Source organism: Rhinolophus sinicus, chromosome 15, assembly GCF_057876585.1.
Source record: "Rhinolophus sinicus isolate RSI-liver-muscle chromosome 15, RSI-T2T, whole genome shotgun sequence".
In the NCBI taxonomy this organism is placed as follows: Eukaryota; Metazoa; Chordata; class Mammalia; order Chiroptera; family Rhinolophidae; genus Rhinolophus; species Rhinolophus sinicus.
Window position 1 is genome coordinate 108,910,423 of NC_142515.1, and position 62,827 is coordinate 108,973,249.

The 62,827-nt window shown below is 35.2% G+C and overlaps 1 protein-coding gene and 1 pseudogene across 1 annotated transcript; one reads left to right on the forward strand and one right to left on the reverse strand.

The window, feature by feature from the left end:
* Positions 1 to 20,871: 20,871 nt before the first annotated feature.
* On the reverse strand, positions 20,872 to 45,568 carry RBM46 (RNA binding motif protein 46). The gene is made up of 4 exons (XM_019733099.3): positions 45,406 to 45,568; positions 44,070 to 44,537; positions 42,776 to 43,558; positions 20,872 to 21,745 (listed from the first exon to the last, which is right to left on the reverse strand). Exons 1-4 carry the CDS (start codon positions 45,554 to 45,556, stop codon positions 21,546 to 21,548), a joined length of 1,602 nt encoding a protein of 533 aa, XP_019588658.2. The 5' UTR covers positions 45,557 to 45,568; the 3' UTR covers positions 20,872 to 21,545.
* LOC109448103 (60 kDa heat shock protein, mitochondrial pseudogene) lies at positions 33,839 to 35,236 on the forward strand (annotated as a pseudogene).
* Positions 45,569 to 62,827: the final 17,259 nt, after the last annotated feature.

A 62,827-nucleotide genomic window follows, 5' to 3' on the forward strand; every position in this document is an offset into this window, starting at 1 on the left:
TATTAGAAGTAATAGATGATGTAATACAGAATTGTACACCTGAAATCTATGTAATTTTACTAACAATTGTCACCCCAATAAATTTAATAAAATAAAATTAAAAAACAAACAAAAAAACAAAAAACAAACAAACAAACAAAAGAAGTAATGGGATGGATGAGTTGAACAAACTTGAATGTTTGAGGCTATATAGATAAGTGACTGAAATAATGAGGCTAATTTTCTAGTATGGCCCATTCAGTAGATCTGAATACAACTTTTGAAATATTTGCTTACAATAATCATTCATGATTGTATTGTCATATTTTGTTTGTATACACTGCAATTCAGAGACCTACTTCTACACACAACTTTGGTAAAGAAAAAGCCAATGCAGCTATATTTTTACATGTTAAACTTTTTAAGAGTGAGAAGTTCACCAAAGCAGATTTTACTTAAAAAAAAAAAAAAATTAAACTAATTGACTTTTAAAATTGTGTATGCACAAACATGGGCTAGCAAGAAAGAGAACCACTTTCACTGAGGTGGAGCATCTGCTTGTGTTGACATAATTATTAATTACCATTAGATAATTAAAGCTTCACTCATGACTATGAAAAATGGCTGCTGGTTTGCAATTTCAGACCAGCTGTCAGGATTTTTTCTGCTTTCTTGAAGAAAAAAAAATCAACTTATGAAGATGTATAAAAGAAACTCATGTTAACCAAATGAACGAATCAATGCAATTGTGTATTTACGTACCTACTGGAGCCCAGTCTCACTAAATATGCAAACTTGAACCTCCTTAAATATATGTTTATTTTGCTTAGACTGACTTTAATTTTACTTATAGAAATCAATTGAGTTTAATGACTTCATTGTTCATCCGTATTGAACTCACGGGCTTCTGTCCCACCCACAGCTCTAAGAACAAGTCTCAGAACGACCTGTTCAAAACATAACCAGCATAAACATGAAAGAAGTGTTCTGCAAAACATTCCTAACACACTCCTTACAGGTTACCAACCTTCAGAACATGCATAGCAGGTCTCGCTTTTCTTCTAAAGTTTTCTCAAGACACATTCTGAACACTCAGAGCCTATTCCTACAACTTGGAGAATCTAGTGCCAATCGTTTTCCTTTATAATGGCCCCTTTTCACAGCGCTGAATATTTAATGATAAAGTTTTGCATACCCATTATTTATTATAAGCAGTTATTTTTTCAAAATTTATTTGTATTATGCTTCATTCCACAAAAGATGGAAAAACTTACCAAAAATTGGTTATTACAATCAGATAAGATAAAAATAAAAATAGAAAATCAAGGCCAGGGGGAAAAGGCAAAGCAAGCAGACACTAATAACTGACCTTGCAAAACGTGTAGTATCACACATTGGTTAGGACTTTACAAAGCACTAGGAAGGACCAGAGCCCTTGACTCTGTTCTCAAGTCTACCACTAATGACACCAATTCTTCTGCTTGGGATTTGAATCACTTTCCAATTAAAAACATAAATCCTTCTTGAGCACTTTCTATGTTTTAGGGGCTGTGCTCAAAAGTGGAAGATGCAAAACTATGATTCCTGCTTATTAGTCTAGTAGAGAAGACTGACGTGTTCACAGCTGGCTCCATGCCCACCAAGTAGAAAGAGGTCAGTAGGAAAACAGACACGCAAATGAATTCAGCAAATGAATTCAGAAGAGAAGCCAATTCCAAATTGGAATCGGGAAGGGCTTTCGGAGAATCAGGAGAAAGTGCTATCTGAGCGGAGCTTTACAAGACAGAATTTTGACAGGAAAGTGAGGGAGGAAAATGGCACTCCAGGGTGAAGAGACAGCAGGACTCCTTCTTGCCCACAGTGCTGGGTGGGACCACAACCGCTCCACTACCAACCACTAACACCTGCTGATAATCCTCTTGCTGCCCAGGTTCCTCCTCAACTCCAAGGCTCTAACCATACCCGGTTCCCACCTCACCATGAAGCCTGCCAACAACTATAGCTCATCTTCTGATCGACGCAATCTCTGGGTCATCGTGCTTGTTACCACTTCTGTTAGCTAAAAGCAGAGGTCGATGCTCAGCTTTAACAATGGCAAAGCCTCCTAGGGCAGGGACCTGTCTGCTATAGGGACCCCCCATCCGCCGCTCCTTAACACACGCTTTCTATCAAAAAATCAATAAACTATTTATTTTTTATTTGTAAAAATATAATTTATTATATATTAAACACATTATAAATATGTATTTATTTCTTTTTATTTACTTAAATATATTTGTGTAATATTAGGTTGGTGCAAAAGTAATGGCGGTTTTTGCAATCATTTTAAACCTTTTAAACCGCACTTTTGTACGGTTTAAAATTAACTAAATATTAATTGAAATTAAATTGATATTAAATAAAATAATAAACGAAAAGTTGCTTAATAAAATACTCCCTTTCAAATCATTCTCCAGACTATAATATGCTGTAATTTGATATTAATATAATTAATTACAATAAGGTTTCACCCTGAACAAAGCTCTCCTTCGTGTCCCACTGTCCACAGGTTATGGCCCAAACTTCTTAGCCTAGTTTATGAAGCCCTGTGTCACCTGCCTCTGCTTAGCTCTCCTGCTTTATACCTCACCTTTCCTATCATCACAGTCTCTACTCCAGCTACGGAGTTCCTCAAATCACATCTTTTATTTCTAGGCCCTTTTCTTATACTTTCAGGGACTGTTCACATTGCCTGATATTTCCTACCAACTTAAAACCTTCTTCCATTCTCTCATTGAAAATATACATAGTGGTGATAAGAAGTTCAGTTTTAAGATAATCATTTGAGAATGAGCTGATACAGGAAGAGGCAACAGAACATGATTTTTATGACGATCTTCTGATGCTCAAGTCTGAATTTCTACCTGGACATCTGCTAAGAGGGACTCAGGGAAATGTGTCTTAAAGAAACACTTCACAAGCAAGCCCAAAGCAGGTTTATATGGACTTCTGTCACATTCAAATAAACTGAGAGTTAAATAGCTCTTCAAAGCTTAAAGGCTATGACTTTGTGAGTAGGGGTTTAAAGAACAGTCTCTGAAGCATGCAGAAAGGTCTGCAGTGATGGTTCAGCTGCAGCAGCAGCAATTGCAGCAAGAAGGACTGGCCCAGCAGCCCAAGCGAAGCCTCTTAACACTGCCTGGTCCTGATGCCATCCACCCCCAACCTCCCTGCCTTGGCTACGTACCATCCCTTCTTCACATTTCTGCTTGGGCATCACTGCGCCAGAACCTAGGGGCCATCTTCTGGGATCCTTGCCAGAGTATTAAATCTGGTATCACTGAAGACTGCCCACAAACAGTAGAGTCTCCATTAATCAATCTTACATGCTGGTCTTCTTGTCTAAGCACCCTCAGAGTCCCGTCCCATTCATAAGCTCTCCTGACTCCTGCCAGTATGTGCTCAGTTTTGTAGCACATTTGAGGTATATTACCCTTATCAGGCCCAGCACGTCCAACTGGGTTATGCTGAGACTTCATCCTCGGTGTGGGCCTCATGGCCAAGAGGATAAATACGGGAAGATACCAAGGGGGTGCTTCTGCATCATCTCCAACCAAGGGAGAGTGCTAGCTATTCATAGGAAAGGGAGGGTGTAATGCAGTGTCTCTGGTCCCACTCCCGGCAGCTGGACACAGAATATGGTAAGGCCAAAAAGGAATACCAACGGAGCCACCGGTGGGGGGTTCATACCACTACATTCTCGATGGCAGCTGGTCGAAACACAAAAGAAACACCTACCAGTACCCCAACAAAAGGTCTTCCTGCACCAGTCTCGCTGGCGGCCAGACGAGACACAGGAAGTCAGATCAACACGATCCGCAATCCACAATCCGCTTGCTAACGGCACGTGCTAGCTGCAATCCGCGCTTGCCAGCATAGCCACAGCAGTTATATTAGTGGCTAATGGCTAACCAGTTACAGCTGAGGGCCATCTGATCACAGCTGATGGCCATCTACTACCCAAGCCAGCACCTTTCCACGTGAGGTCGAGAGCCTGGAAACTGCTCTCTGGGACTCCGTCTTGACACAGGGCTAATTCAGGCTCAGAAAATTCGGAGGAATCTGGGAAATCAACAACTGGGGATAAGGGAATCACTCAGTTTACGTGTCAAGGTCCCATTCTTTCTCACCAGGGCACTAACCAGAGCCCACCCGCCTTGGTGAGGAGTTGAATCCTCTCTGGAACTGAGCCACTCTGACAATTTAAGTCCCGGGCAGGTCTCCACAGCTTTCTCTGACTTACCTCTTCAGAAGATGAGAGCCTCTTTGTAAGGTATCTAGGTCCGCTATCTTTCACACTTGGTGTTCATTGCCTATTAAAATTCTCTCAGCCTTTCATCATCATTCTTTCAGAACATCGATCAAACTTACATGGAGACATAAAATTCCACTCTTCTTAAAGTTACTATTCCCTCACCACTTTTCAAATACCTGAGACAATGCACTGCACTGTATCCCCTTTCACCAGCCTAACATCCCAATTCACCACGAGTGTAAGTTTTAACAGGACCTATCTGCACTCTACCTACCAGAGATGAGGTCTTTGTTGCTGGCCCAACAGCGAGTGACCTGTCTCCAAAAGTCCACCTTGTCACTTGCCTACTGTGCAAAGTCTTGGCACCAATTGCTACAGGCGGAATTCTCTGGAAAGCAGACTCTGAGGTAGGGTTTCATGTTCACAATATTTATTAAGGAGTGCCCTAGGGATCAACACCTACGGAAGGGAAGGAAAGGTAGCAGGGAGTTGATCTGTGTAACACTGGCCTGCCATCCTCAGACAACCCCATGGCAAGTTCTCCTGCTACAAATGGCCCCTCACTGTGATCGTTCTTTGGGATCCATGTTTGTGCATTCATACTCCTGCCTTGATCAGGCAATGGATCTCAGTACTGCCTTATTCAATTATCTTCCCAAATGTTCCCTTTCTCCCTATATAAAGTGTCCCTTCAGGTACTTTCCCATATCCCTTTTTCTTCATAGTATTTATCTAACAGTATATTTATATTGCTGTTAATTATCTCTCTCCCCATCTAGAACATAAGCTCCATGAGGCCAGGTACTTCTGCCATTTACTTATATCCAGAGCAGTGTATAAGAGTGCCCAGCACATAGTATCACTCCATAAGTATTGACTGAATTCATTAATTAATGAAAGTCTGTCCACAGAGAAGGTAATGAATTAGACACCAAAGAAAAGCATAGATGAGGGACCATGAGAAAAAGAGATGGTACCTTGACTTTGGATGCTTATAATTCCTCATGAGCTCAAATTGTATTATACGCCCTGTGAGATGCATATAGCTGTATCCTTCAAAAATAAACATCCTCTATTTAAGCTGATTTTCCCAAATGTAAGTGTCTTACAACCAAAGGAAACCTGTCAAAGACAACTGGAAAAGATAGGTGTAGGCCAGAAAATAACAGTGGAATTTAGCCCTGGAAGCTTTGGGGCAAGATCGACATAATCAGAAGTAGGCTTTGGGATGATTATTATAGCAGCATTCATCAATCTAACATTCATTCAATTAATAGTTACTGAGAAACTTCAATATATCATTCTAAGCATTACACATACTTGGGTCTTTGCCCTCAAGAAAATAGGTAATAAACAAATACTTATGTCAATAATATATAATGGCAAACTTTGTCTGTGGGAGAAAAATCTTCAACACAGAGCTCAATTGGAAGGCTACTGCAATAGCCCAGACAAGAAAAAAATCTTCCTTCGGGATCTAGGGAGTGTCAGTGGCAGGGGAACAGGATAGAAATAAAGCAAGATACATTTGGAAGTACAAAGGGAAGACTTTGGAACTGATGGGAGTAAAACAGCATCAGTATTTTAAATCTCAACGACCTGAAGAATAAAGGTAATTTCATGGTAACAGTGAAGCCTACAAAAATAATAATTGGCTTAGGAAATAAGAGATATGGTTAGTTAGATTATAGACATGTTCAATTGTAGATATACACAGGATATCTAGAGGGAGATTATAAAGAAAAATAAAAAGACCTAAATAATAATAATACAACATTTGATAATACACTTAAGTTTAGCAAGGAAGAAAAGATACTTATCAATTCACTTAATTTCACTGTACTGCAGTGCCTCATTGTACTGCTAACATTACAGGGTTTGAAGGAGGATTAAAGAAAATAATATGTATGCAAATATATTACAAATCACATACAAGTAAAGCTTTCTAAGAAATGGCATCAACTGATACTGGAAAGTCAAGGAAACTGAGGATTTGGGAAAGGCCTCTGGGCGCTGCCATCAGGTGGCTGTGGACCAGGTGAAACACTATGTAAAGAGTAAAAGCAACCTTTCCTTGCTAGGTCCAGACATTAAGTAAGATGAAAAAAATATGCCCCATTTATATATTTGAAAAACATTCAAAAAATCATATTGAAAGAAAACTTAAATGCTTTATTGCCAAACGTTATTTTTTTTCTCTTTGAACTCAAAGTCATGAACACCACCTTTTTTCACTTTTGTGTCCCTAGCAGATAGCGCCATGTCTCACACATGAGAGGCAGGCAGTCAATAAATTTTGATTGATGAGCTGCATGAAGGAACAGCAATCCCATTCTATTCCTTCCTGAATATCTTACTTATTCCTTTAGACTTTACTTCCACTGGTAGCTCTAGAGACATGCAAACAAATTATAGCAGGTAGTGATGCTTTTAGATTATGTGGGCCACCAAGAACTGTATATGCAATCAATATCATACAACGATCAACTAAGATTTACTTAAGACAATACATAATCATTTACAGTCCTTTTTATTTAAAAGAAATGAGGAATTATCCTCCGTCCCCCCTGCAAAAAAAAAAAAAAAAATGGGAATCAAGCAAACACATTTGCAACTTTGATTTTTAAAAAGCACTTAAAATCTTTACTAAGCCAGATTGTTGATTACTGCAGGTTTTAACTTTTTTTTTTTTCTTCTTCATAAACTAGAGGATGTTTCCCCCTGCAGGAAAACTGAGGTAATTTCACAGTTGTAGATATATTAGAAACGATTATTTATGTTGGGGAGAAAACATAGGCCACACCTGAAAAGGACTTCTGAGAAAAGGCAGCTTGCAGGAAGTGGCCATAGAAGTACGTACATTCCTCTGCATACATTTTGACAAAGCTAGGTGACGAGGACATATTACTGTTTCCTCCACCCAACGTAACTCAAACAAAACGAAGCACAAAGCGTAAAATTCCACCTTCTGGTTTGCCCTTAGAACAGCCATGGGATCTCTGATTGTTACGGAGCAGGAATATTTAAGGAGAGGCTGAGAAGGTGAGCTAGCTTGTAACTGATTCCTATAATACTGTGATGATTTGAGGCTCATTTTATTATCATTATTCTCCCATCAACTTTTAACATTTTACTTGTTCATCCACTGGGTTTTTGTTTTGTTTTGTTTTGATGGGTCATACAAGGTAAGAATCTAGTGATATTTCTTTTCCAAAACTTGAAGCATTTTTCCTAGAAGTATTTGACATTTCATCTACATTGACCTACACAGGTTTCAATCTGACAGCTCACTTCTCTAGCAAGATTAAAATTTCAGATACTCAGTGAGTGATAAAGGTCACCAGCAACTCAGTAGAGGTGGCTGCCCTATGCCAAGGACAGCAAAGGATATGCTCCCCACCATGGTAGTGTAAGAAACAAAAAACATTTTATGTATTTCAAGCAGAAAGGGATTTAATATAGGAAATTCTCTGTACAATATGCTGTCTCACAATCAATGCCATCTTTGCATACATTTTTCTAGCTGAAATACTATGCCACCCCCATCTCTGCTTACAGAACAGTTTTTCCTAGTTCACACAACCTATTATTTATGTGACACTCAAGATCATTAATCACTGTGCATGACTTCAGTGATTGTGTTAGGGACTTTAAAGGCTGGATACCAGCTACTCAAGTGGGACTGGCATTAACTGGGCACCTTCACGGTTAACAATTTGGTTTGCATTCCTCTCGCTAATGTTCTCTGACTGTTGCCTTTTGAGTATCATCTATTGTTGAAGTATGTTCTAAAGAACGCTTTTGTAATGAGTACAGTTACGTAATCGGAGCCTTAACATTTGTGCTATATAGCGTTTCACAGACTCCTGATGTTCATCTTATTTAGTGAGGATGGGACATTAGTGTGGACGCTTAGGGTTCTTGTTAAGATCTCTTTCATCAAGCAATCTAGAAGCTTTGACCTAGAGAGGGCTTTTATGTATTGGTCAGTCAATACTGTCTAGTTACATCAGCTCCAAGAGAAGAGGGACAATGTATGCTTATCGCTGTAAACCCAACACTAACTGCAACAACAGGAATGAGTAGGAATAAAATAAATATCGGCTGAACGAATGAATATAAGGGGTCTACATATTGAATACATGACATCCTCAGAATAGGAGGGGAAGGTGACTTGTACCCTACTCCTCCTGTCTTTCCCAAGAATGGCTTCTATTGCATACGTTACAATGTCAGTATCATGGTAGAAAAGGTGATTGTGAAGAATGTTTAAATGTGCCGAGAGGCACCAAACTAACTTGTTTTTACTACATGACCCTGGAATTCTAGTTCCAGTAACATCTACATGCTTCTTAAAATTTTCTGGCCACACCATGTTATATTTTATTTCTTTGTTTGTTTCCTCTACAGTATTGTGATTTCCTTCAGGTCAGGGACCACATTCATATGCATCTTTCTAGTACACAGCACAAAGGATGTGTTCAATAAATGCTTGTTGACTTGAATATAAATAATTGTCTCTTTGGGTTCTTATACTCTTTCCAGCTAGTCATGAGTGCTCTACATTACTGAAACAATGAAGCAATTGAGACTTTCATTAGTGTTTTATCTGTAAGAACCTTTTTTTGGCCTAACAGCTTGGCACAACCAGATTATTTCGTAAGCATGGCTTTTGGTATAATACTCTCCAAACTTACGTAACACCCTGTCTTGGCTAAGCAGGAGATGGGGCTGAGATGCTTATAAAAAGTGAATTCAAGTGTAGATATGAATCACTGGTTCATACAGTGGCTATTTCTTCACCTACAAAAGGTAGCCTATGGTGTACTCTTATAAACTGGTTTTTCACTTACAACGTATCCTAGAAATTACTTTGTTATCAGTTATTAGTTGTTGTTTTTTTCTCTTTCCTTACAGTTGCATAATACTCTGTGGTGTTGATGTGCCAGTTTATTCAAACAGTTTCCCATGTATGAACATTAAGGTTGTTTGCCATATTTTACAAATTATGCTGCAAAGAATAGAGTTGTTCATATGTACTTTTATTTCCATTTACCTGGTATACATTTGCCATCCATTTATATTTTACCTTTATGAATTGCTTTGCTTTGCGTCTGTCTCTTCTGTAAATCGGAGTCGGAATCTGTTTTGTGAGCCAATGTGAGGTAAGCCCATTCACAATCTTACTATCCTACGATCTAATTACTGTGTGTATTGTTATAGTTATGCTTTTTTTTTCTATAGGACTTGTCTCTGTACTTTTTGCTTGTTTTTAATATTTTAGAAAGTTTGTAATTTTGTTCTAGTGGTTACCTTTTGACTTATATCATTGATAAGTTTTTAGTCCATTTTCTTATTTGACATTTTACAGTCTGGATTCTCAGCTATTAATGGCATCCTCTGACTGCTACCTACCATTTACAAAACAAAGAGCTAATTCCACCTTTCTCTTTCCCTCTCCCTTCTCCCAATTTTAGTTGCATTTTTCTACTTTGTTACAACATAAAACATATATATATTATATTGCTACCATCAGCCCCACCTTTTAGCCTTAGATCTACAATTAAATAGTTACTGAAATGCTCACCATCATTGTTTTTGTTAAAGTTTCCTGGTCATATCTTAGGTAAAAGCTCATTATCTAGGAGATTCCTTAAGAAGCCTCGGGGAGATATTCCTTATAAGTTATTATAAGCGGGTTTTGTTTTGTTTTTTTTCATATTGCCAAATGTTTGAAGATATTTCAGTTTACAGTATTGTGTAACAGCTTTCTGCTAATTAGTGTTTCATTTTTTGAGAGAATTTTCATCAGATTTTTTTCATTTTTCTTTTTATAGTGGTTTTGTAAAAGAAAAAGTAGACTGCATGTGTCTATCTGTTTCACAGATAGGATTGGAAGTTTTGAGTGGTTCACGAGATTCTAAGTTCAAGAATGCCCTCTGCTCAGTGTAGTCAAGTACAATTTCTTTAATGGATTTTTTCTTTGTGGGTGACAGGGGTTGTCTTTTCTTTGGGGGTTCTCATTTGTCATGCAGGATCCTAAATTTTCCCTTTTGCATATTTTTCCCTTCACCACTCAGAATCCTTTGACCCTCCTCCTCTCCATGGAAAGATTGCGTGTATATACTTCAGTCTCTACCCCCATTTTTCTACACAGTTTTCTAGACCCCTCTACAAATTCCTTGCTCTCAAGAGAGGTTTGCATCAAGAGCTCAAAAAATAACCCTTCTGGAAAAACAAAATTGGAAACATCACACTTCCTGATTTCAACTATATTACAAAGTTATAGTAATCGAGATGTACAGTATTAGCATAAAACAGACACAGAGATCAATGAAACGGAACAGAGACCCCAGAATGAAACCAACACATACCAGCCATCAATTAATTTATAACAAAAGAGCTAAAAAGAAAAAATGGGAAAAGGACAGTTTCTCCAATAAATGGTGCTGAGAAAACCAGACAGCCACAAGTAAAAGAATGAAACTGGACCAGTAACTTAAGACAAGGAACTAAAATCAGGAATAAGACAAGGATGCCCACTCTCATCACTTTTATTCAACACAGTATGAGAAGTCCTCGCCAGAGCAATTAGGCAAGAAAAAAAAAAGTCATTCAAATTGGAGAGAAAGAAGTAAAATTGTTTCTATTTACAGATGACATATTATATATAGAAAACCCTAAAGACACCACCCAAAACTGTTAGATCTAAAATTGAATTCAGAAAAGCTGCAGAATTACAAAACAAATATACAAAAATCATTGCATTTCAATACACTAGTAACAAATTATCAGAAAGAGTAATTAATAAAACAATATCATTTATAAACACATCAAAAAAATAAAATACCTAGGAATAAGTATAACCAAGGAAGTGGAAGACCTCTATACTGAAAATTAAGATGTTGATAAAAGAAACTGAAGACACAAATAAACGAAAAGACATCCTGTCTCATGGATTGAAAGAACAAATATTGTTAAAATGCCGGTACTCCCCAAAACAATATGCAGATTCTATGTAATTCTATCACAATTCCAATGGCACTTCTTACAGAAATAGAGAAAACAATCCTATAATTTATATGGAACCATGAAAGACCAAGAATAGCCAAAGCTATCTGGAGAAAGAAGAACAAAGCTGGAGACAGCACACTTCCTGGTTTCAAACTATATTCCAAAGCTACAGAAATCAAGAGAGTGTGGTATTGGCATAAAAAAAGACAGATCAATGGAAAAGAATGGAAAACACAGAAATAAACTCATGCATATTAATTTATAACAAAGGACCCAAAATTATACAGTGGGGAAGGGACAGTGTCTTCAATAAATGGGTTGGAAAATCTGAATAGCCACATGCATAATGAAACTGGATCCCTACCTTACAACATACACAAAATGGAGTAAAAACTTGAATGTAAGACATGAACTAATAAAACTTCTAGAAGAAAAGAGGTACGCTTCTAGATTTCAATCTTGGTAGTGATATTTAGGATATGATGCCAAAAGCAAAGGCAGCAAAAGCACAAATAAACAAGTGGGACTACCTCAAACTATTACCAAGCTTCTATACAACAAAGGCAACACTCAACAAAATAAAAAGTCAACCTACGGAATAGGAGAAAATATTTGCAAATAATATATCTGATAAGAGGTTAATATCCAAAATATGTACTCATTTTTATGTCAACACAAATCAATAGAAAAAAACGAGGTGATTTAAAAATGAGCAGAGGATCTGAATAGACAATTTTACAAAGACAACATACAAATGGCCAACAGGTACGTGAAAAGGTGCTTAACATCAGTCATGATTAGGGAAATGTAAATCAAAACCATAATACTGCCTCATACCTGTTAGAGTAGCTATCATGAAAAAGATGAGGTAACAAGTATTGGTGAGGCTGTAGAGAAAAGGGAACCCTTGTACACTCTTGACAGGAATGTAAATTGGTGCAATCATTATAAAAACAGTATGGAGGTTACCAAAAAATTAAAAATAGAACTACCATATCATCCAGAAGTCCTCTAACTATTTACATGAAGGAAATGAAAATACTAACTTGGAAAAATATATGCACTCCATTTAATTGCAGCATTATTTACAACTGCCAAGACATGGAAGCAACCTAAGTGTCCATCAATGGATGAATGGATAAAGTGTGTGCGAGGGCTTTGGTCCAGGGAAGAGGCTGAGAAGAGTGTGGTTTGCCCTGGACTAGGAGACAGAAGACTCATCCACCCCCAGATACCACCGTTTCTGGCCTGTGGGTGGGGTGTGACACAGCTGGGCTGGGAAAGAGAAGACCCCTCTTTCCATCCCCAGCCCCCACCCTTTCTGGCCTGCCTAGGGCGTGGCAATTACATCGGCGGAGGCACTCCCAGGGATCAGCATGCCCAGCTTAAGAGGCACAAGATTCAACATACCCAGCGGCCAACTCCAGACCAAGCCAGAGTACTACCGGGTTTGACCTACAAGTGACACACTCAGAGGGGATTCTTTACAGGCACATAGAGGCCAAAGGGCAAACCACATCTAAGCGGTCAATCCTCACGCAGCAGAATACCCTGCGTGGGCAAAGCCAAGTCTCACAACTAGTCAGCCTAGGAGTTAACTCCACCTACTCACAAGCGAAAAGCAATTAAGGATCTTCTTTAACAGGACAATATACACAACACAAGAGTCACTTTTAGAGCATACGCAGGGGAGAAGAACGAAGTAGTGCAAGTCAAATATAAAGGACATTTATTATATACTAATCCAGCAAGAACTAAGAACTCCAGGGCACCTATCTAATACATCGAAGCAAACACAGAGAGTCAGCCAGAATGAGGAAACAAAGAAACATATCCCAAATAAAAGAACAGAAGAAACCTTCAGAAATGGAACTAAATGAAGCAGAGGTAACCAAACTGTCAGAGACAGAGTTCAGAATACTGATGATAAGAATGTTTAAGGAACTTAGAGAGGACATCAAGAAGGATGTAGAAATCATAACAAACAACCAGTTAGAACTAAAGAACACAGTTACCGAAATAAAGAACTCACTTGAAGGAATTAACAGCAGGTTAGATGAAGCAGAGGATCGAATCAGCGACTTAGAAGACAAGTTAGCAGAGATCACCCAAACAGAACAACAGAAAGAAAAAAGAATAAAAAACAATGAAGATGGTTTAAGAGACCTATGGGATAACATCAAGCGCAACAACATGCGCATCATAGGAATACCAGAAGGTGAAGAGAAGAAACAAGGGATTGAGAACATATTTGAAGTAATAATGTCTGAAAATTTCCCTAACCTGATGAAGGAAACCAACATACAAGTCCAGGAAGTGCAGAGAGTTCCAACCAGGATAAACCCAAACAGGTCCACTCCAAGACACATTATAGCTAAAATGGCAAAGATTAAAGACAAAGAGAGAATCCTAAAAGCAGCAAGAGAAAGACAGAGGGTTACATACAAGGGAACTCCCATAAGACTATCAAATGACTTTTCTGCAGAAACATTGAAGGCCAGGAGGGAGTGGCAGGAGATACTCAAAGTGATGGAAAACAAAGGCCTACAACCTAGGTTGCTTTATCCAGCAAGGCTATCATTTAAAATTGACGGGGAGATAAAGAGCTTCCCAGAAAAGAATAAGCTAAAGGAATTCATTACCACCAGGCCAGCATTGCAAGAAATACTAAAAGGACTTCTGTAAATACAAGAAAGACGAAAACAATTTATCCACAAATTTAAAAATGGCAATAACTATGTACTTATCAATAATCACTTTAAATGTAAATGGTTTAAATGCTCCAATCAAGAGACATAGGGTGGCTGAATGGATAAGAAAGCAAGACCCTTGTATATGCTGTATACAAGAGACTCACCTCAGATCAAAAGACACACACAGGCTAAAAGTGAAGGGTTGGAGTAAGATATTCCATGCAAATGGAAATGAGAAAAAAGCTGGAGTTGCAATACTTATCTCTGACAAAATAGACTTTAAAATGAAGAAAATATTAAAAGACAAAGATGGACACTATATAATAATAAAGGGATCAATTCGACAAGAGGATATAACCCTAGTAAACATCTATGCACCCAACATAGGAGCACCTAAATATATAAAACAGATATTGACTGACATAAAGATGGAGATCAACAGTAACACTATCATAGTAGGGGACTTCAACACACCTCTGACAACAAGGGACAGGTCTTCCAGACAGAAAATCAATACGGAAACAACAGCCTTAAATGACACATTGGACCACTTGGATTTAACCGATATTTTCAGAGCATTCCACCCCAATGCTGCAGAATACACGTTCTTCTCAAGCGCACATGGAACATTCTCCAAGATAGACCATATGTTAGGCCACAAAGCAAGTCTGGATAAATTTAAGAAAATTGAAATCATACCAATTGTCTTCTCTGACCACAGTGCTATGAAATTAGAAATGAACTACAGGAAAAAGACTGGAAGACACACAAATTCATGGAGGCTGAATAATATGTTACTAAACAATGAATGGGTCAAACAGGAGATCAAGGAAGAAATCAAAAGATATCTCGAGACAAACGAAAATGAAAATACAACGACCCAAAATCTATGGGATGCAGCGAAAGCAGTCCTAAGAGGGAAGTTCATAGCACTGCAGGCCTACCTAAAGAAACAAGAAACATCACTAATCAACAGTTTATCTTCACACTTAAGGGATCTGGAAAAAGAACAACAAAATAAGCCCAAAGGGAGTACAAGGAAGGAGATAATAAAGATCAGAGCGGAAATAAATGAAATAGAAACCAGAAAAACAATACAAAAGATCAATGAATCCAAGAGTTGGTTCTTAGAGAAGATAAACAAAATTGACAAACCTTTAGCCAGACTCATTAAAAAAAAGAGAGAGAGGACCCAAATTAATAAAATCAGTAATGAAAGAGGAGAAGTGACAACAGACACCGCAGAGATACAAAAAATCCTAAGAAATTTCTATGAGCAACTGTATGCCAACAAATTTGACAACCTGGAAGAAATGGACAATTTCCTAGATGCATACAACCTCCCAAGGCTAACTCAAGAGGAGACAGAAAACCTGAATAGACTGATTACCACCAAGGAAATTGAATCAGTAATCAACAATCTCCCAACAAACAAAAGCCCTGGACCAGATGGCTTTACAGGTGAATTTTACAGAGCGTTCCAAAAAGAATTGTCACCTATTCTCCTCAAACTCTTCCAAAAAATCCAGAGGGAGGGAAGACTCCCAAACACTTTTTACGAAGCCACTATCACCCTGATCCCAAAATCAGACAAAGACACCACAAAAAAAGAAAACTACAGGCCGATATCGCTAATGAACATAGATGCAAAAATCCTCAACAAAATACTAGCAAACAGAATTCAGCAATATATTAAAAAGATTATACACCATGATCAAGTGGGATTCATCCCTGGTATGCAAGGGTGGTTCAACATCCGCAAATCAATTAATGTGATACACCACATTAACAAAATGAAAAATAAAAATCATATGATCATATCAATTGACGCAGAAAAAGCATTTGATAAAATTCAGCAGCCATTCATGATAAAAACCCTTAAGAAAGTGGGAATAGAGGGATCATATCTCAACATAATAAAGGCCATATATGATAGACCCACAGCTAACATCATACTCAATGGGGAAAAACTAAAACCATTCCCCTTAAAATCAGGAACAAGGCAAGGCTGCCCACTTTCTCCACTTCTATTCAACATAGTGCTGGAAGTTCTAGCCACAGCAATCAGACAAGAAAAAGAAATAAAAGGCATCCAAATCGGTAAGGAGGAAGTAAAACTGTCATTATATGCAGATGATATGATACTATATTTAGAGAACCCTAAAGACTCCACCAAGAAACTATTAGAGCTGATAGATGAATTTAGTAAAGTAGCAGGATACAAAATTAATATTCAGAAATCAGTTGCATTTGTATATACCAATAATAAAACATCAGAAGGAGAAATTAAAAAAGCAATTCCGTTTACAATTGCTCCAAAGACTATAAAATACCTGGGAATAAATTTAACCAAAGAAGTAAAAGATCTGTACTCAGAAAATTATAAGACACTGAAGAAAGAAATGAAAGAAGATACAAATAGATGGAAACACATACCATGTTCATGGATAGGAAGAATTAATATAGTTAAAATGTCCATACTGCCTAAGGCAATATATATATTCAACGCAATTCCTATCAAACTACCAACGACATTTTTCACAGAAATAGAACATATAATCCTAAAATTTATATGGGATAACAAAAGACCCCGGATATCTTCAACAATCTTGAGAAATAAGAACAAAGTGGGAGGTATAACAATACCTGACTTCAAATTATACTACAAGGCTACAGTAATCAAAACAGCATGGTACTGGCATAAAAACAGACCCATAGATCAATGGAATAGAATAGAGAGTCCAGAAATAAATCCATGCCTATATGGCCACTTAATCTATGACAATGGAAGCAAGAATGTACGGTGGGGTAAAGACAGTCTATTCAATAAATGGTGCTGGGAAACTTGGACAGACACATGCAAAAAGATGAAGCTGGATCACCTCCTTACACCACATACAAAAATAAATTCAAAATGGCTTAAAGATTTAAATGTAAGATCTGAAACCATAAAATTCCTAGAAGAAAATATAGGAAGAAACTTCACAGACATTACCCGGAGTAAGATTTTTACTGATATATCCCCTCGCGCGAGGGAAGTAAGAGGAAAAATAAACACGTGGGATTACATCAAACTAAAAAGCTTTTTCACAGCAAAGGAAACCATCAATAAAACAAAAAGGGATCCTACTGATTGGGAAAAGATATTTGCCAATGATATATCTGATAAGGGGTTAATATCACAAATTTATAAAAAACTCACTCAACTCAACTCCAAAAAAACAAACAACCCAATTAAAAAATGGGCAGAGGACATGAAGAGACATTTTTCTAAAAAGGACACACAGATGGCAAACAGACATATGAAGAAATGTTCAACCTCACTAACCATTAGAGAAATGCAAATAAAAACCACAATGAGATACCACCTCACCCCAGTCAGGATGGCTATCATCAATAAATCAACAAACAACAAGTGCTGGCGTGGATGCGGAGAAAAGGGAACGCTGGTGCACTGTTGGTGGGAATGCAGATTGGTGCAGCCACTATGGAAAACAGTTTGGAGATATCTCAAAAATCTGAAAATGGAACTACCTTATGATCCAGCAATCCCACTCCTAGGTATCTATCCGGAGAAATCCAAAACTCCAATTCAAAAATCTTTATGCACTCCTATGTTTATTGCAGCACTATATACAATAGCCAAGACCTGGAAACAACCGAAATGCCCATCAGTAGATGACTGGATTAAGAAACTGTGGTACATTTATACAATGGAGTATTACGCAGCCATAAAGAAGAAAGAAATCTTACCATTTGCAACAACATGGATGGACCTAGAGAACATTATGTTAAGTGAAATAAGTCAGAAAGAGAAAGACAAATACCATATGATCTCACTTATATGCGGAATCTAAAGAAAAGAATAAGTGAATGAACTAATCAGAGACAGTTTTGGAAACATGGAGGAAAAACAGAGGGTTGCTAGAGGGGCGGGGGGGTGGGGATAAGGGGAAGGTGAGAGGTTTTGGGAACGAACAGAGGGATAGTGGATGGGGGGAGGGGGGTTCACACAGTGTGAGGGATATAAATGATAAATGTCTAAGTTTTGCTTTGTCTTGTGCACCTGAAACTAATTAATAAAAAAAAAAAAAAAAAAAAAAGTGTGTGCGAGACACACACACACACACACACACACGGAATACTATTCAACCATAAAAAAGGAAGTCTTGCCATTTGTGCATTTGCGACATGGCTAGAACTTGAGGGCATTAAGCTAACTGAAATAAGTTAGACAAAGACAAATACTGTTATGATCACACTTATGTGTGTAACCCGAAAACAAAACAAAACTTGAACTCATAGATCCAGGGGAATAAGTTGCTGTTTGCCAGAGGTGGGGGTTGCGGGTGAACAAAATGGGTAAAGGGGTCAAAAAATACAAAAGTTCAGCTATAAAATAAGGACATTATGAAATACAATGTACAGCATAACGACTATAGTAATACTGTATTGTATATTTGAAAGTTGCTAAGAGGGTAAAAATACTCATCACAAGAAAAACATTAATTATGTGTGGTGATGGATTTTAACTAGATTTATTTGTTAATACTTTCACAATATACAAATATCGAATGGTTATGTTGTACACCTGAAACAAATACAACACATGTGAAATATATCTCAGTAAAAAATCTCTTCTGGAATTTGATGTCCATATTTATTTTTACTTAAGGCAGTTTGCAAATTGTAGTGTTGCTAGTTATGCTGAAGCTGTGGATCATGTGTTGCTTTGTTTTTATTGTTCTGTAGTTTCTAGAAAAATGTGTAGGTTTAGTTTTGGGTGACCTCCATTATCTTTGTAATACTAGGTTCCACATTTTTTTCCCCTTAGCCAACTGATTTTAGGAACCCTTCATGATACAAAAGGTCAAGTGAGGGATGGCACCATAGCACAGAGAGTCCTCTAGACTGTCATACACCATTTTCACTTGTTAGTGATGCTGCTGGACGAGCTCAACTTTATTTGGCAATCAAGTAACACACAATTCATGGGGGTCAGTCTCCATCAATCATAATCACTAGCTAAGAGCTGTTTCTCAGAAGGAGGTGAATTACTTACCTAAGCGAACATGGCTTTGTCCCAAATCTTAGAGGTCTTCACTATGTTTTTCCTATAAGAGACTGTACACGCTTCACACACACACATCATAATAAATGACACAGTCCAAATACATTGGACCCATTGAGTCAAAAGGGATGAAGTGTCTAGCTGCTTGCATTGCTGCATTTAGCACTTGGGTTTATTTTGCCCTGGATCCCTACCCAAAACCCATTAACTTCTGGTCACTGAGTAAAGAAATCAGTGTAGGTTTCCCTAATGTGTTTCTGTTTAGATTATGGTTCACTAGAGATCTTTGTTTTTGAGAAGTTATACGTCTTTTTATTTAAAAAAAAAAATTAGATTGGTGATGACAGAGAGATGGATAGATACAAATTTATCATTGCACTGTGTTTGGAGTAAAGGGAACTTTTAAGTGTGATCTCATCTGCTTTCCTCATAATCTCTTAGTTTTCTGTATATCCTTCCAGTTTTGTTTGCAACTATATGTACATACAAATGTTGTCTCCCTCTTTATCCAAAATACAGCATAGTATCTTACACATATATTTCTGAACCTTGCTCTTTTCCACTTTATATTATCTTTCTATATTAGGAATAAAGAGCGAACATCTTTATTCTTTGGTATAACACCTTAGTTATGTACCAATAAATGTATTTTTATTTAATCAATCCCCTAATGATGGGTATTCAGGTTACAAACCATGTTTTAATAGCTTTTTTACATACATAATTTCACACACACACGCCATGCAAATATATCCCAGAAGGATTGCTGTTCAAAAGACTTAATTATTTGTAATTTTGAATTCCACTGGTAATGTATGAGAATGCTCATTTCCTAAGAGCCTTACCAAAAGTTTGTAAAACTTTTGAATTTCTGCAAATCTAAACTTTTAATTTATATTTCTCTTATGAATGAGATACAGCATCTTTTTATACTTTTAAGGGCCATCGGTCTGCCTATTTATATATTTTATCCCTTTTTTTCTTGAGTGGATGGTCTTTTCCTTATTGCTATCTGGAAATATTAAATATTAGCCCTCTTTGAAATTATTTGCAACTATTGTTCAAGTTTATCATTTGTCTTTTGACACCCTTGGTACCTTCTTCCCATTCAGGCTTTTCTTTTTAAATTGGACCTACCAACCTTTTCTATTATGGCTTCTAGATTTTGAGTCATAGTTACAGAAATCTTTCCTACTCCAACATTGTAAAGGAAAAACTAGAGAAGAAAGACAAAGTTAAACTTTCCTCATAACCTTTCATACAGCTATACAATGAGTTGATCAGCAAAGTTAATGTCAGTATCAAAGAGTGGAAAGATTTTTGTCTCTATCAATTATATAAACCATCATTAGAAATTCATTATAAAGGTACACTTACTAAATTATCAAACAATCAAAATGACCTGTATTCATTAATTATTCATAAGTAAAAAGGGGAAATTTCATTGGGTTCATCAACAAAATATTTCTCTTGGTCCTTAAAAAGGATTTTTTGTTACTATGTTTCATAAAACTAACAATTTTCTGCAATACCCTTTGTTTTGGTCCCATGAAGACACTCAGCCAAGGACTATACCAGTAAAGAAAATTGTTCTCAAGAAAAGGTCAAGCTGATTGTGAAAGCTAATTTTTTTGTGCTAATTATAATAATCAAAAATAAAACACATACATGTTAGAAGCATCACATATTTAATGTCAAAAATTTGAATTCAAGTACAAAAATTAAACAACACATGATTTCAACATTAAAAAACCATATAACACTTATTACTCAAATAACTATACAGTGAATATCAAAAACACAAAGGAAGCATAACTATAAAAATTTTAAATACATTAACAGCAAAATTATAATTTATTTCTATAACAAATAATTATTAACTAAAATATTTATAGTTATTTTTTAAGGACCACAATGGTAGATTGTTTTTCTTCTTTAGTACTGCATAAAATTTGCATCTTAATCTTTTTGCCCGTCATTTCTTTCTACATAATAGTTAGATGCTTCTGTTATATAACTGTTCTAATCCCTAATACAGATAGTGATCCTTGGTAATCAAATCCAGTGTAACCATCGTCTGCAAGTGCTTCAATATTGTGAAATGCTATGTAGCAAAGTTATTATGCAAAAATTTAACATAAACTACTGAGTTCTATTGCCCACTCAGGAATCAGAAGTATTTAAAATCCCAAAAGTTTAAAAAGAATAGTTGTTTGTTATACCATTATCAAAAGAAACCACTGAGTAACTTTTAAACTTATCATGTTTTACAAGTTCTATAACTGTGGGTTATTCTGAATTATGGGTGATGTTTATTTTACTATGTTGAAATATACATATATGTGTATATGTATACATATGTATACATACATATGTATACATACATATATATCATTTTAAAACCAAATATGCAAACCCGATTCTAAAATAAAACAGTATTTTAATTTGCATGTTTTACAAAGAAACTTTCATACTCATGTTTACAGTATTTTCTTCAGAAGAATGAGGCCTGATTGGAGATATATAGTCGCTGTCCGACATGGCCGCCATTAGCAAGTGATATTGTTGGTGACAAGGGATAGCTTGGATAAGAATAAGGCCTTGAAGTATAAGGAAGCACGCTGGGAGTCCCAGAACAGAGGGTAGCACTAACGGGGGAAAGACTATTTATTGAGCTGCGACGAAAATTGTAGTCTGTAAATAAATACATGAAGAATTATGCTGCATATCTTTGTGGATACATATTTAATTCAAAGAGACAAAACATTAAAACTACAATCACAGTATAATATAATTTTCTCACACTCAAAATCTTGATAATACTTATTGTTGATAAAGACTGTTTCAGCATTTACTGCACAGCAAATCCTGACATTTTTATTGGTCAGTATTATGTTTCTTTCACTGACAATGCTTCAGAGATCTTACTAAAATGCATTCTCGGATATCTATTTCCTGGATATCTATTCGTTGTTTTGTATCTTTTTTTTTATCACAGAAAAAGAAAATCTCTGATTTCTCTTGCTCCACAATGAAGCTCCTTTTAAATTTGGTTCTGATGCTAAGGGTTAGTCCATGAAGAAAAGAAATAAACAGCGAATTCATATTTGCTTCTGTTTTTGAAACTGTATCAGGCATCAAACCAGCAGAAACATTCACCCCTGGACTGCAAAAACTTAACTGTCCAGTATTTCATTATTTAAATACTAATATAAACATTTTTATAACTCAACATACAATTTAACATTAGCATCCTACTTGTACCATAAAACAGTAAAATGAATCATCTTTATAAAATAAACTTTAAGAAACCATTATCACCTTATAATATAGAAAAATCTAAAAATTAAACCAAATTTAAAAAATAAAACAATTATAATTGAAATATTACTGTTCCACAATAAACATTCATCTAATGCAGCAATAATTTCCTGCTTCATTAATTGTAATGTTTATAGGTGTGTGTGACTATTAAAGACCAAATTTGCAAATCCTGTATTTTCCAAAAACTCAACTATGTTCTTTAGTGTAAAATAAGCCAAGGATGTGACAATACTATAAATGATTATTTATAAAAGTTATGGTGTTTCTAAGAATGGTCAAAAAGACCATTGGGTCATCTAATGCACAGGTAAGGTTTTTTTCAATATTTTCCTGTAACTATAAATGAGGCCTAAAACATACAAACATTAAGTTAATGTTGTCATGCGACTTAATATTTAGCCAGCAGGAATAAGATCAACTGCAGAAGAATAAGTTCAAGCAACATCAGAAAGGACCTAGTTAAAAAAAAAAAAATGGAAAAAATAAAAATCAATTAAATATAGGTTAATTTCTAGCATTATAAAACTCCAATTAGAAAAATTTTATAACCATTGTATTTTTATTAATGGTACCATTAGATTAATAAAAGCAGTTTGTTCCAAGACATAAATACATTGAAAGCATCCAGTACAAAATCTTTTCAGTACCTTGAAATTGGATAAGGAATTACTTTGACACCAAAATAGGGTAATTCCTACAGAATTCTCCTCTTAAAGTATCCACTTTGTCTGAATGGTTATGGTATAAACAGTATACCATTGAGTATAAACAGAAAACTTAGTGCTCCTATAATTCAAATAATTGCTTTAAAAAAAGGTCTGATTCTTTCCTCCTAAAGATGATTACACAAATACAGTCCATTCCTTTTTAGCCATGTATCTGTGACACAACTAACCCTGTCAAATTTTAACAATTTAGACAACAAGATTTAGAAGAGCAGATCTTTAAATAGTTACATTTCTGTATGTGGGGAAATGTTTTTCAGAGAAATCACTTTCACTTTGGGTTTATCATTCAAGAGCTGATGCGGCCTATTCATGACATATAGATAGAAGAGCTATCTTCAGAGGAAGACTTCACAAAGATAGCCAGACAACTGACTAAGGGCATAGTGCTTAGGTCTAAAAATGTGCCTTGCTGATAGTACCCTACTGTAAGCTTTTAATTTAAAAATGCAATAATCAACTAATGTATTCTCACATTTTTAAGGAGACTAAAATACAAAATTAAAAGGTGACATTGATGACTTTATTCACATAGGATAAATCAAGAGAAGAAAAATTTTCCCAAATACTACAAACAATAGGGCACGAAAAGCTTCAGATGTTTTTAAGATTTCATAAAGTTGTGCAACAAAAGCCACTATTCAGAATACTTTCATCACTCCAAACAAAACTCTGTACCTATTAGCAGTCACTCCCTATTCCCTTTCCCCTAGCCCCAGCAACCAATAATTTTTCTGTTTTTTATAAATTTGCCTATTCTGAATTTTTCATATAAATTGAATCATACAATTTATGTGGTCTTTTTTAACTGGTTTCTCAGCATAATGTTTTCAAGGTTCATCCATGTTGTAGTATGTATCAGAACATCTTTCCTTTTTATATTCATTGTATAGATATAACACATTTTGTTTATCCATTCATCAGTCAATGGACATTTAGGTTGTTTCCACCTTTTGGCTATTAGGAATAATGGCTGCTAAGAAATAATGTGTGCAAAATTTTGTGTGGCTATGTTTTCAGTTCTCCTGAGTAAATACCTAGGAATGGAATTGCTGGTACGTATGCATAACTCTGTTTAGCTTTTTGAGGTACTACCAATTACTTTCCAAGGCAGCTTATACCATTTTACACTCCCAACAGCAATGTATGAGAGCGAAACACCTGATATTTTTACCTATAAAATACATCTGCCATACCTTTCATACATATTTTAAGCATTTCTTTAGATTTTTATGGACTATTTATTACAATTTTTTAGAAGTCCTCATTTCACCATTTTATTATTTCAATCACTAACATTCAAATAGCCATAACTGAAATAACTCAATAACTTTCCTTCACTGAACCACTGAATTTTATCTGCAAAATAATGTTTTTTTACAGCACTGGATAAACTCAAAACATAAAATACAGCTGACTAGGTTCAACCACACAGATTAAAAAAAAAATCATCCATATTAAAATATAAGTAACATTTATCATTATTTTGTATTTTCTATCCTAGTACAGAAAATCAAAAGCTAAGTGTAAAGTAGAAGAAAGAATTTTCAGAATTGCTAGTAATTAAGGAACTTAAAACCTATGAAATATTTAAAAATCATTAACTAGAAATTTTTAAGTGATACTTTTGGCTGAAACACATTAGTATTATCAAATTCACTGGTATTTTTATCTCATTTACTTTCCCTATTACAATTATATTTTGACAAAATCAAAAATGGGTATTTTGTCCTCTACTAGTTTTTCCTATCAGGCAACTGACAGCAAAGGGCAAGAAGTAGACATGAAGTAGCCCATGCTTTTTTCTAAGAGTAGGCCCACGGAGTAGCTTGGGTCAGTATCTCTGTTTTAGATGATTCCTAGGAGGCTATGAGTATGCTAATCTTAGTAATGGATGGCTGGATAAGAAGGTTATTGTCTATAACTGCTTCTTTATAAATTTCTAGTTGATTAATTCTCTATTTTTACTACAGTAATGATTTTTTTCAGATTCAATTTTTTGGGGGAAAAATCTGCTTTTGTTTTTAACTAAATCATTTTTAAGTTTACAATACATTTTCCCATATAATTTTGAAAGTGTGATTTGGGTTTTAAATTTTTATTGTGAAATTTTGGTAGTGTATAACAATTATCATAAACAAAATCTGTCTGATATCTGTACTTTTATTTTTCAGAAATTAGTTGTTTCATTCTAAATTATCTGAAGATTAGAATTTAAACCTTCAAAAACAAGAGTTTGAAATTATAGAAAATGCAAATTAGTCTATAGTGAAAGCAGTCAGATCAGTAGTTTCCTGAGAAAGAACATAGGAGGAGGAATAGATTCCATTAGGGGTGATGAAAATGTTTGTTTTCTTGATTTGTGGTGTTGTTTAACAGAAAAATAAATAAATAAAAACTGGCCAAAGTATAATTTTAAATGTGTGTATTTTGTTGTATTTCAGTTATAACTCAACATAGCTATAAACAAACCTAAGTGTTTGAGTTAGTTTCAGTGTTTCCCAAACTACATCCTATACAATTGAAGTACCTCAAAACAAGAATCCCTTAGCTAAAAAAATCTTGAGAAGAATTTAGGAAAGATGATTTTAACACAGTTAAACAGGTTGCTACTACAATTATTTAATATGCTAATATGCATTATGATCTCCCAAGGGGAGTATAGTTTGACCTTAGAAACAGTATTTCACTGAATAACTTTACAAATCAGTTTGGGAAGAACTTTTAATGGTGATAATATGTACTAGGGAAACTTTAAAAACAGAAAAATTGATGAAATATATTAAACAAATCGATTACAAACTCAAATGCCTTCAGAGGCCAAGATGTAACAAACAAAAAAGGAACTCAAAGAGAACCAAATGGAAAACAACAGGTATCTAGCTATTTGTATTGAAATTAAGCCCAGTTGCTTTCCTTTCAAAAAGCTAGAGAGACCAAACAAACCAAATCTAGAGCTTCCAGTTTGCTAGCTTTGCATTAAGAAATTATGGCAAATTCCTTTTAATGCTAGTTTCTAAACCACTCAGAAACAGAGTAAAGAACAGCAGGCCTGTAAGAGGAAAATTATGATCTGAGCTGCAGCAATATAGGCTTCACTAGAGCTCAAAAATTGTAGCTCACTATCTGGGCAAAAGCCAAGAGAAGATAAAAGCCTTAGAAAAGATAACTCTTTTCAAGTTTCATTTCTATCAGTAAAATTAGTCCAAATTCAAAATTTCAAAAATAAAAACTTGTAGGAAAAGATATTTCTGAGAATAGCATCACATACTTGTATTTGATTTTTTTATGCTAAGATTGAGACCTATAAAGTCATAAGTTTCAAGCATAATAAATACCTATCTCTGTATCTGCAGCATAAGTTATATTAATAAAAGCTAACTTTTATTGAGCATTTACTAAGTGCCAAAAATAACTATATACAATCTGCACTATTTACTCCTCACAAGATATAAGTATTATTATTTCCCTTTTTAACAAGGTAACTGAGACACAGAAAGGTAAAGTAATTTACTTAAAAACACAGAACTAGTACATAGACTGGTACCCAGGAAACCACAACATTCTTTTTGCCTCTACACGTAAAAAGGAGTTTAGACATAATAATCTTTACTCGAATTATAAACTACCTTTAACTTCCTACTAAAACGTATCCTTCTCAGTACCATGTTACAAAAAACTAAACAGTGAATCCTCATAAACATATTTTATTCCAAGTTGTATCAATAATTTTGAATTAATAAATATGAAAAAAATTAGAGTTCCATTTTCAGATAAATTTGAGAAATGCTGGATAATCTACACATAATATACTCCAACTACATCTACCTTAAAATACTTTTTACCATCTTGGTGTTTCACAATGAACACTATCATGTAAAGTTTTGAGAAGACTTGAAATATGGAAACCAGTTTACCTTTTTAAAACTTCGCTTAATGATCTATAATTAACAAAAATATAATAATCAAACTATTTTGCAAGGTCTTATTGGATAATTTTAGTTATTTCTTATAACTATAAGAATAATAATTTATAACTGGCTCTCTGAAAACTAAACATATAACTTAATACTCCTAAGAGACTTTTTCTTACCTGTTTATTTTCTCCAAATTCTTCTACATAGGTCCAGGCTGAAGAGATTGTGTTCCCTGTCTGTAAGCAGTGGAGACAGAAAAGAATTGAGTCTTTAGATTGATGTTTTATCCCTATCTTGGAAGTGCATGGAATCCTTGATAACTTTAGTTAAAAACTTTTTGATCAGTAAATAATAAATTTAAAGAAAAGGAAACAAGTGACAAATATTAATAGTTATAATTTCTAAAGTTCTGCAAAGATGAACAAAGAGAACAGCATTTCACTATTTGAATGAAAATTGAGTTAATACATTATCAGAAAAAAGCCTTATGTTTCTATACAAATTAAGTCCTTCTTAGTTCGTTTTTTCCAAGAAGTACTCTATTAATAAAACAAAGGATTTAAAAAGCAAATGAAATTACCCATTTTCTCATAAGCCAAAGAATCTAAGTGAATTTGAAAAGTATCAATATCCTTTCCTTCTGTCTTAAAAAGAAATAGGTGGCCAAAATAACACTAAGCTTAAAAACCATTTTGCTTAATAACAACTAAACTTTTTAAATTAAACTTTACGTTTAATTAAACTTGAAGCCTAATTTAACCACACATACAGTAATCTGGACATTCATCCATTTTAGTGGTTATATCTTTACATGTCTTAAAGCTTTCTGATAGAAATGTATATCCAGCTCTATGCTAAGAATTTGTGCATAAAAGAATGAACAAATGAAAAATGTTTGGTGATCCACATAAAACTAGATTTTTAAATAGCCATCTTACATATAACAACTCAGTAGAAAAAAGTCACAATGTTTTCTGATTTTTACATTATCAAATAGGTAACTAATCAACCCTGCCAGTGAAAACTAGAAAATGCAGACAATATTAAAAGCAAAAATATCTATCTGAAAGCACTAAGAATGACCCAGACAGTGAAGAATTATGGAATCGTGATCCTAGACAAGAAGGAAACTCAGAGAGGTGTGCATATCTTTAAGAGGTGTGTTTCCCTAGAAGGCCTAGAAAATTCTGAAGAGGGATCTGAATTCAGAATTCTGAGGGATTCTGAAGGCAAGAGACAGACAATTTCTAGGATAGGAGGACAAAAATTGAAGCTGAGGAGCCAATAATGAGGTATGCTTGGAATCCTGAGTAAAACTGAACTAGAAGTAAACCAACTTTAACAGTCGAGACTAAATTCAAATCTTCTGAATTCCTGCCTGGATTAAGGCAATCTGGGATTGCCAATCACATGGCCACATTTCTGAAGCAAAAATAAATCCTCTCTGAATAAAAATAACAGCATGCTAGCTTTCAAGTTATCTGTACTTTTTTTTTTTCATATTCAATATCCGGCATTCGATAAAAAAAAACAGCCAGTCACACAAGGAGATGAAACAATGTGACCTAAAATCAACAATAACAACAGTCAGTAGTCACAGAGCCAGAAAACAATTAGATCAAGTTTTCAGAATTTATTATTAAAATAACTATGCCTAATACGCTCAAGGAAATAAAAAGACAGGACTGAAAGTTTTGTAGAAAAAAAGGAAATCATTAAAAAAGAGTCAAATGAAATTCTAGAACTGACAAATCCAAATGAATGGTTTTATCAGCATGTAAGGCACAGATGGAAAAAGAAGTCATGAATCAAAAGGTAGATCTGAAGAAAATATGCAGACTAAACACACGAGAATAAAAAATACAGAAAGAATATGATATATGAAATATACAGTAAAAAGGTCTAACATGTGTAACTGGAATACCATATAAAAAGGAGAGATAATGGAACAAAATCAGTATTTGAAAACATCTTAGAAAATGAGTAAAAAACACTGATCCACAGATTTCAGAAGTAGTGAAAGTCCCAATTAAAATAAAAACTAAGAAAACAACATTAAGTCCATCATAGTAGCACTTCTGAAAAAAAAATCAAAGGAGAAAACATTAAAAGTAGCAGATGGGGGAAAAAAGTTTACATTCAAAGGAGTGATCATTACAGCTGACTTCTCAATAGGAAAGATGGAAGCCAGAAGACAGTTAAGTGGAATTATAATCAAAGGGATAAAGGAAAAGTAACTGTTTATCTAGTAAAATTACCCTTTCAAAAGACACATGCAGGTAAATTAAACAGGTGATTTGTTATAAGCATATCCACACCAAAGAAAATTACAAATGAACGTTCTTTATGCAGAAGAAAGAAACAATCGTAGTGGAAAGCTGGAGATGTAGGAGGACATGAAGAAGAAAGGAAATGACAAATATGTATAACAGTAAACGAATACAAATATATATTAACTAAAAACAATTATAATTTGGTATATGGGATTAAAAGATATAGGTTTAAAGCATGGAAATACCAAGATACTATATAAACTGGAAGAAGAAATAAGAGAAGTGTACTAAGGTCCTTGCACTGTCTGGAATGTGATAAAAGCATTAATTAACATTAGGCTTCAATAAGTTAAGAATGCATGCTGGAGTGTACAGTGTTTCACTAAAAGAATAATGAAGACATTCTTATTACAGCTAGAAGAAGAAGAGGAATGAGGGCAAAGAAATAATCTATCAAAAAAAGGCAAGAAAGAAGAAAAAGGAAATAGAACAGGAAAATAGAACAAGGAATAAAAAGCAAATGGAAAATGAGGAACCTAATTCCAAGCATATTAGTAAGTAAAAAAAAAAAAAAAAAATGCAAGCTGACCACTCAAAAGACAGACTTTCGATGAAAACAAACAGCAACAACAACAAAAACACCTACCTACATAATAATGGGCTCTTGTTAAGGCTAAGATGCAGGAAAAGTAAGTTAAAAATTGAGAAATATATAACATGCAAACTCTAACCAAAAAAAAGCCTAAATGTTAATATCAGAGGAAGTACACTTTAAGACAGGAATGCATGATAGAGATAGAATGACACAGTATAGTAATAAAAGGTACACTTCACCAGAAAAATATAACAATTCTAGATTTCTATGTACCTAACACATAACCTCAAAATATACAAAAGTTGACAAACCAAAGGAGGAAAATATAAATCTATAATCATAATGGGTGATTTTCATAACCATCTCAAAGTAATAGAATAAACAGACCAAAAATCATGAAAAATAAAGAAATTTAAATGATTTAACAAATTTGACCTATTAAGATATATAGTATATATATGTGTGTGTACATATACACATATATGCATATATAGCTATATATGTGTGTATACTATATACATATACATATACATATGTGTGTGTGTATATATATATATAATCTACATATATATATATAATCTACATACATATATATATATATATATATATATATATATATATATATAAAATGAGTTGACTTGTGTGCCCAAAAACATATGTTGAAGTCCTAACCCCTAGTACCTCAGAATGTGACCTTATTTGGAAACAGGCTCATTGCAAATGTAATTATTTAAGATGAAGTTATACTAGAGTAGGGTGGACCCTTTAATATGACTGGTATCCTTACAATAGAAAAACACAGAGAGAAGTATGCCATGTGAAGACACAGAGACACATAGGGAGAAGATGACCATGTTATGAGAGGCAGAGGTTAGAATAATGCATCTATAAGCAAACTCAATGACTGCAGGCAAATACCAGAAGGTAAGACAGGCAAAGAAATTCCCTCCTACCAGCTTCAGAAAGAACATGGCCCTGCCAACACCTTAATTTCTGAGTCCTAATAGAACTATGAGAAAATAAACTTCTGTTGCTTAAGTCGTCCAGATTGTCGTACTTTGCCACAGCAACCCTAGCAAACTAATACACTGTCAGTTTACAACTGCATACAAATTCTAAAGCAGGCATGGAATATTTACTTTAATTGGTCATTTAAAAATGAAAAACAAAGGACTAAAATGATATGTACTTTCTGATCATAGCAAAATAAAAACCAAAAATAACTACAAAAATCTCCATAGGTTTAGAAATTTATGCTCAAGAAGAAATCAAAACAAAGTATTTTGAAATAAATAATGATAATAAAATATATCAAAATGAATGTGATGCAGCTATAGCCTTACACAAGAAAGGCTGAACACTCTAAATTAAGATTGCTTCTTAAATGATATTCCACATTGTCTAAAAATATATAACACCAATTTATACACTCTTGCACAGAACACTGAAAGAGGAAAAACTTCTAAACTGTTTTTATGATGAAAACTATGTGCCTATCTCACTAATGAGCACAGATGTAAAAAGTCTAAAAGAAAAAAAATCAAATTTAGCAATACATAAAAAAATCATATACCATGAAGAAACTAATTCAGAAACAAAGCTGATGTCACATTCAAACATCAATGTAATTCACATGAAAAGAGCAGACAAAATGATACAATTATCTAAATAGATGCAGAAGAAAAGCGTTTAATAAAATTCATCACCCATTCCAGATAAAAATTCTCAGCAAATTAGGAATAGTAAGGAATATCCTTAATGTGATAAAGGAATTCTATTCAAAAGCTACAAAAAACATCATACCTTAATGGAGAAATATTAAAAGTTTACAAGGATGCCTATCATAATTTGTATTCAATGCTGGACAAGTGGTTCTGGCCAGAGCAATAAGGCAAGAGAAAAAAGAAAAGTGTAAAGACAGAAAGGAAGAAAAAGCTCATTGTATGCAGTTGACATGACTGCCTATGTAGAAAATTTTAAATAGAATCAAACCATTAGATTCAAATCATTAGAATCAAATAGTTTTATTCAATATACAAAAAACAAATTATATTTATATACAAAGGAACAATTAGAAATTGACATTAAGAGGCATTTTTTACAATGCCATTGAAACATATTAAATACTTACAAATAAATCTAATGAAAGATGCAAGAAATATTTACACAGTAAACTGCTGTTATGTTTAGAGAAATTAAAGAAAGCCTAAATAAATGGAGAGATCTATAATGCTCATGAATCAGAAGGCCTAATATTATAAAAATGTCAGTTCTTTACAAATTGATCTGCAGATTTAATTTGATTCCAATCAAATTCCCAGTAGGAATTTTTTGCTATAAATTTACAATTTGATTCGAAAATTCATATGGAAATATAAGGGCTCAGAAGAGCCAAGATAATTGTAAAGAAAAAAAAGTGGGAAATACTCTCTACCGAATATTAAGACTTTCCATAAAGTTATGTAATTAAGGCAATGTAGTAAAATAGATCAACGCAATAGAATAGAGAATCCAGAATAAGGTGTGTATGTGTATATAGGTGTGTATGTGTGTGTGTACGTACATACATACTTGATTTATACTAACGGTAGCACTGCAAAGCCACGGGAAAAGGATGGTCTTTTCAATAAATGGTGCTGGATAAATGATTATCCATAATGGGGGGAAAACACTTGGACACACCCTCACTAAATTTAAGAGATAAAAAAAGTTTCTAAAAGATAATACAGGAGAATGTTAGGAGAACGTAAGCATTCTCCTAACAAATTAGATGCGTTATTTCTAGTCTTCTGTTATATGAGAATAAGAGCCAAATTCCCACTAATTAGAATACTAATTTTCATTATAGTCATTGAGACATAACATTGTAGTCTTCATCTATAAAGATATGATGAAAAGTTTTAAGTTACTTAAAACTAATTGTACATATAAGCATATTTTATATTTTTGAAGATTTTATTGATTTTCAGTTTGAAGAGCAAGTCCATATAAATTTTAAAGTAACCAGTATGAAAGATGGAAAACTATTTTTCAATAGATTCTCAGATATGTCATACTGTTATTTCTTCTTTTGAAAACAGAAAATAACTGAATGTACAGAATTCCAGTATATTCCAAGTAAGACTGCTATCTTAGCATCCTGAATTTGTAGGGCTTTTTCTGCCTTTAGGAAACTAATCAAAGGAAGAATGAAATACCATTTTTATCAGTCTATACCTGTGCAGAAGAATGACGAAGAAATGCACTGGTAGTGTCAACTAAGTTTAGAAATATCATACAATAAGCTAGTTGAATACAAGTCATATGTATACATTTTTTGGTACCCCCGGTATTTCTACTTCATTAAAATATAAATATATATCATCCTGTTAACCACAATATATAATTTAATCATTCTGTATCTGTACCTACCATTTCCATATCTCAGATATTTCTTTTCCAACCCATTCTTCTTTCAGTTCAAAGCACAGCCAAAATTGATCTTTCCTCAGAATCTTTATCTTTTAACCTTATAGCATGTAGACTACTTTCTATTATCTGAAAAGTACTACATGCTGAGTACTAAAGGAGGAGACAGTACTGACCTACACAATGGAGGACATAACAACAATAAAAAACATGTATCTACAAAGTCCCTCGGCATTATAAACCTGATGGATCAAAATTTATAATAGTAAATAAACAGTCCTATAAAAATTACTAAATTGCTGAGTACTATGAACAAGTCATTCTCGGTTACTATGTCCAAGGAAAGCTCAATGTAAGAGATTAAGTAGGTGAGAGCAAGTAGAAGACTATTCCAAGCAGAGCGCGCAGCACTAGGAAGAGCCTGGAAGTACCAATGGGCACGACAAGTTCTTCAGATGATCAAAGCAAGAGATTCCTTATCTAGCCCTCACTTGCCGCCCAAGGCCTACCTCGCCACTCAAACACCCTGCCACTGTCCTGCAGAAATGCTTCAATTACACCAAGTCCTTCGCCAGATTAGGCCAGTGTCCAGGGCACTGGCTCCTCATCTCAGTTGGGCTTATGCCAAAGATTTAAAATTTGGTGCAGATGCTTCAAGCCTTAATGCTTCGAGGTGTAGTCCTTTCAGCCAATACTGGAGCTGTGTGACACTATGAGCTGTCACTATGGTGCCAAAGGGAAGAACACTGATTACCGAACAGAGCTAGGGAAGTCAAAGTAACAAAAGATAGTGTGACTGTTGCAAAGTCCATTGACTTGAAAGATAAATATAAAAATACTGACACTAAACTTGTTCAAGATGCTGCCAATAATACAAAAGAAGAGACTCGGGATGGCACAACTGCTACTGTTTTGGCACGCTCTATTGCAAAGGAAGGCTTGAGAAGATTAGTACAGGTGCTAATCCAGTGGATATCAGGAGATGTGTGATGTTAGCTCTTGAGGCTGTAATTGCTGAACTTCAGCAGTCTTAAACCTGTGATAACTTCTGAAGAAATTGCTCAGGTTGCTACGATTTCTGCAAATGGACACAAAGAAATTGGCAACATCATTTCTGCTGCAATGAAAAGGGTTGGCAAAATTGGCGCCATCACATAAAAGATAAAAAAACACTGAATAACGAATTAGAAAACAATGAAGGCATGAAATCTGATAGAGGTGTATTTCTCCATACTTCATTAATGCACTGAAAAATCAGAAATGTGAATTCCAAGATGCCTATGTTCTACTCAGTGATAAGAAAATTTCGAGTGTTCAGTCAATTGTACCTGCTCTTGAAACTGCCAATGTTCACCATAAGCTCTTGGTCACAGTTGCTGAAGATGCTGATGGAGAAGCTCTAAGTATACGTGTTTTGAGTAGGCTAAATGTTGGTCTTCTGGTTACAGTTGCCAAAGCTCCAGGTTTGAGCGACAATATAAAGAACCAATTTAAAGACACGGCTATTACTACTGGTGGTTCAGTGTTCAGAGAAGAAGGATTGACTCTAAATCTTGAACAGAGTCAGCCTCATGACTTAGGAAAAGTTGGGGGTCATTGTGAGCAAAGATGATGCCATGCTCTTGAAAGGAAAAGGTGACAAGGCTCAAATTGAAAAACGTATTCAAGAAATTACTGAGCAGTTAGATGTCACAACTAGTGAATATGGAGGGGAAAAAAACAACCTAAATGAACTTCTGGCAAAACTCTCAGAAGGAGTAGCTGTGCAGAATGTTGGTGGGAAAATGATGTTGAAGTGAATGAAAAGACAGAGTAACAGATGCCCTCAGTGCTCCTGAGCTGCTGTGAAGAAGGCATTGTTCTGGGAGGGGGCTGTCCTGCTTCAGTGCATTCCAGCCTTGGACTCATTAACTCCAGCTAATAAAGATCAAAAAGTTGATTAAAAGTCACTTAACAAATGAGTTTATTTGCAGTCTGATTTAGGTCTTTCTGTTAGAATAACATTGCTGTTGCCCACTAAATTAAACAACAAATCACAAAGTAATTTCCAGAATAACAAAAGTACAATAGCACTGATGTCAAGGAGAGATGAAAACTGCGTCATATCTTTCAGGAGAAATGATTTACCTGTGGTATTTCCCAATTGGAATTTTCCTGTATCAATGTTCTCAAAAGTGTTGTAATATTTACAAAAGAAAGAACTAAAATAAATTGACTAAAGTTTTCTAAAGAAAGATTTACCTATGGTCAGGTGAGATGGGGCCAAACAATAGAACATTCTGAGGAGACTGAGAGTCAGAGGACTTGGTTATACTATAATAGCAAAGCATTGTAAGTAAAGGTCAGTATACAAATCTACTGTGCAGGAGAAGCTGGAGTTGTACATCCCAGTTTACATTTTTTATTTATTCAAGTGTCAATCCCTTAAATTAATTTGTGTATAAAAATCAAGCTATACTGTTTAAAAACACAACAAAAGAGGGTTTTCAGAGTACATTCACCAAATTATTAAGTGGTACAATTAATTATAACAGTTTGATGTTTCCTAATGATTGCATTCCTATATACTTTTTAACCAAAGTTACAGATACAATTATAGTAGAAATCATTCAGTGTGGTATATAAATTACATTTACTGAATTAAAGCAATGCAGGAAGGTATATAGCTATCTAAATGAACCACTGTCATAAAACTACGGTATGAACTACTGTGTATATAAAAATCCACATACAGGCCATTTTTATACCTCAAATGTCACTTGTCGTGAGATTAATAATGGCACACATGCAACTAATATATCATACACCAAATACTATAAATTTAAGGAGCAAGAAAAACCAAGTAGTTATTAATATTCTGGTGATTTAAAGCTTTTAATTAGTTAGGGAAACTAAAGTTTTTTATTTTGTTTATTTTGTTTTAAATCCCCAGAGGGAAGTACACTATTCTTGCAGGTAATGCACCAACAGGTCTTAGACAGAAGATGTATTATCTAGGATAGATAATATATCCAAAATTAACTAATAAAGAACTAATACTGTATCTAATTTTAACCAAAAAGCCTACAAGCAACTGACACTGAATAATTTTAAAATGGTTAAAAGCACAGGTGATCACTTGAAAAAATTTATCACAGTAAAACTAGCAATTTCCCAGAACATCTTCTGTCTATATTTACTAGTCCATTCACTAAATTATACTGCTACAGCATAAGCAATTACTGACTACTAAATATTAAATAGGAAGCATAAATAAAGGCATGCCAGGCTGAAGACTACATGCAGCTTCTCACACAGACTTTGCTGATTCTAAATCCATAAAATAAGTTAGCCATAGAGGAGAGAAAAATCAACATTGAAATCATTTTAAAGCCAGGTTAAGAGATATATTTAAGTGACACCATGTGGCAGACTTATGAATTGCTGCTAACATCTAAGAATGGAACATAACAGGCAATGATTCAAGAAGGGAAATTTTATACACCATTATTTTTAAAAGTATTAAATGACGAAACCGTGTGTTAAATTTATAAATTAATAAAGCAGTAGCTACTGTTAAAACTAGTGTATTAGAACAAGTATTTTAGGAATGCATTAACCAAAGATACTAAGAAATTACAGGATGATCAAGCATGAATAAACAAAAGTATAAAGTAAATTAAATCACATGATCACATTAGCCAGTTAATAACATAATTATGGAACAAATACTGGTTAGATGATATGTTTTAATACACATCATTTTTCTAGATTCTGTTACGAAAAGAAAACTAATTTCTAATTTCTAATTTTTAGGTAATTAAATTGTTTTATAAAATCTTGGTTTTGATTATAATTAACAAATTCAGATAAGGAAATAACCAAAAAGCAATTACTTGTCATCATGCAAGTAATGATGACTCTTCATTTTTTTAATCCAGTTCTGTGAAATAGACAGATATAAGCTTTGAATTGTTTAAAGGAGGGGATATTAAATTGATAAGAGTTAATTCTTGCAAAAGCAGCTTGTAATTTTAAACTATTTGAACTTAAGTATATTATCTGGGTAGATATTAAAAAATTCAAGTATTATTTTTGGTCCTTCATAAGATTTTTGACCATATTTTAAATAAAACCATAAATTGCAGGGACAAAAGAATCCTTAGTGGTCACCAAATAAAACCCTCATATTTTAGAGTGAAGGCACTGAGGTCCACACAGAGTAAATGATTCATTTGCCTCTCGAAAGTCAGTTTGTTGGTGGCTGAAACTACAGGTTCTTATACTTGTACTTGGTTACTCATTACTGTATTAAGCTACTTCTCTCACAGTACTACATAATTATGGTCTATTAATATAAGTGTCATTAAGATAAGAATTATGAGTAATACATGATGGTCTTTCACAAAGAAATAGTTAACTTTCAAAAGGAATAGAAATATATTTTCATGAACACTGGGCCCTCATGGAGGGTCAAAGACATAGTTGAGTTAATGGAATTTTCATTTCACCACTTGATCATATGAAACCAATGCATAAAATGTTGATGCTGATTCTACTTCTTATTGACCTAAGTGAATTGTAAAGCAAATTCAGCAAATTTTGTTCTTTAAATTATCAGTTTGAAATAGTATCATCAGTTAGATCTATAATTAAAACTGAAAAAGAATAACTTTCTGTAATACTATTTTTCTTCTAATTACTGATAATTAAAATTTTTATTATAATATATCACCATTATGTTGTATCTAGCTTAAGTGTTTCCTAAAATTATTTAAGTTTAAAAAAAACTGAAGGTTTCTCTTTGTTTCAAAGCAATTTATCGGCAAATTCTTTAAATTGAAATTTGATTTTTGCACTTCTGCCCATCAATCTGGAAATGACAGCTCATAAGAGAAAAAGCACCTTATTTTTCACATCAAAACTTCTCATAATAGTATACATTTATCCTACTGTGTCTTCTATTTCATAAGTTTCAACCAAGTTTTAAGTGATAACAGAAATCAAAACCTAATGTAATTGTTAAAGGCCTAGCAAGCACAGTGGCTATCATGCTTAAAATATATTTATATACTAAATATTTTACCTTTCAATGACCAGGAAGAATTAAAGATTCTAATGATGTATGTCATTACAAAGTCAAATACGAGAAGCAATATGTAAGTCAGCCACAAAAATATTGAAAAAACAAAGTACAGACGATATTAAAAAGAAGAATATTTACACATAAAATGTTCCACACAAATCAGCACAGATTCATCTAGAAAAAAATTACTTCCTCAGAGGAAAAGCAAGTAATGTCAACATAGTTGTAATAAAAAAATACTTGCAAAGTTTTAAAAAGTAGGACTGACGAATTTAAAAGACTACTTCCTTTCAATTTTCTAATTCTTAAAATCTGACTGAAATTAACAAAGCAAACTCCATACAGAACTGTTTGCTATTAACCCACCACCATGCTGTTTTTCTAATCAGTGTTTGCTTATGGTGTGCCTCTCTCTGGACATACACTCGTGATTTACAACTCAGATCAGGTAGAAGGTGTGCCCTTTTTCTTTGTACTCCCCAAATCATCTATGCATCGAGTTTGTGTCTCTGCCTTCTTCAGTAGACTGTGACTCCTCGAAAGCAAAAACAATGTTTTATTTATCTTTAGCGCCCAATTACTTAGGAAAATACAGTTAGCACATGAGAAGCATTCAAAAAAGATTTGTTCTTTAATTAAACTTCACCAGTCATGGCCAAAACAAGGGATAACTCAGATGAAATTAAATCACTGGCACAAGCTGGTTTGTGACAGTTTCTTCACCCATTTTAAACCTTTAGGTGGTCATACAAGTAAAAAAAATAGCCACTTTATCAGTATTACACAAACATAGAAATGAGAAATGCTTTGCCAACAATCAGTTAATAAATTATTTAACAAGGTGAATTATCAACACACACTGAGGCTACCTCCCTCTTTCCAGTAAATATTCTCCATGACTTTCTTCTTCAAAACTATAACTCTCCAGAACTTTCCTTTATCTCCTTGATTTTCCTAGGTTGCAAAGAATCCTCCAAGAGAAAGCAGTGGCAAAATTGGAAGGCCCAGATTCAAAACAGATGCAAAGTTTTAGGAAAAGCAGGATTATTCACACTGATAGTCTGATCCATTATTAAAGATACAAAACTATGAAATAGAAGAGGCTTATTTAAAAACATGTGATACGAATGACCCAAGATATCTCCACACATCAAATATTTGGTATAGAACCTATCTATCTCCTAGCCCCCAAGTCTGTATTCTACCCATTAAACCCACTGAGTATCCCCCTTATTACAAGTTCCTAAAAATAACCAGGTAATATATCATTTCTTATCCTACTGGTTGGGTGAGAAATTTCTAGGGAGGTTATTCTCTGACATTATAAAGATAAAGATAGTCTCTAACTTCGAAATAAATTGAAAAAAAAAATACAAGGGTTCAATTTTGGCATTAACCCTAGCGTTCAGTTGTTCTTCTATAAGGAGCATTTTGCTTAAAATAAAGTTCACTTTAAACCAAAAAAAACCCCAACATTTTAAAAATTGATTTTAAGGGACTATACAACCAAGAACTTCTGGGATTCTGGTAAGAGCACTAAATGGTCACCAGAAGTAAACTGATTTGTAGCACTCATTTAGATGCCTGTCACCCCTTTAAAAAAAATTCTATTTTCCTCATAATACCAATGATAGTCATTAAACTAAATAAAGTCTAATTTTTTTCTCCCTTATTTTTCAAACTTGAAAAATAGGCATAGTAATGCCAAAATTACTGACATTAAAAGTATATTCAAGACTTCTGAAATAAAAAGGTAAATGACTGTTTATATCATATGTAATAGTCAAAGATCATCAAGGTAAGACTGGATAATAATGCTCAAACTGAAAGGGTTAAGAGTATCAAAGCATTTTTTTTCAAATTACTACATCCAAAGAAAACATCTTAAAATAGTAGTTAAATTCATTATCTACCAAATTAGATTCAAATTCTTTAAGAAAATAGAGCCAAGAGATGATTTAATACTTAATGAACTAGATTTCTGAAAACTCCAATGCTTGGAACATGTCAATATTTAGCAAGATATAACAACACCCCGTCTCCTCGAACACACCACTACCACTATGTTCTCAATCTGGAACCATCCCATGAAAGCCTGCAACCTTAATCTAAAAGAAACTGCACCCAAAAACACATCAACTCTTTCAAGCCCAGAGGCTCCCGTATGAATAGAAGGAAAAAGCCAGAACACGGCCACAATGACATTAACTCTATTCCTGACCTGCCATGTGGCAATATGTAACTTCCTGACTGTCTACAGCACCTGAGCACCTGTCTCGACTTTGATGACCTCTGAAAGTCTGACATTTGTTTTCTGATCAGAGTTTCCTAGACCCCTCATCTCTGACTCTTCCACATCCCTGAATTCTCTCTCTCCTTCTCAGCTGCCTCTACCTCAACCTTCACTTGTTTCTAGTCGATCACAGGATTTTTCTGTTACTGTCTGTACACAAGGCCTTCAACTTTATATACTGCGTCCAAACAAGCCCTAGTGTTTAACTAAAATTTCTGGCTTACATTTGGATTTTAGCTCTTTTTTCCAAATGAATAGAAACTAAAAAAATAACATAAAACACAAATTTTTCAATTTTTTATTATGAGCAGCTTTAATATAAGGTTGGTAAAATCTGAAATAGATGACTATAAGGCAAACTGCCTGTGCCCTCTAAGCATTTCATTTATTGAAGCTAATTTTACCCCTAATTAATATAATCAGATTGGGAATACTATACCTGAACGGGGGTTTTCTTCGGAAAGTAAATGTTATAACAAATTAACTATGGCCCTAGGATTCAAATAAAAACAAATCTTAATATTAAATTCAAAGATGATGAAAAACCTGTGGTTGCATATAAGATCTGATCTTTATAAGCAGATAGGCAAACCATGTCTTAATAGAAAATCTGACATAAAATAGACCATGTTTTAAGAATCTTGGAAATCTAAGTTAAGTATGTAAGGTAAATGAGTGGGGATAGAAATAAATGTATTTCAGGATTACCATGCTATTAGATCAGACACAAGTACCCTCAGAAAATCTTGCTCAGCAACTAATTTTCCATATTCCATTCCCAAAAAATAACTCGAGCTATTTTTCTGTAAAATTGCTAATTTGAATTATTTGCTACCCATCTAATTTTATATTTAACTTAGGTTGTCTTCATTAAAAGAAAAATGGGAGGCTCCTATTTTATACATTAGTGGAAATCATACCTAAGAATTTATTAACTTATTAGATGATTGTAAAATTACCAAATATTTCCAAACCAATAATTGAGGACACTACTGAAAAGTTTCTTTGAAGGAAACCCTACCTTCAACCCTAAAATTATGACGAGATCTCCAAACCAGAATCTCCTGAAAATATTCATAACATCATGGGAGTGGCTATGATGGATAAGAAAAAAAAATACACACACACACACACATTATTTTCCCTTTTAGCAATGCTTTTCCTTTTGACTGCCTTCTCTTAACAAATTTGAGAATATCAATTTTCAATAGATATAAGCTTCAGTAGTATGGTTCTGCAACCATATAACAAATCAATTTTAGGTTAAGAGTTTGACCATTATAATCAAGAAACAATTATAATACTTAGTTGGAGACCTTCCCTTTTTATTGTTGATTTTCAAGAAACCACTATTCTTCTAATAAATATCATTTGGGGCACAAAGTCATCACCAACTGAAATCTATAACTGCATTAAAAAATGAGACAAACTGGTAGGGAGAGAGTATCTAACACCCCTAACACAGTAAAAAACAGGAAGTAGTAAAATACCAGAGTGATATTACATTTCTTCCTTTACAATGCCAAATATTTAGTTAGCATATGGCCCAAAGCCTGTCTTCATTATCCCTCAAATGTTTTAGAGAAACTTGCTTTTTATTAAGCACAAAAAAAGGGAATGGTCATAAACATCTTTTAATGATGCTTTTTATTTTTCATGAATAATAATGACAAATTTCCAGATTGGTGAGCATATGGCTGTGTCTACACATGACCCAGCTGAAATGCCTTTCTGATATTACCAATTTCCTACCCAACTCCAAGAAACCTTACTGTGTAGACTTCACCAAAGATGTAGGGACACTTATAAATTGGTTTAAATAATCTTGTAACTTATACAGAAATTATTTCAAATGAGGATGAATCATTATAAAACAATAAATTAATGAAACAGGACCACAAACCCTAAAGAAATCAAAACCAAATTTTCCCATAAGTAATGTTTAAAAAATTAAATATAATAAGATTCTATAGGAGAAAAGTCTCAATAAAATGTACCATGAATTCATAAAACTGAGCTAAAATTTATGTTAAATACTCACCAATAATGTTGAGTTCAAAATAAATGAATTCATAATCTATAATATTTCATATTCTACATTATTTAAAGTATTTTGAAACTTACCCAAATGAAGTAATGTAAACTGGGCTGCTAGTTCCTTTGCATCTTCTAATGTAGTACAGAGTTTGTCCGGCATGAAATAACTCTGGGATCCATTTGCAATAGCAGGAATAACGATTTTATATACCAAGAGTACTTTGCCATCTTGACTTGTTGTTGAATATAAATAATATTCTGGTGGTGTCCAATTATTTTTGTTGCAGTAATAATCCAAATGCATTACTGCAGAATTGAAATGATTTGATTTTAAAGAATACATACTAATTGGAGTAAGCTTTGTTCCAGGAAAAAACGGATAAGTGCATCTTTCGATTTCAGGAGGGCTAGGGCTATGCTGACCATTGAGACGGGCTTGAAGAGCTGGTGACTTGCCTAGAGTTTTCGGATGGCTCTCTTCTTTGTTAGCGAACACAATCAAATTTTCAGAATTAGGGCTAATCTGACCATTAAGATGCTGTTTCCAGGTGTTTTCTTTATTTACTGGTTTTGCCAGTGTTACCTCAATACTTGCTCCATCAATGCATTTTCCATTCATAACAGACATAGCAGCCACTGCATCATCTCGGTTGAAAAAGTGAACAAAAGCATAATCTCTAAGTTTTTTTACCCGTTCAACTCCACCAGGTTTGAATTTATTGAATTCTGCTTTAATTGTTTCCTCTGTAGTTGAGATCATTAAATTTCTTACATAGAGAACTTTAACTCTCTGCATGGTTTCCTCATCAACCTCTTTCTCTGGGTCAGCCCAATCTACCTGAATGGTATGGCCCCATAGTTGGAACGTGCCTGTAAAAAAAGAATAAATTAATCTGAAGATAGTTAAAACAAAAGTCAAATATTGTAAGTAAAACTGTTTCTCCAAAGAAGCAAAAACTCAAATACATATCATTATATTTGATTAAGCATTATAATTTCCTATTCACATGAGAGTTTACAAAGGCAAACCTAACCAGAACTTATGGTGGAATTAATTTTAAGAGTCAATAGAAAAAATATACTTCAAGGACAGATCTTTATTAGAAGAATTAGACGCTGTCTTTTGGATTTTTATCAAACAAAAATTAACAAGCTCAATGTAAGTATATACATTCAGCAAATCAGTAAATTATAAATTATGACATTTTATTTTATAGGAACTTCTTGTCTTTTAGGATCATTTATTTTACTTCCTTAAACAATTTATATTCCTCTTTAAGGGATGTTTTCCTAATATTTGATCTGTGAGGTACCGTCATTTTTCCATATTTATAATACAGTGAATATGAAAAAAAAATAACTGTTAAAGGGGCAGGCTTACCTGGAATTAGTTTTCTCCGAGCCATAGCAGCAGCTCTATGAGATTCATATTCAACAAATGCAAAACCGCGATTTTTAGTCTTATCAGTTGCACTTGGATAAACGATGACATCCACAACTCCTTCTGTAACTTTCTTCATTTCATCTAAAATTTCTTCTTTCTTCTTTTCCTTGGGAATAGCTCCAATAAATAATCTGCAATTATCTAAGCTTACACACACACCAATAAACTTCCCTGGTCGAATCTCATAATTATTAAGAATTCTGATCGCTAACTGGGCTTCTTCTTTTGTAGTATACATCACAAAAGCATAACCTCGATTTTCACCACTAAATTCCATCATAAGTCGAAATTCATATATTTTCCCTGCTCTTTCAAAAACAGGAACTAACTCATCTTCATACATATCACGAGGTATTTTTCCTACAAAAACTTCACAGCCTCTAGGTGGAGGTGGACCTTCCCAACCTAAAAGACAAAAATAAATATAGATAAATTCTGGTATTTATATTCACTAAGCAATCAGTCATTCATCCCACAAATTTACTGAGCCTTCTTTGTGTCATGCACGATTCTAGGTGTTAGGTGATACAATAATGAACAAAATAGAAGCCCCTCCCCTCACGAAGCTTATATTCAATAGAGGAGACAATGAGTGATAAGTGCTATGAAGAAAAATAAAGCCACAGAAGGGTTGGTGTTTTTGGTAGTCAGGTACATCTCTGAGAATATGAAGTTTAAGCAGAGTCCTGAATAAAATGAGGGAATAAGCCTTGAGGACATATCAGGAAGAAGAAAAAGCAAGAATAACTCAGAGCACGCAGACCTGTATGGCTAACATGTATTTGAGGGACATAGAGGCCAAGATTTCATTTTAAGTCTGATAGAAAGTTAACTGGAGGGTTTTAAGAAACTGCACTGGCTATTGGTAGAAAAACAAAGCATTACATCTACTTACCTGTTTACATCTCATTTGCATCTAGCATAGACACCACTCTTCTACTAACTGCTCTTTCAAATTCCTCCTCTTTAATATTATAGCTAGAGTACCCTTCTCCCCCATTGACCCAATCTTGACTTCTTTCTAAACCCAACCCAACTTGTTTTTCAAATGCTTCTTAAACCAAGAGCAGAGTTGAAAACTTTAAGGGTAAGATATGCATAAAATTATAAAATCGACCTCTTTTCCCTAACAACTGTAAAAATGATTGCTAAGGTCTTGAATCAGTTACAAAGAAAAGAGCTACTATTCCAAATACTTGTGGAGATATACACATAATTGTAAAAGACCACACTAAAGATTCAACTTTTTTTTTTAACATAAACAAATCCACACCTGGAGGAGGACCACCAAATTTCCTTTGTCCATTTTCTTGAACCATGTTGTAACCAGTCTTTTCCATCAAAGCAAGTAATGCTGCCTCATTCTGAGTACCAGTCCGGACTTTACTGCACCCATTTGTTCCATCTATATTTTCTTCATTCATGGTTGCAGTTCCTAAAACAAAGTATAAAAACAATGTTCAAGACATGGAACATCAGGAATCTATAAAGCATTTCTTTGGGTTGCAACAAATCAAGGATCATTGTGCTGATACATTTGGTGATCACTGCAGTGCTGCCCCCAAAAATTCTTCTCCACAGTAGAGGCTGAAAACTTCTTTTAACATCCCTGATCAATTAAACAGAAGCTTTACAAGGCCTAAGCTACAAAAAAGAGGCAAAAGTGGAAACGGCAAACAACAAAACAAGCAACAAAAACAAGAGTGGAAAAACAGAAGTGAGAGTTTGAAAAAAGAAAGCAGGAATAACAAAATAAGTACAATGCTGTCAATAAGTATCTGATCACTGTTGATCTGCAAAGCCCAAGGTTTAAAGTATTTTATCATACAGGCCAACTGGATGTTTTGTGCCTCACACTTGTCAGACAACTGTACCCAGTGTCAGTACTGCTTCTGTAGTCGACTATCCTGAGGAGCTCCAGCAGGTATCAGAAACTGAACAGATGCTTGAAGTAAACTGAGCTTTCAATCGGACCCTGCTCCTATCTGCCAGAAGGAGCTACTAGAGAGAGCAGCATCACAGCTACTTGTCCTCTGAGCAGAAGCAGCAGCTCCAATTAGCAGCGGCTCAAGAAACTTACATCAATGGATGGGCAGGAGCTAGGGAAGAAGAGCTAAGATCTAGGTCCACCGCCGTATATAAAATGTTTTTAATTTTTTTAAATAAACTTAATTACCATAGCCTTGGGTTGTCATAAAGAGTACATTGATCCTAACGATCAGTACTTTCATTTACTTTGTTTCTTAATTTTATGTTTCTCTCATTTGGTGTTACCATGAACAAATACAAAAATTAAAATCCACAATATGGGAAATGCAATGGAAAAGCTGTTCTGGCTTTCAATAGAAATTTTCTAATTAGGAATAGAAACTAAGTCATTGTAGTACATTTTAAAAAGCATGAAATATTTTCAGCCACAGTACCTCAACTTTATACTTAGCTCTGTCACTCCCTAGCTGTGCAACCTTGAGCAAGTTATTCAGTTTCTTTACATCTTTTCATGTGTACAATGGGAGTACCAATACAAATCATCACAAGGTTAGGATTAAACAAGGCAATGTATGTAAAAGGCTTGCTGAAATTATATTAAGGCTAAGTCAGGTGAGTTTTGATAAATAGTAAAGAGCAATAAATCTTAATTTTTCATGCACCCGCAATGTTGGCACAGGCAGCACATTTTGGTGGGGTTTGGTTTGTTTTGTTTTGAGAAACACTCATTTCTCAAAGGTGTAGGCGTGAGTATGATCTACTAGACACATACCTAGGGAAGAGTATCAGCATCTCTAAAGTGGATAGAAAGTGGGAGTGGAAAGGACATCACGAAAGAATCACTGCTCTACAGTAAGTGAAACTGTCACTGCAGTTATACTCACTTGTACCTACTATAACACAATGGCTCTAGAGCCAGACTTCCTAGATTCAAATTCCTTTCTTTACACTTACCAGCTATATAATTTTGGATAAGATATATAGCCCCTCTGTACCTCAATTTCCTCATCTGTAAAATGCAAATAATCATGCTGTCTATCTCATTGTTTTTATGAATATTAAATCATTTATTGTTAAAAATATAAAAACAAAAACCTCTACAGCTCATTTTTTGGCCTTGAATACAAATACTAATTGTTAAGCATATATTGGACTCTTCAATTGATTAACTATAGCTAATCAAATAATGGTGCTGGGAAAACTGGAAAGCCACAGGTGAAAAAATGAAATTAGAGTGCTGTCACTATATACCAAAATTAACTTAAAATGGATCAAAGACCTAACCATAAGACCTGAAACAATAAACGGCATAGAAGAAAGCATAGGCACCAAACTTATGGACCTTGGATTCAAAGAGGATTTTATGAATTTGACCTCAAAGGCAAGAGAAGTAAAAGCTAAAAGGGGCTAATATTCAAAATATATAAGGAAGTCATACAACTCAACAACAAAAAGACTGACAATCCAATTAATAAATGGGCGGAGAACATGAACAAAAACTTCTTCCAACAAGACATACAAACAGCCAACAGATATATGAAAAAACGTTCAACTTCACTACCGTGTTTCTCTGGAAATAAGACCTACCCCGAAAATAAGCCCCAGTTAAGATCGTCAGCCAGCCAGACACATTTAGTACATTATGACAATGTTCCAGAAGATGATGATATGACTGAATTTGAATTATAGATTGTTGTACATAAAAAAAATAAGACATCCCCTGAAAATAAGCCCTAATGTGTCTTTTGGAGCAAAAATTAATATGAGACCCGGTGTTATTTTCAGGGAAACATGGTAGCAATTAGGGAAACGCAAATCAAAACCACAATGAGATATCACCTCACACTTGTTAGAATGGCTATCATCAACAAGACAAATAATAACAAGTGTCGAAGAGACTGTGGAGAAAAAGGAACCCTCATACACTGTTGGTGGGAATGTAGAAATGGTGTATCCACTACGGAAGGTAGTGTGGAGGTTCCCCCCAAAATTAAGAATAGAATTACCATATGACCCAGCAATCCCTCTCCTGGGTATATACTCCAAAAATCTGAAAACATTTATCCATAAAGATATATGTACTCCGATGCTGCAGCTTTGTTTACTGTGGCCAAGACATGGAAACAACCAAAGTTCCCTTCAATGAATGATTGGACAAAGAAGATGTGGTATAGCAGGGGTGCCAAAAAAATGTACACACGACTTGTATTCATCTTTTGTTATTGGTATATATTGAGTATTACACTTTTAATAGCTTTTTCCTTGCTTAAAATGTGTATATATATTTTTCGGCACCCTCTGTATATACACAATGGAATACTATGCTGCCATAAGAAAAGATGAAATACTGTCATTTGCGACAGACAACATGGATGGATCTTGAGATTATTATGCTAAGTAAAATAAGTCAGATAGAAAAAGTTGAGAACCACATGACTTCACTAATATGTAGGATATAAAACTGAAAACAACAAAGGAACAAGACAAATAAGAAACAAAAACTTGGGTGGCAGGACAGCTGAGTTGGTTAGAGCATGAGCTCTTAACAATGTTGCTGGTTCAATTCCCACGGGGGATGGTGGGCTTGCACCCCCTGCAACTAAGATTGAAAACGGCAACTGGACTTGGAGCTGAGTTGAGCCCTCCACAACTAGACTGAATGACAACAACTTGGAGCTGATAGGCCCTGAAGAAACACACTGCGACCCAATATAAAAAAAAAATTTTTTTTAATTAAAAAAAAAGGAACAAAAATTCATAGACACGGACAACAGTTTAGTGGTTACCAGAGGGTAAGAGGGAGAAGGGATGGTAGAAGAGGGCAAAGGGGATCAAATATATGGTGATGGAAAAACTGACTCTGGGTTGTAAGCACACAATGTGATATACAGATTATGTATTATAGAATTGTACACTTGAAACCTATGTACTTTTACTAACCACTGTCACCCCAATAATTTTAATTAAAAAAAGAAATTTAAAAAAATATAAAAGAGGTTTTAAAATAGTATTTTGCACATAAGCACTATAAATGTATTAAATGTATTTACTATCTAACTAATATATAATGAAACAATACAGTTAACATTAATTTCTGATAAATTAATATTATTGTCTAATAAATTGATTAATAAAACAGTAAAGAAAACACTGCATCCCAGGGACTTAAAACTCAAATTCATTCATTTGTTCAACAAATGTTTATTAAGCACCAACTATGGGCCAGGAAGTATTCTTTATATCTGGGATACATCAGTAAATAAAAAACCATAAATCTTCTCTTGTATAACAGCTTATAGTCCAGTGCGGAAAACAAATAATAATAAAAGTTAAGTAAATAATATGTGTTAAAACGTAACAGTAGGGGGGGAAAGAACAAGGATAGAACACATGGAGTAGGGGGAGGTTGGCAGAAGAGAGGGTACAATTTTAAACAGGACAACCAGTACAGGCCCCACCAAGAAGGTAATATTTGAGCAAAAAATTAGGGAACCTAGCCATGCAGCTATTTGGGAAGAGCATTCTAACAAACAGGAAAACGAGAACAGAAGGCCCCAAAATGGAAGTGTGCATGGCACATGTAAGGTATAGCAAGGGGACCAGCATGGTGAAGCTAGGGGGAGAATAGTAAAAGATGAAGTCAGAGAGATAACAAGCTGTCACATCACACAGACCTTGTAAGTCAATTAATGAAGGACTTCAGCTTTTATTCTGAGTTACATGAGGACCCACTGTAGATTCTGAGCAAAGGAGTAATATGATCTTACATTTTAAAAGGATCGTCTGACTACTGTATTGAGAAGCCAGCAGAGGAGCCCAGGTAGAAGCAGAGACCAACGGGAAGAAAGATTATGACCAAAATTCACATAAGAGATGATGGTAGCATGCACCAGAGATGTTGAGGTAAAGGGAAAAAGTAGGAGTCTCTGATAAGAGATATATTTTGAAGGTATATCCAATAGAATTTTCTGACAGATTGGATACGGATTGTGAGATAAACAGAATAAGTCAAGGACAACACCAAGGTTTTGGCCTTAGCAATGAGAAGCATAAGGTGAGAAAGGTTGAGATAGAACAGATTTTAGGAGTAAGAACAGAGTTCATTTTGGACATGTTAACTTTGAGTATCCACAAAATAACCAACTCACATGCCTACAAAGCCCTGACAAGAAATGTTAAATGAGTGGAAAGGCCAAGTACAAAACTCAGATATGCTATGATCTGTGCTTAACTAGAAAGTCCATGTACAGTCTGAAAAGGGCAGTGGCCACTTAAGTCTAGCAAACGGTTACCATGAGGAAACCCAGTTTCCCCAGTTATGCCAAATTTTCTAAGAGAAGACAGAAATATGTAATTTTTTATGTGAAATTTCTCGATTTTTAAAATTTGAGAGCTAAAGAGCTGCATTTACATACTAAAACTGCACAGCTACATAAATGTCATTTCCATTGTATGTTCAGACACTCACAGGCATAAAACTGGAATTGACTAAAAAGAAATCTGGTGAAAAATCATATTCAAACTTAGTCCACGGTTCCACATCCCAATTCAAAAACTTAGCAAGTCAAATTCTCACAATTCAGTTCAATTCTTTACACATTTATTGACTGTTTCCTATATCCAAGTCATGTTACTGAATTTTCACTCGTACTGATGACCCTCATGGGCAGAACTACAACACAGGTGAACAGCATCTGGGATAGAGTATGCCTCAATGTAACTTTCTCCTAAGCAGAGAGAACTACACAAGGTTGGAAAGGGCTGCCACAGAAGGTAGCTTCCTGCCAAATGGAGATATTCTAACATGGGCTGGACATGCTGCAGAGAGTCAAGCAAAGGGTACACTGCTGGACCGTGTGGCTTTTAGCATCATCCCTTCCAAAATTCAGTACAAAAAGAGTTAAACCACAGACTCTGCCTTAAAAGGACTTACAACCCAGGAAATATAAATATCATCATCATGTTGGTGCCGTCTATGTTTTAAGCCTGCATTTTAGAGAGCATTATCTCTACAAAAGGTTAATGGTCCCTTGAAAACAGAGTACTGCATAGTCTCTCTCTCTCTCTCTCTCTCTCTCTCTCTCTCACACACACACACACACACACACACACACATACACTAAACTGAAAATTAATTCAATTATAAAAATAATAAAAACTGTACAAACACCTGCAAACTTTCCATGGTTTAAACTCTGGGTCGCATGAGGGCAGAGATTCCCATCTACCCAACCCAGTCCTGCAACTACCTTACAGACATATATTTTGGGTTAATCCATGTCTCTAAAGTTGTATTTTTAAAAATATTATCTAGGGTCTCATGTTGACATAATAGGTCAGTCCCCACATTAAAGATTCTTTTACTAGAGAATGACCATAAACTTATGCTAGATTCACTGTCAGAAAATCTCAATAAAAATACTATAAAAACTTGAAATCACAGAAGTATAAAACACACTGGAGAGTCATCAATCTCATTTTCTCTTTAGAAAAGAGTATATTCTTATCTTAAAACCTCAAAAGCAAAAAGTAACAGATACACTTATCTAATTTACAATTAAGTTTTAAAATACCGACTTTAACACCATACTTCATTTAACCAAAACACATTTCTAAAAGAGCCAGAAATCAAGAACCTCAACCAGAGAATTATAAATCAAGTGCAAAAGAGGCCTACAATATTTTTATATTCATTCTAAAATATTTTAGAAATCAATCTGAGAATTATCAAAATTCCAAGGAAGCACAGCAATCATATAAATTTATGGCAAAGCTAACATACCAACTGAAGTTTCCAGTCTCAATTAATTCTCTGACACTTTCAGCTGTGGATTCACATTCCAAAGTGTTCTATAAACTTTTTTCCTTACCCTGCTGACCTAAGGAATCTGAGTAAGGGAAGGAGGACCCTAAGCAAGAGAATGACATAAATGGAATAAAAACATTTATGGAATAGAAAGTGGGAAGGGTAGACACTAAAAGTTGTACTACCATCTATAAACTCTAGTTTTCACAGATAAATCTTTTCTTCCTAAACTTCAGACTTTCAGATTCCTCTCCAGCTCAGTTTCAAAAGTAAAAGAAGAATAAAAGAAAAAGAAAAAGAACCTGCCCCCGCCCCCCCCCAAAAAAAAACCTACTAAGCTGTAACACAGAAGGCCAAGATAGCATAGCTAATTACAGGGTAGATATTCAAGCAGCAATTTCAATCAAGCCTTTAGCTTTAAATGCTAATTATATCTTCATTAATTTTAAGCACCTTAACAAAAATATAAATTTTCAAATTTGTACTGCCTTTCAAAATAGAAATTATATTATAATAAAAAAGATAAGTACAATTCTAGCAAAATAGAAATGAAAATTAATTGTTTATCTGAAGGAATTTGTGTCCGTTCGTTTAAACTACTTAAATTGAAACTTCATCTTTTGAATTACTATAAAAATTTATTAAGTTGTGGAAATGAACATTTTGTAAGTTTTACTAAGATTTTTAAAAACTGAATGTAGTTGTGAAAAAATCCTTAATTTTTAAGGTATCAAAAATACTTTTATAGAAAGCACATTAGCTCTTTATGGCGTTCCTTAAATTACATGGTATTAAATTCCAGATTTGTTAGTTGTTATGGAGTATGGTACACTTAGACCATGGTTGACAGGTCATGAAAATTTTTTTAGTGGCAACTCATTTCAGTGAAAGACTGCACTATAGCAACATAGTTGGAAAATGGAAAGAATTAGTCAAAAATATATTCATATTTAAGTAACATTTCAAAATAAAACGGTACAGATGGATCAGTTCCATTCCATTTCAAACTTTTTATTATTAAAGAATGAGAGCATGTATTTATTCCTATAAGTTAAATATATAACGTACAAAAAGTTTTAGTACTATATGTTTCACAACCTCTAGTAATACTGTGGGGTGGGGGGAGGGCAGGTTTAAATTTAGAAAGATTTAAAAATTGAACTATTTAAAAAAATAATTGTAACTAATATTTTTTAAATATTGCTTTGAACACAAAAGTGTAATGCTCTTTAAACTTAAGATAAAGATATCCACAATAGAGCCAAAATTCTACTACAAAATAGTACACACTACTATTCCTTACACAAAGTATTATGTAATCTGTCATCTGAAATCTGTTAAAATTTGAACACAGAGATGACATTTTCTTCCCTCTTTTTCTTGCTTCACCAACCATCAAGTAGTGAATAAAATGGGAAACAACACCAAGCATTGATATGAAAATCAGGCCAGATTTTACATCAACTATTTGATTTCTTTTCACAAACCCTCCTTAAACCAACATGTCTAAGTTTTCTAGTAACAAAAATGACACCATTAAAAACACAAGACTTGGGGCGGCCAATTAGCTCAGTTGGTTAGAGTGCGGTGCTCTTAACAAGGTTACCGGTTCGATCCCTGCACAGGCCACTGTGAGCTGTGCCCTCCACAACTACATTGAAACAACTACTTGACTTGGAGCTGATGGGTCCTGAAAAAACACACTTTAAAAAAAAATATGAGGCTTAATTGCAGTTCATAAATCAGGCATATTCTTATGAATAAATCTTACCTCATAATATATTCAGTAATGTATGTTTACATTTCAAGTGTGTATACGTATTATAATCCTGGGCAATAATATTCAAGTCCAAAACTCCACCCTAATCTTAAGTGAAATTAGCAATTAAAGCAGTGCCTTAAGCAAAAACTTACATTTAGCAACACTAAAATTTAGTAATTGCAGCACCAATAGTCATCTTCATGTCTATAATGGTACACAGTTGCAAACAAGCTAATTCTAAAATAGAATGTTTTAAGTGTACCCTGGAAAGGAATCTATCATTAGATTTAATCTAATGAGTTTTAATTCTGAAAGGCTCCAAATGGAAGTTTGTCAATATCTTCCCCTTATTTAAATAAGCAAAATTGTACCGACATGCGAATATTATTTACATATTAGTATTATCCATGCAACATATCCTGCTTCCTAATTCTATCGCCATCCTCAAAACACAAAGTGGGATAAATGTGTAAGAGAAGCTAAATCTTAAAAAGCTCCTGCTGATATTCCCGCTATGATTTTAGCCTTATTAGAATCACCATATATGATAAAGGCTATAGAGCATTTACCAAGAATGTAAGAGAGAGAGCTTAAAGAGACTTCAACATTAGCTAAACTAAATTCTCATAACTGGTGCCCAAATAAATCAAAGGGCTTCTCAAAGATCTCAGAATTAATATCAATGCCAGTATTAAATCCGAGGTCTTCTGATTCCAGGTTCAGTGTTCTATTAACGCAAAGAAAATATTGTACAGATTAGTAATTAAAACTGTCTGATGTTAGCAAATAAAGATGGTACTACTGCCTGTTTTACCGTCCATGGCTGCCAGCCGCGTGTCACGGGTGAGAGGGGGTCAGTTATCTTTCCCGCAGACCCGCAGCCTTCCAATGTTCAAAACCCAACACACAAGGGAGCACTAGGGGTAGAAACAGGAAGAGAGTCAAAGGCAGAAGAAAGTTCCAAGCTTATCACCAGTTAGAAATCAGTGAAAATCAGGGCGTGATTGCCAAATCTCACCCAGTAGTCGGGACGCTCCGGGCGTCGTCCCAAAGCCTCTAGAAGGAACGAGCGGGCTCAACAACGGCCGTCCAGCCAGGATGTCAGGCGGGTGGCCTGACCTGCGGTGGTCGACTGAGGAGAGTGTTAGAATAACATGGAGGGCAGCAGGTGGGAAGAGGCCGGAAAGCGGCGGGGGAGAGCGGAAATAAGGGGGCGAGAGGGCAGGGCACCGCGGGGCGGAAGGAGCCCCCGACCGCCCCGACGAGACGGGGAGCCTAGGGCCAGACAGCCGGCACCACGCGGCGCGAGTGCTGACAGCAGGGGCTGTCCGGCCAAAAGATGTCCCCTGAGGTTGGGAAGCCGCGCCTACGACACTTGCCCTCCCGCTGCTCGACGGGGCAGGGGACTGAGGAGGGCGAATTCCGCAGACACCACCTCCTGCGGGGCGTGGGGCCTCACTACGTATTTGACGTGAGAGTGAGCGGGATAAGGCTTTTTGCGGCCAGGAGGCAGGGTCTCCAGCCGTTACCAGCGGTTTAGCACCGACCCCGTTGTCCCCATCCCCTTCTCACCCCTTCGGGTCTTCAAATGTTGGTCCTAAATCCCTGGGACCAACGACCACAAACCGCCGCCACCGTTTCGGGGATCAGTCGGTCGGAGCGGGGAGTAGAGGGGGTCGTCGCAGGTGGGGAGTGAAGCCCACTGGGACGACCTCGCGCTGTCCTCGCGCCTAGGCTCGGCTCCCAGCGGGCGTTGCGCGCGGTGGCCTAAGCAGCCCCACGCGGAGTGGCACCTTGGCCAATCAGTGCAAGGGCAGTGGGCGGGACCACGGTTTAAATCCGAAGAAGGCTTTTAGGAGGGGAGTCCAAGTGCCTGGAGTGACACGCACTTTAGCCATTTGGGGCAAGGAAAACGAGTTTGGGACCGGGTAGGCATGGAGTGATTCCGAAAAAAGATCCTGCGTGTTTGTTAAGGCGTTTAAAAACAAGGGTTATGATTTTAACCCGTACTTCTGTTAACTTGAGGGAAAGTATAAGTGCGTTGTAAAGGTTCTTTTTCTCGTTTGATGGAGTTTTCAAGTCTTAAACTGCTAATTTGACCCAAAACAGCCATATGTACTGTAGTAACTATGGACTTTTTAAAATAAAGACTTGAAATAAGGCAAAAAGGCTGATTTGCAAATAGCACTAGATGTGTAAAGGGTAATGGTTTAAACACCTAGAATGAGCTGAATCAGAAGACCGATAATAGACCTGACTCTACCTCTAATTGGTTTGGGGAGAGATCTGGCCGCGGTGGAGCTGAAGAATCAGGTGCTATACTTGTGTAAAACTAACTTTCACGGATACGCTTTTGTAGCATTCTGCATATATACCTAGAATTTTGCTTCATTTAAAGATTGAGCTCAGGATTAAATGATAGACAAAGAAAGAAAAATACGGCTTTAAGAACCGACTCTGTATGCTCATAAACTTACAGAATATTAGAACTAGAAAGAACCTAGATCATGTTTGTTAAAGAACCTCCATTAACAAATGAGAAATTTGGTGCCCAGAATAATCCACTGGGTTACACAGTAACATAGGTTCCCTTACTCCCAACTTTAAGGTGCTTTTTTCCACAATAACTCGTGATTTCAGTTTGTTGTCTCCATATTGTTCAAGGCTCTAATGAATGTCTTTTTATTTAACATACTCCAACAGTGTGGAACTTAGCAAAGACTTTGGGATCAGACAGATGTGAGCTCAAATTCCTATATTACTATTTTGCGGTTGTGATACCTTGTGCAAATAACTTCTTGGAGCCCCAGTGTAAAATGGGGATTGTGAGGAATAAATGATAAATAATGTTAACGAATAATGAGCATTTATTACGTGCCAGAAACAACTTTAAGGGGTTTTTCAATATTCACTTAATTGTCACAATAACTTTGGCAAAAGCTCTTGTTACAAATGGGGAAACTGAGACACAAAGAGCTTAAGTAATTTACTCAAGGTCGTACAAGTCAGTAGTCCATTTGGCTTTGAAACCTGCAGACATAACCACTACACTATACTGTATCAAAATGTGTCCAGAAACAAGTGGCATAATACCCAATGCACACATGAAGTTCAACAAACACTCCTAAACGTTCTGCCCTTCAGTCAGTGAATACCATCTCATTTATGTAAATAGGCTGCATGCATTCAAAATAAAGCAGCTAGAAAATCTAGACTGATAGAATATACCTACCTAGCTTTTTTTTTTTTAACATGTCCTTTCTTCACCTCAAGAACTACATGGATGATCATCATTCCATCATATCGAATATTATTCGTGCCTGCTCATATATTTCTCCCAAAAAAAGATTTCCCACACCCTTAATTTTAATGTTGGTGCTGTCTCGATGCCCAGTAGTTAATTCTAAATACACATTTGAACTAGCTGAAATTGTGTCAGACATATTCTGAAAAGTTCAACTAAACAATTTTTAGGAGTTGCTGTAAGATCCTTAAAGCAGCACTAGGTGGAGATGTCATCTTCTGCAGTGCAAAAGATGTTCTTGAAATGAGCCTAAAGGGTTTTTTGCATTTCCAGTTTTCGTTTTTCCTCCCTCACAAAGGCTTCCTAACAGGCATTAGAGTCACTCCATAGAACTTTGCTTGAGATAAGACAGTTATTTGAAGACCCTTCCAGTACTGAATGTCATATGTCCTTTTAGTCAGATTCCTTCTGAAACTTTTATTATCCAAAGTCTATAAATAGATTTATTTTTCAAATGCTATAAAAACTATATTATCTTTAACTTTATTTCTCAAGGCTCCTGGAAAAGAGGATCTAAAATACTTATACCAACTAGAATTATTTTCTAGGATTAAATCTCTAATTAGGGTTTGCTATAAGTTTATTTGCAAGTTTATGGGAACAGGTGATCCAAATGAATAGAAAGAAAGAAGATAAGCTATGTGAGTTGTCCACTGAAAGGACACCAAAAGTAGGAAGACCCTAGTTGGTGAGGGAGAAAATAGAAGCGGAGCTCTGCAAACACCAGAAAGATAAATACTGACTGTAGGGCATGGAAAAAGTTACCAATAAAAAAATTGGAGGGGATATGCCAAATACAGTTGGATAAAGTAGTCTGAATACCATGTAAATGTGTAAATGTGTTGTTTTTTTCCATATGAAATGCAAGCTTTTGGATTAAGGTTATCTTCATATATTTTCCATAAAATACAAACTCCCAAAAGGGTAGAAAAGTAATGTTTAAATGTTTAAAATCTAACTTGGTCCTAATAAAAGAAATGAAAAGTGAATAGCTATATATAAAAGAGCATCATGCATCGGTCTGCTTTGTTTTCCATTTGTTGGAACTTCCTCTATCCATATTTGGCAGTGATGGCACAGATCCACACATAGCAACTACTTGCATTTGTTAAAGAATTAAGGACCTATAGAACACAGGGACCAAAAGACTCTTTTTTAATCTGGTGACTCTCCAATCTAAATTGTACTTTCAGAGCGAGTCAAAATCACTTCCAGTTGGTGTATCCCAAAACTTTTCTTTGCAAGTCAGTTAGCTGGGTAACAGAAGAAATTTAGTAAGACAGAGGAAAGGAAGAACTTTTATGCCTTAAGCCCAGAGCCAAGTCCTAAGGAGGACTTTAAACTATGAGATGAGATAGTATGGGGAGATAAGCAAAGGATTAAACAGAAAATTTACAGTGCATAGTGATAAGTTTCTGAAATATGGTGGCTGTTCTGCCTCTGGAGTCCCTTCCAAAGGGATATCTCAAAACCCTTTCAGAAGTATGGGAGCTTTTTTTATACTTATAGTATATGTGTTTATTTCAATTGTGTTTATTCCATTTGGAATAATTATTCCAAATGTATTTATTCCAATTCACTGACCCCTACTTTCTCACCCTGATTTCATGCTTTCTGCCTGACAAACTAATTTGAATTTTTCATGACCTTGGGATGTAAGCTCCAAGATAAAGATGTAAGCTCTCAAAGGGGAAAGTAGAATGTCATTCATTATAATCCACAATGCAGTCTGTGTTTTAAAGCATCAGATCTTTCTAATAAATCATTATTCTGTTTTAATTTGCATTGATCCACTTGTATGTACAATCTCCAGGACATCTCTGAAATCACTGGCCTTTTATGTTTGCCAGTTTTTACTATTCTATTCCAATTCTCATTCTTAAAACATGAGATGTTTCCATTTCAACCTATGTCTTAGCACCACTGAATTACTAAACCCTTATGACTGAAAAACAAAAGCAGTTTTATTCTGTGAGAATTATGTACTCGTAAATGCAAACAGCTAGATTTTTTACACTCTTTTAGAAGTGTTGGATAATCAATGTCTCAAAGCACGCAGGTGGGTTATTTCCAATATGCACAGTGAGAATCCCATAGATAATTACCATACATCATCCTTGACTTCTGAGGACCACAGTTCTAAAGGAAGAACATAACTTTTTGTTCAACTAATTAGCATACATTAGCATAATTAGCCCAGTTATTAACTGCCATAATGTTGGAGGACATAATTCCCAGGATGTTGGAAGTTTATTTTGTTCATGAAATGATGTGTGTATCCATAGTGTCTACACACACACACACACACACACACACACACACACAAAACCACACACACATAGATACAGACATAGATCATTAAGAAGAACTTCCTTGCTTTGTGTTTAGAATTGAATATATTCCTCCATCAGGCTCGCAGCCCTGAAAGACTGAGTAGGACCCTGGGACTCATCTATCCTGGTAACAAACTCTGGAAGGGACTCCAGAGGCAGAACAGCCACCATATTTCAGAAACTTATCACTATGCACTGTAAATTTTCTGTTTAATCCTTTGTTTATCTCCCCATACTATCTCATCTCATAGTTTAAAGTCCTCCTTAGGACTTGGCTCTGGGCTTAAGGCATAAAAGTTCTTCCTTTCCTCTGTCTTACTAAATTTCTTCTGTTACCCAGCTAATTGACTTGCAAAGAAATGTTTTGGGATCCACCAACTGAAAGTGATTTTGACTCGCTCTGAGAGTACAATCTCTCTCCAGGATGTGGGCCCGCTGCCTACCTTGCTGCCATGGCAGACTCTCCTGTTAGTGCTGTGCGTAGGCTTTCAGGTTGTTTACATGATGTCTTTCCAATTACTCTCATTTTTGCAAAACAACCTGGTCTGTCTTCCGAGTTTTTCTTTTTGTCTACCATCTAATTTAATGGGAAATTATCAAAATAATGTTATGCACATAAACCACAGCCTGAATATCACCATTAACACTGACAGGCAGAGATTATGAGAGGTAACACAGAGCCAGCCTTGGCATCAGGTGCCTCACCTTTCACATCCATAGCAATTAAGGACACAGTGCTTTCCTTGCTCTCAGGTACTCAGTGTATGTTGAAGGGAGGAGCATAAAACGAAAAACAAACAAACAAAAGGATGGTTAGATATTTGAGTAAATCTGCTGAGGAACTAAAAAGAAGAGACCTTTCTTACTTTGATTGTTGGTCTATAGAAAAGAAAAAAAAACCATGGAAGACAGTAAAATTGTACTCATTCTTTAGAATTCATTGAGCACTGTACTAGACACTTAGAAACCCCTTAAAAGAGCTTATAGTTTAATTGGGGAGCAGAACAAGCCAGCTGTCAACAAGGCAAATCCATGGATTTTAAACCTGAAGCATGAGGTGTTTCAGGTCAGTTTAGCCTTTGAGCTCAGCCCCAGCTTCCATTTTAGAGTCACAGATAATGGAAGCTGCTGGGCCTGCATCTACCAATTCACCCCGACCCAGGATAGGATGCTGCAGGTGTGGTCTTTGTGTTTGTTTCCTTACATCTCTGCAAACATTCAGTTGGCATGTCATAGGTGCCCAATGGAACTACATGAAGATGGGAGGCCTGTTTTTATGAGACTAGGTCAGTTCTAGCTTTCTGACAGGCACATCCAGAACCATTGACCCTGCCTATCTCCCCTTTTGCCGTCTGACACATGTCCCATCTCCTAGGCCTCACCCTTCAGACCTGACGGACACCCCTGTCTTGGCTTCTCAATGGCCCCATCACTAAGGATTCCAGGGCTTGGCTCACAAGTGGTAGAGACTGGAAGAAACATTTTTAGTACTAGAAGAGGATATTCAATCCTGTCTCTTCTCAGAATGTCAGATTTCTGCTGAATCGACACTATACATACGCATATATCTCACTTGTAAATATATAGTGTCCTTCAATCTGTAACCCATGCTTTCATGGTTTGTGATTCTACCACTCACAATAGGCCTGGAAGTTTTATTTGAGAAGGATTTGTACCATTCCCCATTGGTAAAGAGCCAGGATGCTCCATTTGCTAACCCTGTGTCTCAGCTTTTCAGTATTCTCCCAGTTGAGTTGCAGGGCTAGAACTTGGAAAGTGAATTCCATCACCCAGAAATGACTTCTCATATACCTAAAGGATAAGTCCCAAACACCAAGAAGCCCAGTTTAGGGACTGTGTGTGCATCTGTGTATATACTAACAAATGGTAGAGTGACTCACCTATTATTGTTATTATTATTGGCTTTGTGTTGTGTTGTGTCTGTCTTGGCATTGCTTCACAAAAGAAAGCTGCTTTGTAAATAGTTTACTATGGAATAAAGAGTATTCACCTTGATGTCAGCTCATAAATACCATATTGCCCTCATCAGAGAACAACTGAGCGTGAACAGTGTCTGGTGTAACTGCTTGAAATTTGCATGGATACCCTTAACAAAACTAAAAGCAGACATTAGCTGTGTCAACTAAACTCAGATTCCGGGGGCAGGGACCACCTTACCTTTCCATATCACTTCCTTGGGTGAAGATTTAAAATTTTAAGAACTTTTACATCACACTGAACTTTAAAATTACAACCAAAAAGCACAGGTTAGGACTATGGAAGTCAATGTGTCTCTTTCTAATATTGCGTGACAACTGGCTGGACGTAGCAGTATGATCTTGGAAAGAAACTGATGACTTCATTTACTTGGTTGCCCACAAAGAGGAAATAACAGAATTCAGAGTAAAAATATCAAGGTTTGAGTCCTGATACTGCATTTCTGAATGTAGGCTTTTGAACATTTAACCTGCTAAGCCTCAGTTTCCTTGACTATAAAACAAAAATATGATGCTGAGAGAAATAAGTCAGACAGAAAAAGCAGAGAACCATATGATTTCACTGATATATGGTATATAAACTAAAAACAACAAAAGAACAAGACAAACAAATGAGAAACAAAAACTCATAGACACAGACAATAGTTTAGTGGTTACCAGAGGGTAAGGGGGGTGGGTGGTAGGAGATGATGGCAAAGGGGGATCAAATATATGGTGATGGAAGGAGAACTGACTCTGGTGGTGAACACACAATGGGATTTATAGATGATGTAATACAGAATTATACACCTGAAATCTATGTAATTTTACTAACAATTGTCACCCCAATAAATTTAATAAATAAATAAAACAAGACTAACACCTAACTGGCTAAAAATTAAGTCAATTAATATTTATAGGCTCCATTTGTTCTTTGCTTTATAGGGTAATATTTATTAAGTGAGTTAATGTATGTGAAAGCTCCTTATAAAATAATAAATGTGAAAATATTAGATATTTTCTAAAGCCACTATGGTCCCAACATACCTTCTCCTTGAGAGTAGAAACTTTTATCTTTCACCTCTCTAGCCCTTCCACCAAGTTCAATGCCTAGGATATAATGGACACCCAGTACACGTGAGATGAAGGAGTGGAATAAAGCAGAATCTACATTCTCTGCCATGAGGATGAGTTGCCTCCATGCCCTTCCAGGAAGTAGTTAGTATCCTAAGCCTGTGAGAACAAATGTGGTTGAAAGTGAGCCCCACAAATTCTGGCTTCCAAGGAGGACCTTCCTGATCTACTATGTGTCCCTTATACCAGGCAAAATTTGTGCAAAGGAGCACATGCTAATGTGCTGACTTAGGAACACAAATCAGTAAAAGTTATTTGAGCCTGGCTAGGGAAAAAACCAAGCAAGGAGTGGCGTGGGGCAGATAAAAGTTGACCTTTTCTAAGAGTCTGCCCTGCTATCTGGGTGGGAAGATAACTTTGGGATCAAAGGTTTTGGGTCAACCATACTATT

Excerpts from the sequence above, each read along its gene's own strand:
- RBM46 (XM_019733099.3), bottom strand. The coding sequence starts at position 45,556 with ATGAATGAAGAAAATATAGATGGAACAAATGGGTGCAGTAAAGTCCGG. Across the intron at positions 44,538-45,405 it reads ATTTGGTGGTCCTCCTCCAG|GTTGGGAAGGTCCACCTCCA; the intron begins GTGTGGATTTGT and ends TTTGTCTTTTAG. Across the intron at positions 21,746-42,775 it reads GTTTACATTACTTCATTTGG|ACTACAATTTTCGTCGCAGC; the intron begins GTAAGTTTCAAA and ends ATTTATTTACAG.